Below are 70,767 nucleotides of genomic sequence, written 5' to 3' on the forward strand. Positions count from 1 at the left end.
AGGGTTAGGCGGGACGGGGGCCCTGGGAGGTAGCAATGCTACAGGAGCGTCGCACCGGGCCCTCATACATGCAGGGTGGTGTGGTGGCATGTCCGAAAAGGCGGCACGCGTCTCCGGGATGTGGCCCCCCTCACGGACGGCGCCGCCGCTGGCATTCGGAGGGGTGAAACGGACGCGTCGGGTCTCCACGGAGGGGATATTGCTGTGGGTTTGGCCCGGATGTTGCTCCAAAGTGTTTCTATGGGCTGACCTAACACAACCGGGGGGAGAGTTCCACTGGTCAAAGCCCGTCCGTGTAAAGTCAAAGGGCTAGATCTCGTGGTCTAACGCTACAGGGTTAGGCGGGACGGGGGCCCTGGGAGGTAGCAATGCTACCGGAGCGTCGCACCGGGCCCACAGGTACCCCGTCCTGTCTAACCCTGACACAGACGACCGCCGGGTCTAGCCCTTTGACTTTCGCCGGACGGGGTTTGACCGGTGGACGTTTTCACCTGGTTGTCATAGCCCAGCCCATAGCTACACCCCCCAACACCGTCCCGGCCCACCCCACCCCTAGATTCCCTCCGCGTCGGCCCGACTTGGCCATTTCCCCCCTCTTTGGACATGCCACCACAACACCCCGCATGTATGAGGTCTCGGTGCGACGCTCCGGTGGCATTGCTACCCCCCAAGGGCCCCCGTCCCGCCTAACCATGTAGCGTTTGACCACGGGATCTAGCCCTTTGACTTTGCACGGACGGGCTTTGACCAGTGGACCTCTCCACCCGGTTGTGTTAGGTCAGCCCATAGGAACACTTTGGAGCAACATCCGGGACAGGCCCACAACAAGATCCCCTCCGTGTAGACCCGACGCGTCCGTTTCCCCCCTCCAGGTGCCGGCGGCGGCGCCGTCCGTGAGGGGGGCACATCCCGGAGACGTGTGCCGCCTCTTCGGACATGCCACCACAATACTCCGCATGTATGAGGTCCCGGTGCGACGCTCCAGTGGCATTGCTACCCCCCAGGGCCCCCGTCCCGCCTAACCCTTTAGCGTTTGACCACATGATCTAGCCCTTTGACTTTGCACGGACGGGCTTTGACCAGTGGAACTCTCCACCCGGTCGTGTGAGGTCAGCCCATAGGAACACTTTGGAGCAACATCCGGGTAAAAGCCACAGTAAGATCCCCTCCGTGTAGACCCGACGCGTCCGTTTCCCCCCTCCAGGTGCCGGCGGCGGCGCCGTCCGTGAGAGGGGGCACACCCCGGAGACGCGTGCCGCCTCTTCGGACATGCCAGCACACTGTACGGCATGTATGAGGTCCCGGTGCGACGCTCCAGTGGCATTGCTACCCCCCACGGCCCTCGTACCGCCTAACCCCCTAGGGTCCCGGTGTCACGGGCGTCGCACCGGGTACCGGGTCCCATACAGACGGTAAACTAAGAATCTAAAAATGTAATAATTTAATTGATTAAAACTCTGGTATTCATCATTGAAAACGTACTATCACTGTGAAACCTTTAGTGCCCGGGCACCGGGCCGGCTGCCCGGGCACTGAAAGTTTCACAGTAATTGTCCGTTTTCTTCATATAAGTCTAATGAATACCGGAGCTTATAACGTATGGATTAGTGAACTATTTAAACAGGTCAAATAGCTTTTCCCTCGGCGAGGTGGGACTATTTCTTAAAAAAATTGTGGTTTGCATATATGTCAACGGCCTAGCCGTCGGCATAGGCCTCCTATCTATGCCGACGGCCTGGCCGTCGGCATAGGGCCACCTTATCCACTCCTCCCGCTCCACTGACTTGTGGACCCAGCCTATGCTGACGGCCAGGCCGTCGGCATAGGGGTGACCTTATCCACTCGCTGTTCATCCTCCTCCACCCATTCCCTCTCTGTCTCACCCCGACCCCAACCTCTCTCTCGACCCCGATAGCCGCCGCCACCCAACGGCGCCGCCCCGCCCCGACCTCGTCCCTGCCCCGGCCGACGCCCCGCCCCGACCTCGTCCCCGCCCCGGCCGACGCCCCTCCCCGCCCCGACCTCGTCCCCGCCCCGAACTCATCGCCGCCGCCCCGGCTCGACCTCGTCCCCGCCCTGGCCGCCGCCCCGCCCCGACCTCGTCCCCGCCCAACGCCGCCACCCCACCCCGACTCGGCCTCATCCCCACCCAACACCAACGCCGCTCGGTGGTGAGGCGAGGGCCTCCTGCTCGGAGTCGCCGCGCTCCCTCCCCGGAGCAGCCGCCGCCTCGACCTCCTCTCCGTTAGGTCCGGCCCCCTTCCCTCCCAAGAACATTTTTTCTGTTTTTTTCATGATTTTGCAGAGCATTAGAGGGCTAGCTAAATGTGATAGTTAGACACATAGATGGTAGTTAGATAGATAACTTGTTCATACAGATTTTTTTAGATGATGATGATGATGATTGTTAGATGAGAAGTGATAATGATGATTTTTTATGCTTCGATGATTTTCAGATGATGATGATGATAGATGACAGATGGTAGATGATGATGTTGATGATAGATGATGATGTTTTTTATGCTTCGATAATTTTTGGATGATGATGATGTTTTTTTTATGATTCGATGATTGTTAGACGACGATGATGATATTGTGATGTTCTATTAGTTGTGATGTTCTAATTTTTTGCCGCGATGGAATTTGCAGGCTTTGTGGTGTCGCATTTCATCGGAGTGTCCGTTGTCCGACGCGTTGGTCCCCCTGAGCATCCCTCTGCTGTTCGACTACTTCCTCTATAGCCGAGGGTGAGCTACAAGTCCATCTCCTCCCTTTTTTCATATCACTAGATTTCATTCTCAAGTCACCTGGCGTAACCTAGGCGTCTCCCGTCCGAAAGGGTTGCATCGATAAATATTCATTCAATTTCATATTTATCACCACAGCTCTTTCGGATTGTCCAGCGTTTTCCACGGACAGCCCGAGGATGTGTAGATTGGTTATGTTCTCCATGTTCTACCCTGTTCCGAGACAGGATTTCGGCGGTGCCTCCCCATTGTTCTCCGGAGCACATTCTCTCGGCTATTTGTCGAGACGTGTATCTGGAGAACAGCGGGGAGGTGCTGCCGAAATTTTGTCTCGGAACGGGGTAGAATGGAGAACGTACTCAATCTACACATCCTCGGGTGGGATTAGGACCCATCTTTACCTATTAGAGATGTAGGTGGATTCAACGTGGTAGAAACTGAAAATTTGATGTGATTAATTTAAGTGAATCCTTAATTATGTTGTGTGGCTTGCAAAAAAGCAGAGGATGGCAGATAATCAGTGGATGTACAGTGGTTTTATCCGTCGGAATCGAGTAACATCAGAGTGGATCACGAAAACCGATGTGTATTTGAAGGAGATATTCCGTCGTCCAATGAGAATTATCCCACCATGCCCCTGTGCGAGATGTGCCAGACGTCACCGTAGAAATCAGACGGACATGAGTGAGCACCTTCGCACGCACGGATATATGCCAAACTTTGACATGCCGCCGATAAACATAGCCGAGCAGGACCGTGGTAGAGAGGAGGTGATGCGACAACGCATCGATGGATATGAGGACGACGGGGTCAGGGACATGCTAGATGATGTCATTGTTGCAGAAACGGCAAATGCGACACCTTCAGAGAATGAACCGGAGGAGCCAGAGGCAACCGCAAAGGCCTTCTTGGAGGTCTTGGCCTCGTCGAAGAAACCTCTTTATGCGGGTGCAAAAATATGTCTGCTGGATGCCATCTCGCAACTGATTGCAGTCAAGGCTGAGCACGCGGCTGTAGCCAGAAATGCTTCAAAGCATTCTTGGGAGTATGGGCTAACAGCCTCCCTGAGGGTCATGAACTACCGAAAAGCATGTACGATACAAAGAAAATCATGAAGGCACTCTCTATGGATTATGAGAAAATAGATGTTTGCCCGAAGAATTGCCTTTTGTTTAGGCACGAGTATGCGGATGACAAGTACTGTAGGCAGTGCGGTTCGTCTCGGTACATTGAGGTGGTCGGTGAGCATGGTGAGAAAAAGCAGCTAACCATCCCCGTTAAGGTTCTTCGGTATCTTGATTTTATAAAAATACTGTAGCGCCTTTTCATCACGAAGGAGTCTGCCAAAATGATGAAGTGGCACAAGGAAGGTATAAGGTACAATCCAAAAAAAATCGTACATCGATCGGAAGGGGAAGCATGGAAGTCGTTCGATGAAGAATACCCCGAGGAAGCAGCCGAGGCTGGGAATGTCAGAATAGACATATCAGGTGATGGGTTGAATCCATATGGTATGTCGTCCAATCCATACAGCTGCTGGCCCGTGTTTGTAATTCCGCTCAATCTTCCTCCCGGTGCCCTAATGCAACGCAAGACCATGTTCTTGTCGCTCATCATTCCGGGGCCTGATTATCCGGGGAAGCAATTGGGTGTGTTTATGCAGCCACTGGTGGATGCTTTGCACCATTCTTGCTACTTTCCGACGTTGACATATGACCGGGATCTGCAGAGAAATTTCTTAATGAAAGTTTGGTTGCACTATTGCATGCATGACTTTCCCGGCTATGCTCTATTCTGCGGATGGTGTACAAGTGGGAAGATGCCATGCCCAGCGTGCATGCAGGCTATGCGAATGATTTGGCTGAGTAAGGGTGGAAAGTATGTAGCCTTTGACCTGCATCGACAGTTCCTCCCTCCAGACCATCCAGACAGGGAAGACAAGAAGAACTTCACGAAAGGCCGGGTTGTTCATGAAGTAACCGAGATTCCAACATTTTCGGGGGCAGATGTTCTTGCTTAGCTAAAAGCTCTCCAGCCTAAAGTCAAAGGCAAAGGCAAAGCCAAAGCCAAAGGCTTCGAGGGATATGGTGAGACACACAACTGGACTCACATTACCCCCTTCTCGCAGCTTCCCTATTTCAAGGACCTCAAACTTCCTTACAATATCGATGTGATGCACACCGAAAAGAATGTGGCAGAGTCCCTTTTCCGCACGATCCTCAATATTCCTGATAAGATGAAGGATAACGTTAAAGCTAGAGCCGATCAATAGAGAATTTGTGATAGACAACGTCTGAACATGAAGCCTCCCACAAGCGGTCGAAAAAACTGGTTCAAGCCAGATGCTGACTTTGTCCTTAAACCACCAGAAAAAGGGAAGTACTTATCTGGCTGAAACACATTTTGAAGTTCACCGATGGTTATGCATCGAATATAAGTAAGGGAGTCAATCTTTCAACGGGCAAAGTGACCGGCCTGAAGAGTCATGACTACCATGTATGGATTGAGCGGATAATGCCGGTGATGGTTCGAGGCTATGTCCCCGAGCATGTCTGGCGAGTGCTTGCCGAGCTAAGCCATTTCTTCCGCACGCTCTGTGCTAAAGAAGTAAGTAAAGACGTGATTGAGAAATTGCATAAGAAGGCACCGGAGTTGATAGTCAAGCTAGAGAAAATCTTTCCGCCAGGCTTCTTTACACCGATGAACACATCTCATTCTGCACCTCGCGAACGAGGTATTGTTGGGGGGGCCTGTGCAGAATCGCTGGCAGTACGGCCCTGAGAGACAGAACAAGCATCTCCGACAGAAATGTGGAAACAAAGCTAAGATTGAAGCTTCCATAGCTGAGGCAGTTATCCTAGAGGAGGTGTCAGACCTCAGGACATCATACTATCCAGACCACGTTCCCCATCTGCATAACAAGGTGCCTCGATACAATATAGAAGAGCCGAAGTATCAACCCAGGCTCCATCTATTCAACGCGCAAGGTGGGAGGGCTGGGGCCTCGAAACCTTATAACATGCCACGACAAGAGTGGGAGGACCTCATGTTCTATATCTTGCACAACATCAGGGAAGTTGAGGAAGTGTGGATGAGGTAATACCACTACACCATTCCTTTATGTCTTCCACATCATCATGTTCTATGTTCACTTAGTCCCGGTCTAACACCGCTTTCTTTTTTTAGTGATTTCGTTCAAGAGGAATGGACGGGAATGAATCCTCCTACTGAGGCGGAGGCACTTACTCTTCTCCGTCATGGAAACCCTGGACGTAAAAATTTTGTTGCTTGGTTCATGGAGAAAGTAATTTTCCACACTCCCCTATTAAATACCTAGTTCAACATTTATTAGTTAACTAATGCACGCAACAATTTCAATTATACTTGTAGGGAAAAGATCCGAACATATCTATGGATGATGAATTGAGATGGGTTTCCATGGGTTTTGACCCTGCCGTCATGACATGTAAAAAGTATGATGTGAATGGGTATCGCTTCCATACAGAGGAGCACCAGAACAGCCGGCCTGATCCCAAAACTATAAATACCGGAGTGTACACCCCCGGTCAAAATTCAGTAGACTACTACGGAAGGGTACAAAATATATACGAGATTAAATTCCACCAGGGGCGCGAGACCCTAAGTCTGCCTGTGTTCAAATGTCGATGGTTCGATCCGCGGGAGGGGGTAAAACATACGCCTTCCATTGGTTTGGTCGAAGTTAAACCATCAACCGTCTATGCCGGAGCCGATCTCTTCATTGCGGCTACCCAAGCTACACAAGTATATTATCTGCCTTACCCATGCCAGAAAGAGTACCTAAAGGGTTGGGAAGTTGTGTTCAAGGTGTCGCCACATGGTAAGCTACCGAACCCGAATGAAGACGATTACTACAACATTAACCCCATGACATACGAGGGAGTGTTCTATCAAGAGCAACCTGATGATGATGATGTGGTTAGAAACGATGACGCTAGACCATTGGGTGATGATGATGTGGATCCAAACGACGACGATGCACGGAATGATGGTGAGACCATTGTCAATGAAAATGACATACTTATGCTAGAAAAGTTAAACGAAGACGCTGACGACGAGGAAGAGCCTCCACCTCCGTCAGACAACGAAGATGATATGATTGATAGTGATGATGAGACGGACCGAGAAAGAGGTTACAACAGTGATGATTCATATGGTTTCTAGCAGATGTACGTTTCAAGTCTTTTTTTCTATAGTTTAGGAATATGCCTTTTTATGCATTTTTATTAATGTGTTTATTATCATGCCTTTTCCTTCATTTCATTAATTTACTAATTGCTTATTCTCTTTTCAATGCAGGTTCGTGGAACATGGGCAAGGGGAAGGCCGACGGCGTGGGTTTCCTACGCAAGGTCGTCGGCCTGCCTAGTCGGAGTGGTCGAGCACGTAATCCTCCCCACCGGCTACTTGACGATGACTCCTCACAGGGAGGTCGAGGGAGAGGTGCCCCTAGAGGAGGAGGGGCGGGGGGAGAGCCCCTAGAGGGGGAGGTGGTGGGGGGAGAGCCACTACAGGGGGTCGCGGCCAGAAAGAGCGCACCCTCACCGACTTAGGGGTGTTGTCTTCGAGGCCCTCCTCTAGTGAGGTACCCTCCTTTGGCGAGGAGGAGGAGGACGAGGCAGGCGAGGAGGAGGAGGTTCGGGATGGGGCCGAGGAGGAGGTGGAGGAGGAGGACGAGGAGGAGGAGGATGAGGAGGAGGTTGGGGAGGGGGAGGCAGGCGAGGAGGAGGGTGGTGGCGGGGATGATGGTAGTGGCGGGGAGGGGGTTGACAACAAGGGGTGGCTGGGTGGTAACGCAAAGCTACCAAAGCAGGTTCCTGCTACTGAGGAGCAGAAGTGGCTCATTGAGCCCACGGGGAAAGAGTAAGTGCCACTTTATAATAATTTCATTATTTTGCTTATCACATGCTCATTCCGGTTGTTATTTATTTTGCTTGTCACATGCTAATAGTTCATTCTTTTGCAGCAACTGGATATATTCTAAAGGGGTCCGTATTCCCAACGGCCTCATCACCGTCTTGCTGAAGTTACACTGGCCGGGGTTGTACTGTCCGGATCCAGTCAGGCACCCGGACCATCGGGTCTTGGCCACGAGTTGGGAGCACTGGGAAGCGGTCCTCCACACGGACCATGGGACCCATGCCAAGGCCGTGATCACCACTTTCTAGGTGAGTTCTCTTCAGAAGCACAAGTCCATTCTAGTTTCATGAATGATTTAACTCATGGCTTCTTCCATTCTTGTTTCATGCATGATTGTAGAAATTCTATCGAGTTCTTTCAGAGCACAGGGCCAGAGCGGACCAGATAGTGTTGCGCCAATGCAAGAAGAAGGCCCGCCAGATGCAGTACGAGGTGCGCTATGTGGCCATCTCGACATACCATCACGACTATCTTGGTGTGAAGATGACCAAGAAAGACGCGCGGAGGATGGGCATTACCTTGGAGAGGGACGAGTTCTTGAAGGTAAGTATAAAAGATTTTTCATTATGCTTTCATTATGCTTTCATTACCTTGTGGTACATTTCACCGTTTCATGTTGACATGCCATTATGCTTTCATTATGTAGGTGTTACCATATTGGTGTTATGGAAAAGAAGAGTCCTGGGCGGCATTGGTGGATCTTTGGTGTGATGAGGCTGGAGCCTGGGCGGCTATGAGAGTCAAAAACAAGGCTAACCGAGGGAAGGAGGGAGTACATGCTCAGGGAAACCGAAACCACTATCTCCACAAGGCAGTTAATGTATGACTAACCCCATTAAACATTCTTCTTCTTCTATTTACCATCACTTTCTTATGCATGACTAACCTCTGTTTGGTGGTGCAGGAGGAGAAACTGAAGCGGCCGCTCTCACACATGCAGGCGTGGGAGATCGCCCATACGCGGAAGGACCCCAAGCATGGCGAGCCCAAGTACTACGGCAAGAAGACCGCGGATAGGAAGAAGGCCTACTCCGATGGGTATCTGCAGTTACATCCTGACACACCTGACCCCATTGCGGCGGATCTGGACGAAAGGGTGGTGGTGGGCATGGGGCCAAGGAGCACGGTCGGGAGGCGGTTCTCGATGCTGTGATCACTCCTACTATCTCCTACACACAGCTCCGTCGGATCGACCCGACCCTGAGCCAGCGCACGAGCAGGCCCATGAGTAGTGCACCATCACAGTTCCTCTTTCAGGAGCAGCAAACTGTAAGTATTTTCCCTTTTATCTTCATTGCTCACTTTATTTTCCGCATTTAGTAGTTTTATGAGTTTCATCATGTCATACTGTAGGCCTACATGGAGTACACACGCCTGGAGACCATGGCGTGGCACGACCGCCTTCATGCATACCATCAGCAGAGGGATCGCCAGATGCAGCACGCTTTTCAGGAAATGGCGGCCGGCAGGTGTCCTCAATGGCCATCAGCAGAGGGTCCTCCAGGACAACCAACATTGCTGACCTTTGAGGAGTTTGTGGCATAGGACGCTGGCCCCTCGCCGGTTAGTTCATCCCCAATCTATTCACTCAAAGCATATCATGCCTTTCAACACAGTCATATATCCCATTAATATGTCTTTTCAACATCCAGGGAACCGGTGGATCAACCGTTGGCGGTGGTCTTCGCAGCACTCCCGAGTCACGGAGCCCGACCACTCCGATCCATGGAGGCGGAGGCGGAGGTGGAGGCGGTCTTGGCGGTACCGCTGCCGCTAGCAGTGACGACCTGGGTTCGGCTGTCTTGGCGGTGACGACCTCCGCGGTGCTCGACGTCCTGGCGCTTGAGCCTTTGGGTCACATTGTGGCGGTCTTGGTGGTGATGATACTTATATGCTAGTGATGTTTCTTATTGTTGTTTGTGAGATTCTTATATGCTTTGGTGGCGATGATACTTATATGTTTATGCTTTGCGATGCTTCTTATGACGTGTGATGATGAATTTGTTGTGTGATGCTGCTCCTTATTGTTATGTGATGCATATATTGCTGTATGATCCTTATATATGTTGTATATATTCAAATGAATTGAGCTGAAACAAAACAGAAAAAAGAAAAGAAAAAGCAAACAGAAACTATGCCGACGGCTTCGGCATAGAGTTGGCGTGCCACGTCGCAGGCCTATGCCGACGGCCTGGCCGTCGGCTTAGTCTGAAACTATGCCGACGGCTAGGCCGTCGGCATAGACCTGCCCTAGGGGTGACGCCTGCTCGACACGTGGCACGTCTATGCCGACGGCCTAGATGTCGGCATAGTTTCAAACCTAGTTGTCGGCATAGACCTGCCACGTGGCGAGCAGGCGTTGGTTAGCACTTGACGGCGGCCGCCGTTAGGAGGTAACGTTGCCGACGGCCAGGGCCGTCGGCATAGATGTACGGACACCGTCGGGATAGGGCCTATGCCGACGGCCTTCCGGGCTACGCCGACGGATATGTTGCCGACGGCCCTATGCCGACGGGGGCCGTCGGCATAGGCCTGTCCCGACGGCCAATTAGGGCTATGCCGACGGCCAGGGCCGTCAGCATAGGGTGCGATTCCGGTAGTGCTGACGAGACGACCACAAATCACTCCGGCCGTATCCACACTAGTGCTACTTTGGTGCTTCTTTCCTTGGTCTCTCGTTGTTCTCTGCGGCGACTACGGTGATCTCCTCCCAATCTGCGACAGAGACAGCGCCAACGGTACTCTTCTACCCGTCTCCTTCTCGTCTTCTGTTCAATACATCTGCTTCAGCCTCCTTAATCTGTTCTAGTTTTGATACTGATCCATGATGTGCAGAGTTCAGTCAGGAGACGCTCTTCTTCAACTTGTGCTAGCTCTTGACTGAGCCAAGCGAGGTGATGCTTTTGCTCCATCTGTTCCTCCCTCCATAACCCCTTGTTGCTATTCCATTCATTTGAATGATAGTGGATTCATGAGCTGTTGCTTTCACGGACTGAAAATGTCCAGTTTTTGCTCATCCGGCGGTTCTCTGAAAACAATTAGTAGTATCTTCTAGTTGTCTCCTCTTCCTCCACGTCTCTACAACCATTTTGTTTTTGTTTGATATTTGCTGGTTCTGATGTGAACTAATGATGTGCAGAGCTGGATCAATTCTCCACCAGTTCATCCTCGGTAGCCATTACAAAGGACTCTGCAAATTGGATCTGAAGAGCTGCTATTCAGGGCAGGTACCCTTCTTCTACTTCCGTTTTTTTGGAAGGGTCTACTTCCACTTTATAAATAGCTAAAGGGTGCATTGCATGTGCTTTCACCAACAAATCAGGTTCAGGTAGCTACAGGATGCACTGCATATGTGCCTTCACCAACCAATAATGTTCAGCTTTGCTCCTTCAATCTTCTGAAAACCATTATGTTTGCATTTCAGAGTTTCAACCCAAGGACAATGCTATAGTGGTGTGTCGATCTAGAGCAAAGACAGATCGATAAAGGTCAAGATATGGAGGTTGCTGCTGGGGCCATGGGCCCTGTCATATCTAAGCTCGGTGAGCTCCTTGTTGGAGAATACAACCTGGAGAAGCGAGTAAAGAAAGGCGTCCAATCGCTCCTTACAGAGCTGGAGATGATGCACGCTGTACTTCGCAAGGTTGGTGAGGTGCAGTCAGACCAGCTCGACGAGCCGGTCCGGATTTGGGCTGGCAAGGTGAGAGACCTCTCTTGCGACATGGAAGACGCTGTTGACGACTTCTTGGTGCGTGTGGATGAGGGTTCAAGCAGCAAGCCAACGAACATGAGGAATCGAGTCAAGAAGTTTCTCAAGAAGACCACCAAATTTTTTGTTAAGGGCAAAGCACTTCATCAAATATGTGATGCCATTGAAGAAGCTCAGGATCTTGCCAAGGAGTTGGCGGACCTACGTAAAAGGTACGAGCTTGACATGTGTTGCACTACCAATGGTGCTACCATCGACCCTCGTGTGTTAGCTCTACACAAATATGTAGAGGAGCTTGTTGGGGTTGACCGCGCAAGGAAAGAGCTTATCAAAACACTGATTTGTGAGGACGGGAGTCCCAAGGAGCAATTGAAGACGATCTCTATTGTTGGTGTTGGTGGGCTAGGCAAGACAACGCTCACCAAAGCAGTCTATGAGAAGATCAAAACCCAATTTGATTGTGTGGCTTTTGTCCCCATGGGTCAGAACCCAGATATCAAGAAAGTTTTCAAGGACTTACTCTATGGCCTTGACAATGAAAAGTTTAGTGACATTCATAATACAACACGGGATGAAAATCTACTCATCAAGCAAATCAGTGATTACCTTGTGCATAAGAGGTATGCATAACGTAGTGCTTGTGTCCTTTTGTATATATTTCGGAAATGTGTGAAGTAGTGAGATGTATACTGAATTTCATATCTTCGTTCCTTATTTGTTATACTTTTATATCTGTAGTAGTTTTGTTCTTTTTTCAGCAAATTCTACTTCTTTCTTTTTTGCGCACATGCCTTATTTTTGTTATTCATGTATACTTTTAAGCAATTTCTGTTGCATTTCTTAATATTTTTGCATGCATATCCTTAGTGGTTATATAAGCATATGGTTTGCTTTAGTACCTTACAGTTTATCCTTGTTACAAACTTCAGTTGTATATAGATGACTTGCCAACTAATGATATCAAAATATTTGACATAGGTACCTCATCGTAATCGATGATATATGGGAAGAACAAATATGGAGATGTATAAATTGTGCTTTGTATAAAAACAAACTTCATAGTCGGGTAATCACAACAACCCGCAATATGAGTGTGTCTGAAGCATGTCTCTCTTCCAGTGATGACATGATTCACAAAATGAAACCTCTTTCCGATGAAGAGTCGCAGATACTCTTCCATAGAAGAATATTTCAAAGCGAGGAGAAATGTCCAGAAGATTTGCAAGCAGTATCAAGAGAGATACTGAAGAAATGTGGTGGAGTACCATTAGCCATCATTACAATAGCTAGCCTTCTAGTCAATAACCAAAGGATAAAGCAGAAAGAAGAATGGATGCATGTGCACAGTTCGATGGGCCGTGGAGTTACAGAAGGTGGTATTGTGAAGGACATGAAGAGGATATTATCACTCAGCTATTATGATTTGCCTTCGCATCTGAAGGCTTGTTTGTTATACCTAAACATCTTTCCTGAAGACTTTGAGATTAACAGAGATTGGCTGATATGGAGGTGGCTTGCTGAAGGGTTTATCCAATGTGACAAAGATGAAACCAGGCTGTTTGAGATCGGAAAGAGCTACTTCAACGAGCTTATGAACAGGAGCTTGATCCAGCCAGCGAAAACCAATTATGAAGGAACAGTAGTAACTTGTCGTATACATGATATGGTGCTTGACCTTATATGCTCGCTGTCAAGTGAGGAGAATTTTATCTCCATATTGGATAATGCGGAGTGGAATGCACCTAATCCGCAAAGAAAATTTCGCAGGTTATCACTTCATAATATCAAGGCAAAGGTTCAGAACCATCAGTTTGATAGCACTAGCCTGTCAAAAGTTAGGACCTTTGCTGTTTTCTCTCCTGTTACCTGTGATTGGTTGTCATCTCCCTCAAGCTTCCAATTTTTACGTGTTCTGGATCTTGGAAATTGTGGCAGCCGTGAAAGTAGCTCTGGTATCAGTCTCAAGTATGCAGGGAATTTAATTCACCTAAGGTATCTAGGGCTCAGGAATGCAGATGTTCACGACTCCCATTGGAGATAGGAAAGTTACAGCCTTTACTGAAAAAGGCTTTCGCCCCGCTTTATATATAAAGCAATGATCCAGATACAACCAACCTCATACAACTCCACACCAACACACACAGGGCAAGATACAAGAATGTTGGGAACAGCTACACCACCCAACACAACTCCAAGCCATCTACAGGAAGGAAGAGAGAGCGCCGCTTGAAGTCGCCGGGTGCCTCAACCGTGAACGAATCACAGCGAAGAGTCGGAGTTGTGCACGACGAACCGATTACTCCAAGGCGGAGCCTTCAACAAGGTCATGGCACCTAGTACCGCCACCGCCTGATCCGGGGATCGAGGTTTCCCTCGGAGCAACACGGAGGAGGAAGAGGAACCACGGCGACGCCTTCAAGAAGGATACGACGCCCGTAGGCGCCGCCGCCGCCGACCTGGCAAAGCCAGAAAGAGTTTTCACCCGGCAAGCCCTCTTCGCCTCCGAGACGGAGTGCCGCAAGCACGCTGCAGAACCACCGCCACCGACCATCATAACCAAGCTACCACGCTGCCCGCACGACCATGGTAACCGGCCAACATCCGAGCCGCGAGCTCCGCCCACGAGCATCGCGCCTCCCACCATCGAGGCCGCCGCCCCGGCATCCGAGACCACCCCTCGACCGCCGCCGCCGCACACCGACATTGTTAGCCGGTGAAGGGGCAGTAAAGACCCCCTCTTTCCGCCCCAAACAAGCTCCTATGGCAGGAGCGGCCGGCAGCCAGATCTGGGCAGGGAAAACGCCGGCGGCCAGCCGTGCTGCAGCCACCCGAGACACCCGATCTGGCACCTCCAAATCGCGGCGACGGCGAGTCCGGGAGGCACTCCTGCCTCCCCCTCACGGCGCCCTTGCCATTCACCGGCCAGCCGAGCCACACCAGAGCACAAGAGGAGCCGCCACCAGCAGCCGATTCATGCGCCACGACGGCCGTAGAGGAGGGGGTCAAGCATACCGCTGCCGCGCCGCCACCTCCGCCAGCCCGCGCCGGAGAAGAGGCAGCCACCCACGACCTGTGCCTACCGTAGCCCTTGCCGCCGAAGGAGAAGACGACCAGCCGCCGCCGCCGCCCCAGGCACACACCGCCACCGCGCCGTCGCTGCAGACGAACCGCCGTGGCGCTCGGCGTCAGCACCACGCCCCGGCCCGGGGTGTTAACCCGCGCCAACCCCACCGCGCGGGAGGACGAGGATGCCCCGCCGCCGCCGACGCCGGCCGGGCCCCCTGGCGGGGGCGAGGGAGGAGGGGAGGGGAGACCGGCGGCACGATCTAGGGTTCCCTCCCTGTTGCCATGCGGGGTCGACGCGGGAGGGAGGAGGACTCGGAAAGCTTTCCATTTTAGGAAGTTACAGCTTTTGCAGACACTAGATATACAAAGAACTACTCCCTCCGTTCCGAATTACTTGTCGCAGTTATGGATGTATCTAGATGTATTTTAGTTCTAAGATACATCCATTTCCGCGACGAGTAATTTGGAACGGAGGGAGTAGCATAATAGAATTACCTAAAAGTATTGTTCAACTAAGAAAATTGATATGTCTATATGTTGATACTGGCTTGAGGCTGCCAGAAGGAATGGGGAACTTGACGTCCCTCGAAGTGCTGCAGGAAGTAAACCTAACTTCATCTCCTCATATTGTGAAAGAGCTGAGCCATTTGACAGAGATTAGGAGGATCGAACTTCACTGTGATAGTAAGGCCGTGGATCTGATCAATATGGATATATTAACTGAGTCCCTAGGCAACTTGCAAAAATTGCAAATTCTGTGTATTGATTTTGGTGGCGTATTGTCGGAGTGCATACGTGAAAGCTGGGTGCCCCCTCCACACCTCCATACTTTTCATTCATGGGGCACCCACCTAGGGTCGGTCTTGAGACTTCCAAAGTGGATTAACTCAACGTCGCTTCCCCACATCTCCAGCCTGGCCATATTTGTGGAAGAACTGCAAGGGGACGACATTCAGATAATTGGGAGGCTGCCTGCTCTTCGGCATCTGGGCCTGCGTGCACGTCGCGTGGTCGGAACGTTGGTTGTGAGGGCTGATGCATTCCCATTCACGAGATGCTGCTTATTCTCTTTTAACCACTGAACCACTGTAGGCACCAGCATCTCTTTTGGTTCGTGTGCTGGTACCACTGCAGCTCCCAATAACGAAGGCTCATTCTCTCCAACGTATGTGAATTCAGTCTTTTGCTACACAGAGGCTTCTGCACGTTGTTCATGATGAACTGTTTTTTTTTCTGCATATGCTTTCAGAAACGCAGCACCGCATTTCCTTTGTTCAGCCAAGAGTCAAGACTCGTATAATAAAATGTTGCATTCAGTTGGCACTATTTGTAACAGTACTATTTTCAGGTTGTGCTGTTTTGTTTTTCTTGGCTTATTTAAGTTATTAATGAGGAGTTGATGGAACTCCTCTTGGCTTGTTCTCTTTTGCTTGGCACTTAAGACTCGTAGAATAAAAGGTTAGCTGATTGAACTCGTGTTGTAGCTTAAGATTTGCTTCATGTTAAGATTTCTCTTCTTATTGCAACTGGGTCTAATTCTGAATCTCCGATAGCACGTCACTGGGGGTCGTTTGGAGCCGATTCAGCAGCTACTCGTGTATAGCTTCTCAACATACTTAACCATTTTGGGTTTCTCAACCATATACTGGAAGAGATTTTCTAGCAGCCAAGGAGTCCTCTTTGTTGGTGGTTGGAGTTCTGTGTGGAGTTCTCTACAAACTGTCGAAAACAAGCCTTTTCAAGCTGTAGCCGCCTTGAAGCCGAGTTTGTTTCAAGGAGAGAGGAACGTTAGGAATGTCTCCTGATCCCCTCTCATGCCTCCCAACTATAACGGCCACGTGTTAATCCCTGCGTGATTGAGTGACCGGGGTAGTGGGTTGCTAGCAGGATTCTCCAAGATGATAACGCCTAATTCATCATCTAGCTCTGGAAATTTACAGAGGAATATATAGATCCCTAAATCCTCATCGAGGTGTGAGATCGACAACTGCTCCAGATCGCTTCACTTTTTTTCACTTCCACGTATTTCTTTTTCACAGATGATTCCCTCGGCTTGTGTTGGAAGCAAATGCGATTACGTTCATGGTGATGGTGGATGATTACCACCATTCGTCTTTGTGCTAATGGCCCTGTTTGGATGCATAAATTAGAGTTAGTTTGGACTCATCTAACCTAAAAATATCCAAATAAGGAGGGTTAGTTTGGGTTAGCTGCGTCTAACCCATCCAAAAAAAACTAACCCATCCGAGAGGTGTTTATTTAGGTTAGTTCTCCTCGAAACCACTAAAAAAACACATTTTTCTCTCACTCTCCCCGCAGCAGCCTCGTCCTATCCTCCCGTTCCAACCCCATCGTCTCCCCGCGGCCCGTCCGTCCGCCGGTAAGCAGTCACGGCTCCTTGCGCGGCCCGTCCCCGTTGGCCTCGGCCAACGCGGCTCCTTGCGCAGGGATGGCGGATTCGGCCGGCGGGCTGCGCGAGAGGCCAACGCGGCTCCGTGCCAGGCGCGTCCCCGTCTGCCTCAGACAGCGCAGCTCTTGGCCAATTGATTAAGAAAGAGTATTTATTGTCAATTTAATCCTGCCATCCAAACACCTCTTTGGTTAAAGTTAGTTCAAGGTTAGTTCAAGATTATGACCTCTAACTAAGTTAGAGTATCCAAACAGGGCCAATATTGGTGATGGTAGATGAAATTTACGGTGTTGGAAGCCTGTTCATGTTGGTGTCCCGCTTTTCTTGCTAATCCAACATGGATTGGATGAGCGACACTGAGAATGAACATGTATGGTCGTACTACCGAGTTGATGGACGCTGAAGCAATGTAAAGCATTTCTAGTAGACTCCTTAAAAATTGACCCTTAAAAACGCGTATGAGGGGCATTGTAAACCATTTTTACAGTGTGAAATTGCCTCGAGCAGACCTTGTAAATAAAACTGCATCTTACTGTAACTCAATTTTTTCCTTTTTTTTCTTTCTTCCTACCTCCCGACAGAGCCTGTCTCCGGCGACGGCGTGCCTCGCCCCGGCACCCCAGCTCGCCCCGGCGCCGCCCGCCTCGCCCCTGCCTTGCCCTGGCGCCGCCCGCCCCGACCGCGCACTCCCTGGCATGGCTTCCCGTCCCCGGTTGAGCCCGGCACCGCCCATCGCCGCGCGCGCTCCCTGGCGTGCCCGCCCGAGCTCCCCGCCGCCGCCTGCGACCCGCCGTCCTCCCTGCCCGCCCTTCTTCGGCGCTGCCCCGCCCCGATTCGGGCCGCCGGTAGTCTGCTCCGCCCCGCCTGTGGACAGCCTCGCCTCGGCAGTGGAGGTCGAGCTGGCGGCAATTCGGACCGGCAGCGGCAAATTCCGGTATGCGGCGGCTTCTTTCGATGTGCGGCGACGGATTTCGGTGAGTTTCGGGTAGATTCCGGCCAGTTCTGCGGCGGTGCGTTCGGACGAGGTTTGACCGGTTTACAGGCTAAACTGTATACTGCCTTCGAAACTGTACATATGAGGTTCTCGCGGATGGATTTTCAGTGCCCTTTAAAAAGTTTAAGGGCCCAACGAGCTTTACGGGATCTGCTAGGGGTCATTTTTTCGACCGAAACTGTAAGCACATCTTTTTTTTACGGGTTTGACCGCTTTAAGGGGTATACTAGAGATGCTCTAAGCATTCTTGTTAGAGCATCTCCACTCGTTTGGCCTCCCAGGAGGCATTTTTTCGCCGGTTGGGGGGCTGCCAGCGCAAATTTTGGCCTAGGGGTGAATTTTTTTTCACTCGTTGCGCCCCCAGGAGCAGTGTTGGGGCTCGAGGAGACGGTGGTGCGCTGGCGCGATGGCACGCATCGCACCGGTGGGGGCCAACACGGGAGGCGCGGAGCGTCCAAGCGTACCTCTGCTACCTCTTGAGCACTGCGTTGGTTTTTCCTTGAAGAGGAAAGGGTGATGCAACAAAGTAGCGTAAGTATTTTCCTCAGTTTTTGAGAACCAAGGTATCAATCCAGTAGGAGGCTCCTCAAAAGTCCCTCGTACCTACACAAACAAACAAGAACCTCACAACCAACGCGATAAAGGGGTTGTCAATCCCTTCACGGTAACTTGCGAAAGTGAGATCTGATAGAGATAATAAGATAAGATAAATATTTTTGGTATTTTTATGATATAGATTGGAAAGTAAAGATTGCAAAATAAAGATAGATGGAAAACTTATATGATAAAAGATAGACCCGGGGGCCATAGGTTTCACTAGTGGCTTCTCTCAAGATAGCATAAGTATTACGGTGGGCGAACAAATTACTGTCGAGCAATTGATAGAAAAGTGCATAGTTATGAGATTATCTAGGCTCATCGGAGAGGCCTTGGAGATGATGTAGAGGCCCTCCGTGGTCCATTCCCCCTCCGGCGGAGCGCCGGCGAAGGCTCCAAGATGGGATCTCGCGGATACAGAAGGTTGCGGCGGTGGAAATAGTTTTTCGTGGTGCTCCTGGATGTTCTCGGGGTACGTGGATATATATAGGAGGAAGAAGTAGGTCGGCTGAGCCACGAGGGCCCCACGAGGGTGGGGGCGCGCCCACCCCCTAGGGCGCGCCGGGCACCCTCGTGGCCATCTCGTTTGCTGCTTGACGTCCACTCCAAGTCTCCTAGATTGCGTTTGTTCCAAAAAGATCGCTCCCGAAGGTTTCATTCCGTTTGGACTCCGTTTGATATTCCTTTTCTTCGAAACACTGAAATAGGAAAAAAAACAGCAATTCGGGCTGGGCCTCCGGTTAGTAGGTTAGTCCCAGAAATGATATAAAAGTGTAAAGTAAATCCCATAAACATCCAAAATGGGTAATATAATAGCATGGAACAATCAAAAATTATAGATACGTTGGAGACGTATCAAGCATCCCCAAGCTTAATTCCTGCTCGTCCTCGAGTAGGTAAATGATAAAAACAGAATTTTTGATGTGGAATGCTACCTAGCATAATTCTCAATATAATTTTATTTATTGTGGCATTAATATTCAGATCCAAATGATTCAAGACAAAAGTTCATATTGACATAAGAAATAGTAATACTTCAAGCATACTAACAAGGCAATCATGTCTTCTCAAAATAACATGGCTTTAGATGGTTCATCCCTACAAAATCATATAGTTAGGCTATGTTTCATTTTCATCACACAAAATACTCCCATCAAGCACAACCCCGGTTTCAGCCAAGCAATTGGTTCATACTTTTTAACGCGCTTCAGCTTTTTTCAACTCTACATGAGCGTGAGCCATGGATATAGCACTATGGGTGGAATAGAATATGATAATGGAGGTTGTGTGGAGAAGACAAAAAAGGAGAAAGTCTCACGTTGACGAGGCTAATCAACGGGATATGGAGATGCCCATCAATTGATGTCAACATGAGAAGTAGGGATTGCCATGCAACGAATGCACTAGAGCTATGAATGTATAAAAGCTCAACAAAAGAAACTAGTGGGTGTGCATCCAACTTGCTTGCTCACGAAGACCTAGGGCATTTTGAGGAAGCCCATCGTTGGAATATACAAGCCAAGTTCTATAACGAAAAATTCCCACTTAGTATATGAAAGTGACAACATATGAGACTCTCTATATGAAGAACATGGTGCTACTTTGAAGCACAAGTGTGGAAAAAGATAGTAACATTGTCCCCCTTTTATTTTCTTTTTTTGGGGCCTTTATTTTTTTTATTTGGCCTTTTTTTCTTGGCCTTTCTCCTTTTTTATTTGGCATTTATTTTTTTTTATTTTTTATTTGGGGACAATGCTCTAATAATGATGATCATCACACTTCTATTTATTTACAACTCATGAATTACAACTCGATACTAGAACAAGATATGACTCTATATGAATGCCTCCAGCGGTGTACCGGGATGGGCAATGAATCAAGAGTAACATGTATGAAAAATTATGCATGGTGGCTTGGCCACAAATACGATGTCAACTACATGATCATGCAAGGCAATATGACAATGATGATGCGTGTCATGATAAACGGAACGGTGGAAAGTTGCATGGCAATATATCTCGGAATGGCTATGGAAATGCCATAATAGGTAGGTATGGTGGCTGTTTTGAGAAAGATATAAGGAGGTTTATATATGATAGAGCGTATCGTATCACGGGGTTTGGATGCACCGGCGAAGTTTGCACCAACTCTCAAGGTGAGAAAGGGCAATGCACGGTACCGAAGAGGCTAGCAATGATGGAAGGGTAAGAGTGCGTATAATCCATGGACTTCACATTAGCGATAAAGAACTCATATACTTATTGCAAAAGTTGTATTAGCCCTCGAAGCAAAGTACTACTACGCATGCTCCTAGGGGAAGGTTGGTAGGAGTTAACCATCACGCGATCCCGACCTCCACACATAAGGAAGGCAATCAAAAGAGCACCCTGTGCAACAAATTTGTTACACAACTTTTACCATACGTGCATGCTAAGGGACTTGCCAACTTCAACACAAGTATTCTTTAAATTCACAATTACCCAACTAGCATGACTCTAATATCACCACCTCTATATCTCAAAACAATTATCAAGCATCAAATTGATCATAGCATCCAATTCACTTCCTATGATAGTTTTTATTACACCCAACTTGCATGCCCATCATTCTAAGACCAATTTTATAACCATAGCAAATACCATGCTATTCTAAAAGACTCTCAAAATAATATAAGTGAAGCATGAGAGATCAACAATTTCTACAAAATAAAGCCACCGCCGTGCTCTTAAAAGATATAAGTGAAGCACTAGAGCAAAATTATCTAGCTCAAAAGATATAAGTGAAGCACATAGAGTGTTCTAATAAATTCCAAATCATGTGGGTCTCTCCCAAAAGGTGTGTACAGCAAGGATGATTGTGGTAAACTAAAAAGCAAAGACTCATATCATACAAGACGCTCCAAGCAAAACACATATCATGTGACGAATAAAAATATAGCTCCAAGTAAAGTTACCGATAGACGAAGACGAAAGAGGGGATGCCTTCCGGGGCATCCCAAAGCTTAGGCTTTTGGTTGTCCTTGGATTATCTTGGGGTGCCATGGGCATCCCCAAGCTTAGGCTCTTGCCACTCCTTATTCCATAGTCCATCAAATCTTTACCCAAAACTTGAAAACTTCACAACACAAAACTCAACAGGAAATATCATAAGCTCCGTTAGTGCAAGAAAGAAAAACCACCACATAAGGTACTGTAATGAACTCATTCTTTATTTATATTGGTGTTAAACCTACTGTATTCCAACTTCTCTATGGTTCATACCCCTCGATACTAGCCATAGATGCATCAAAATAAGCAAACAACACATGAAAAACAGATAAAAAGAGAGGTGAACGGGAAAGAGAGGGCGAATAAAACAGCAAGGGTGAAGTGGGGGAGAGGAAAACGAGAGGCAAATGGCAAATAATGTAATGCGAGGGAGATGAGTTTGTGATGGGTACTTGGTATGTCTTGACTTGAGCGAAGACCTCCCCGGCAACGGCACCAGAAATCCTTCTTGCTACCTCTTGAGCACTGCGTTGGTTTTCCCTTGAAGAAAAAAGGGTGATGCAGCAAAGTAGCGTAAGTATTTCCCTCAGTTTTTGAGAACCAAGGTATCAATCCAGTAGGAGGCTCATCAAAAGTCCCTCGTACCTACACAAACAAACAAGAACCTCGCAACCAACGCGATAAAGGGGTTGTCAATCCCTTCACGGTAACTTGCGAAAGTGAGATCTGATAGAGATAATAAGATAAGATAAATATTTTTGGTATTTTTATGATATAGATTGGAAAGTAAAGATTGCAAAATAAAGATAGATGGAAAACTTATATGATAAAAGATAGACCCGGGGGCCATAGGTTTCACTAGTGGCTTCTCTCAAGATAGCATAAGTATTACGGTGGGTGAAGAAATTACTGTCGAGCAATTGATAGAAAAGTGCATAGTTATGAGATTATCTAGGCATGATCATGTATATAGGCATCACGTCCGCAACAAGTAGATCGAAACGATTCTGCATCTACTACTATTACTCCACACATCGACCGACTCCTGCCTGCATCTAGAGTATTAAGTTCATAAGAACAGAGTAACGCATTAAGCAAGATGACTTGATGTCGAGGGATAAACTCAAGCAATATGATATAAACCCCATCTTTTTATCCTCGATGGCAACAATACAATACATGCCTTGCTGCCCCTGCTGTCACTGGGAAAGGACACCGCAAGATTGAACCCAAAGCTAAGCACTTCTCTCATTGCAAGAAAGATCAATCTAGTAGGCCAAACCAAACTGATAATTCGAAGAGACTTGCAAAGATAACTAATCACACATAAAAGAATTCAGAGGAGATTCAAATATTTCTCATAGATAAACTTGATCATAAACCCACAATTCATCGGATCTCGACAAACACACCGCCAAAAGAGTTACATCGAGTAGATCTCCAAGAAGATCGAGGAGAACTTGGTATTGAGATTCAAAGACAGAGAAGAAGTCATCTAGCTAATAACTATGAACCCGAAGGTCTGTGGTAAACTACTCACAACTCATCGGAGAGGCCTTGGAGATAATGTAGAGGCCCTCCGTGGTCGATTCCCCCTCCGGCGGAGCGCCGACGAAGGCTCCAAGATGGGATCTCGCGGATACAGAAGGTTGCGGCGGTGGAAATAGTTTTTCATGGTGCTCCTGGATGTTCTCGGGGTACGTGGATATATATAGGAGGAAGAAGTAGGTCGGTTGAGCCAGGTGGACCACGAGGGTGGGGGGCGCGCCAGGCACCCTCGTGGTCGCCTCGTTTGTTTCTTGACTTTCACTCCAAGTCCTCTGGATCACGTTTGTTCCAAAAAGATCGCTCCTGAAGGTTTCATTCTGTTTGGACTCCGTTTGATATTCCTTTTCTTTGAAACACTAAAATAGGCAAAAAAACAGCAATTCGGGCTGGGCCTCCGGTTAGTAGGTTAGTCCCAAAAATGATATAAAAGTGTAAAGTAAAGCCCATAAACATCCAAAACGGGTAATATAATAACATGGAACAATAAAAAATTATAGATACGTTGGAGACGTATCAACCTCGACAATAGCGGCGGCGGGGCCGAGGTCGGCGAGCACGAGCGCGATGAGTGCCGTGGCGACGAGCCGGCGGAGCAGCACCAAGCACGGGAACGGGGCGAGGAGGCTGAGGCAGACGAGGAGGACCTTAGAGGCGGCCATGAGGAAGAGCACCGATGCCCAGTGCCTCGCCGCGGCCAGCGACGCCCAGTGCCACACTCCAGCGCGCCGTGGTGGTACCGAAACATGCGCGCGTTGCAGACCCCGCGCACCGCCGCGGCCTCCGCGTCCGCGGCCACGCGCGCGCCCCCTTGGCGGCCGCGCACGCCCTGTCGACCGCTCGCCGGACCGCACCCGTGCTCGCCGCGCCGGCAGTCATCGCTCACCTAGACGGCGGCTGCTTGCTGCGCGGTGGTGCCTGCAGAGATTCGTCGGCCCGGTTGCTGGGTTTGGACTCAAGGGAGCCGGATGCCACGGGAGCATCTCCCGAGCGAGTCAAAGCCGCCGACGTGCATCTCCAGCCCCCCCCCCCCCACACACACACACACACACGAGGATGACGGCCACTCCAGCCCGGCCATGAGGATGCCGACCACTTCGCCCGGCCTGGAGCAGTCGGCGGCCATCAGGGAGCTAAAGGAAGAAGCCGCGGGGATCGAGAGGAGAGCAGGGAGGTGTGGGGTAGGTGGAAAGAGAGGGAAGAGAGGGAAGAGGTGGCTCGCTGTGGGCCAATTGCATGCGGAAAAATAGTGCCGGTCTCCCCAGCTCGTCCCCAGCGCGCTGGGTTTGGACTGGGAGCGCCGGCTAAAACTTTGGTCAAATCCGGCGGAAAACGAGGTCTCAGGTGCACGGCTGGACATTTTTTCACTACAGGCGCAAAAAAAGTGGTCCTGTGGGGCTGTTGGGTAGTCAAGTCGCTGCAACTGACCATTCTATACTGAACTTGGAGCATTGCGTTCGAGCAGCACTGCAGTAGCAGTGCTCACATGCAAAGGGGAGTGAGTGCAATTTGAATTCGGAGCTAGCTGACTGATGTGAGTCAGTCCAATGGAACGGAAATCCCGGGTAGATGAACCCGGGAGTGAAAAGTACATTCGTTAAAAATATTTTAAATTTTTCAAAAAAAAACAGTTTTTTTAAAGATGCTTGAGTGTGTGATGTTCATACCAAATTTTAGAATATTTGGATATCTAAGTAGCTCTTAACAAAAAGACAAATCTGGGTCTGTGATTTTTTTTACTGTTTTGTGCTTGTTTGGACCTGTTTTTTCTTTTTAGCTGAGAGCTACTCAAATGTCTGAAAAATGTGCTGAAACTTGACATGGACATCATGCACTCAATCATCTTTCAGCACAAGAAAAACGGAATTCTTTGGATTTTTCTATTTATTTTGAATTTATTGTTCATCGGGTGTAGATGAGCTCGGGCTCCTAATTGGATATTCAGGACCGTAAGTTGTACTCTCTTCATTCTTTTATGTAAGGTGTACTTTTCTTGGCATGGTGACCAAAGCACATAATTTCAAAAAGAATTAGGGCAAAACTATCCTAGATTAATTTGTTGGTTAGCGACAAGTAAACCAATTATGCAAGATAGCACATCTGCCTGTACATTGCAACGGGAAGAAAAATAATATGCCAGAGAAGGCCCATTACTTATTCAATCTACTTTTCCTTTCAATCAAGGAGATTTAACGTATGAAGTTTCTGAATATTGTAGGAAACATGAACCATTTTTAAAATCCAGAACAGGTTTTTGAAAATTATGTACACTTTCAGAAAAAACACGTATCAGAAAAAGGAACATATTTTAAAAATCACAAACATTTTTAAAACACCAACTTTTTTATAAAAACATGGACATTATTTGAATTTGTGAACATTTTATAAAATGGGAACATGTGTTGAAACTTCATAACATTTTTCAAAAATGTGTATCATTTATACGCGAAATATACTTTGAATTGTGAAAATTTCACTAAACCAAGAATATTTTTTGAATTTGAGCATTTTTTTAAATGCCATTTTCTTTTTAGAAATCTTGAACAATTTTATAAATTAATATTTTTTTCAAATGAGATACTTTTTTCAAGTTCCGAATAGTTTTCAAAATAGTAAAAAAAAATGGAATTCTGAACATTTTCCAAAATTAATAAAAAATTGAAAATTTGAACTTTTTTACCTTGGTGGCCCCGTATGTCAATGAACACAAGAATATTCTGTGCTCCAAACACCCGGAGCAATGTGACGACTGGATTACATGTGAACACATCAGGACTTTCGGCAGTTGGTTGCAAACACGTCTCATGGGTGACAACGCTGTTTCTGATGAGTTGTACTCGTTGGCCAGGGGACCATCTTCGACTGTATTGACTTACAAAGGGTACGAGATAAATGGAAATACATTTTACACAATCACCCAAGATCAAAAGAATACCAACCAAAATAGTGGTGTCCACTTTGATGCAGCAACCAAGAGGGGAAATGACACATATTATGTACATAGTGGACATATGGGAATTTGACTATGGACATGATTTTAAGGTCCCTTTGTTTCAGTGCAAATGGGTCAATCTGTCAGGAGGCGGGGTACAGGTAGACCCACAGTACGGAATGACAACAGTGGATCTGAACAATCTTGGGTACACAGACGAACCATTCGTCCTAGCCAATGATGCGGCGCAGGTTTTCTATGTGATGAACATGTCTACCAAACCGAGAAAAAGAAAAGATAAAAAAGCGAATACATCATACGATGAGCCAAAGCGCCACATAGTTCTTTCAGGAAAAAGAGACATCGTGGGAATGGAGGGCAAGGCAGACATGTCTGAAGATTATGAAAAAGTTTCATGAAATTCCTCCCTTCAAAATGAAGGCTGACCCAAACACCATGTTAAACGATGAAGATTATCCATGGTTATGGCGCAATAAGCAAAGAACACAAGCGAAGAAAAAGTGAAGACTTTCTCTCCACAACTATTACGATGATGCCTTTGATCTAGAATATCACTGCAATTACATGTCAAAAAATAAAATCCATTTGTAATAGATGAAGAATACTTTTCAATTTCAATTATGTTGATGCCTTTGAAGTGCTTTTCAATTTCAGGGTCATTTAGCTCAAAAAATCAGTAAATGCATGAAAATACCAAATGAAGTCAGAAAGGGTTGAAAATTGATGATGTGGCTTTGAATGGTCATTTTGAACGCACAAAAAGTCTAGAGTTCAAATAAGTTCAAAAAAATGAAATACCTTTGTAACAAATGAGTTTTCGTCCGAAACCCTGATACTTCGAAAGAGATTGTCTGTTTTGTACACGAAGTGCATCCAGTTTTTGTTGTAACCCTCTCAACTTTTTAGAACATGCTATGTGGGTGAAATGATGATACCATGCCAACTTTCAACCTTTCCAGAGTTCATTTGCTTGCCTTTCAATTTCAGGGTCATTTAGCTCAAAATAATCAGTAAATACATGAAAAATAGCAAATGAAGTCAGAAAGAGTTAAAAATTGATGATGTGGCTTTGAATGGTGCATTTTGAACGCACAAAAAGTCTGGAGTTCAAATAAGTTCAAAAAAATGAAATCCATTTGTAACATATGAGTTTTCGTCCGAAACCCTGATACTTCGAAAGAGATTGTCCGTTTTGTACACGAAGTGCATCCAGTTTTTGTCGTAACCCTCTCAACTTTTTAGAACATACTATGTGGGTGAAATGATGATACCATGCCAACTTTCAACCTTTTCATAGTTCATTTGCAGTGCTTTTCAATTTTAGGGTCATTTAGCTCAATAAAATCAGTAAATGCATGGAAAATAGCAAATGAAGTCAGAAAGGGTTGAAAATTGATGATGTGGCTTTGAATGGTGCATTTTGAACACACAAAAAGTCTGGAGTTCAAATAAGTTCAAAAAAATGAAATCCCTTTGTAACATATGAGTTTTCATCCGAAACCCTGATACTTCGAATGAGATTGTCCATTTTGTACATGAAGTTCATCCAGTTTTTGCCGTAACCCTCTCAACTTTTAAAACATGTTATGTGGGTGAAATGATGATATCATGCCAACTTCCAACCTTTTCAGAGTTCATTTGCAGTGCTTTTCAATTTCATGGTCATTTAGCTCAACAAAGGAATCAACTAAAAAGATTTTTACAAACCTCTAGTATTTTTGAAACTAAAATTATATAAAATTTATGCAAATAAAATTATCAAAGTATTTTTTGTTCAAAACATTAATAGCAAAAAGAATTTTCATAAAGAAATTTTTTGTTAGAAACTTTAATAGCAAACTAAAATAACAAAATCTGTTTTTGATTAAAACAGATATTTAAATTAACCTAAAAATTACCAAATTGAATATAATGATAAAATACAGTAATATTAAATAGCAGGAAAAAGAATCACTCAAAAGTCTATTTTTATAGTAAACTTATTCACAAACTAGTGATTCACATAAATTTCATAGAATTCAAATTTAAGCTATTCAAATTTGAAAACCAATGGCACTAACAAAAAGTTTATAATTTTTGTGACCTAAAAGCAAAAAGAATCACTAAAAAACTGTAAGTAGAAACAAAAGAAAATAAATAAAGCAACAAACAAAACAAAAAAACTGGAAAAAAATAAAAAAATGCCACCTACTAGGCCACCACGACCTGAATACGAATAGAAACCCAACCATGGGCCAGGATTCAGGCCCACAGAAGGCCTAGTAGGCCCACATGCAGATACAGTGTGTTTAGCCCCGGAAGCCTGCATTAGAGAGGTGCTCGACATCGAAGGGGCAACAGGGCTTATAAACAGGTCCTGGCCTCTCTCAGCTAGCGAGGTGGGGACTAAACTCCCACCACACCGCGGCTGTGCCAGGCACAGGCTATTGGTCCCGGTTGGTGGCAAGAACCGGGATCAATGCTCACCTTTAGTCCCGGTTGGTGCCACCAACCGGGACCAAAGGTCTTTGCATCCCGTCCTTTGGGCTGCTAGAAATTGACCTTTGGTCCCGGTTCGTGTCGCCAACCGGGACCAATGTCCACCTTTAGTCCTGGTTGGTGCCACCAACCGGGACCAAAGGTCTCTACTTCCCGCCCTTTGGGCTACTAAAAATTGACCTTTGGTCCCGTTTCGTGACACGAACCGAGACCAAACGTGGTTGCTATATAACCAACCACTTAGCAAATTTCACTCCACCCGCCATTCCTCTCTCGACGATGCCGCCAGGCTGCTGCTGCTACGTCATCGCTTGCCTCGTCGCTGTCGCCGAGCTGCCCCGACGTCATCGTTGCCGCGCCCCGGCCCCATTCAACGCCGTCGCCGCGCCCCTGCCCCGGCATCGCCTCCCCGAGCCACCCCGAGGTCGCCGTCGTCGTCGCCTCGCTGAGCCGCCCCAAGGTCGCCGTCGCCTCCTCGAGCCGCCCCGACGCCTCCCCCGCGCGCCCCTGCCCCAGTGAGCCCCTGCCCGATGAGATGAAATGAGCGCTAGTTTGATTGAAAGATTGCATTATAGCTAACCTTCTCAATGGAATTTTTTGTTGCAATTCATTGTTCATAATTCCATTGCATCTGGTTAGGTATTGAAACATACTGTTATAATTCTAGCTTTCTTATTGATGTATAAAAGTTATTACCAGGAAGCTCTGCTGTTATATGGTTGTGCTATATATTTCTTTGAATATCATTTTGGGCTGAAGTGTTTGTCTTGAGTGTTGATGCTAAAATTACAAGTTAGTTGGATCAGCATTTGGAATGTTTGCCGATCGCTCCGACTCATGTCTATTTTATCTTGAACTGAAGAATGGACTAATTCCAGAAGAGCTTGCAACACTAGTTAAATTGAATGATTGCATTATAGTCAATTTTTGAGTCAATGTTCTGCTGTAGTTCATTCATGTTCATGATTCCATTAACATCTGGTTAGGGATTGACACATAGTGTTATAATTCTGCCTTTGGGTTGCTTCGTTTGGAATTCCATGTATAACTTCACTTTAACTGCTAACCACTTTTGAGGAATAATTGCTTCATGTAATCTTCGATCTTAACATATGCTTGAGAAAATGGAACTTGTATAGTTTTTTTGGTTCATAGATTTTTTGTTCATAGCAATGTTTTTCCATGTATGTATGTTTTTTTCAGATGAGATGAGATGAGATGTATTTTTTAATATTAGTGAATGGTAATGTAATTTGGTTCTAAGTCAGTTAGGTAAAAATGCATAAATTGTTTAACCCATGAATAGTAAATGATGTAAAGTAATGTAACAAAATAACTTTATGACTTCTGGTCTATACTTCCTGTTGCTTGGTGGATGTTGAAGATGTCTCATCAAATAACAAGTATGGCATATCGAAAGTAACCAATCCATAGTTCTCCATGCCCATCCAACTAAAGTTGTTAATACCAATCATATCCAACTTAGAGAGTGCATAAGGAGTGCCAAAGTAACTACAACATTGACAAAATAAACACTTGATTAGTTATTCTACCTGATAACATCCATAGCTAGAGAGACTTCGTTATAATCACTCATGTTATTCTTTTGAAACCATTTTAATTAATGACAAAGGTATTTCTGATATTACTCATTATAGAAATCCAATGACTTCACTCCAACATCCAATGCAAATTTCCCTTGTTCACTCTTACCAACTTCATTATACACACGAACTCTAGTGCCTAAAAATAGAATAACTGAAAGTGATAATGACATTTAAATGGTTGTTGTGAACGTGACAAGAAAAATGGAGTTGATACCTTGTGATGTTACAGGCTCTACAAAGTCAAAAATACCAACAACGATGGCTACTAAGTAAGTTGGCATGTGACGTGTTGATTATATATTTGACCAACGTCATTTATAATCATATGTCACACTTCACTTAAGTGGCAAGTTTGACAGTATCACGTGGCTCATGTTATATTTCTGACTAACGTTGTTTATAATCATTTGTCACAATTCATTTGTTACCCAATAATTCTTTGTGCTTTTATTGTTCTAGATAAGATTAAATAACATTTTGGTCACTTGGACTTGATTCAGGGGATAAGCAACTCATCCGGCCACTCCCATCGCTTCTCGACGCCGGCCATGGCGCCTAAGAAGAGGCCGTCTGCAAGAGCTTTTCGCCGTGCTCAAGATCGATGGGAGGAGACTGTCAGCAAATTCTGCAAGGGAGATTCAGAGAAAAGGGCAGACGTAGAGGAGATCTGCAATAGGTTTCCCAGCTTGCAGATGTGCGTCGACCACGCTAGGGGCCTCATCGCCGTGGCTACGGATGATGAGAAGAAGATGATGTTCCCCAGCGGCCGTGGAATTCCTCATGTCGCTATTTTCCTTTGGGCTATGAATGAAGCGGAAAACTCACCAGATCCGCAGCGTGCTAGGTGGTATGAGTACCGCTCCCGCCGTCGCGCCCCTCCAGCTCCAGTAGAAGATCTCGTCGGCGTCGTGGTCGATGTACCAGCTGCAGTGAAACAGGTGATTGTCCACTCTGACAGCGAGGGAGAGAGCAATGAAGATGAGGAGGAGAAGAAGGAGGAGGAGGAGGAGGAGGAGGAGGAGGAAGAGTCCAGCAAGGGGGAGGAGGAGCCAGGTGCAGACGTGGTGGTGGAGGTGGAGGACGACAACGAGCAGGAGCAGCTGGTGGTGGAGGTGGAGGACGACAGCGAGGGGGAGGTGGCGCAGCAGCTGCAGCTGCCTGCTGGCGACGACCTGTACATGGTGGCGCCGGGGATCCCGCAGCTCGGCGACATGAGCATGCCAATCGAGGCGGAGACCCACATCCGCATCGGCATTCGCCACTCTAACCGCATCAAGAAGATGAAGGAGATGCAGAAATGAAGAAATGCGGTGAGTGTCAGTTAGATAAGTGTCAGTGTTTATGTTCAGTATGCTGAACCTGTTATGTACTGCAGCTGTTTAAGCAATGTCAAGTTGTTATGCACTGGAAGTGAAGTTGTTATGCAATTAGATGTTTAATTAAGTAGAAATGTTTTCCTCTATGTTGCATTCCACAAAATTATAGTAGCATAAGAGAGGACACTTCTCTCTATATGTATAGTAGCTAGCGTCGAGCAAGCATAGAGATAAGAGAGGACACTTCCCTCTATTAGCTAGCTAACACAATATGAAACTAAATTAACCCTCCAAACCTCCCCCCTTTCCAAAACAAAAACAAAAACCCCAGCTCTTGCCAGCTGCTGGCGCGTGAAGGCATATTGATCCGGGTTGGTATTACCAACCGGGACTAAAGGTCCTCCTGCCTGGGCGCCCCGCAGCGGCCACGTGGAGCCCTTCTATCCCGGTTCGTAAGTGAACCGGGACTAAAGGGTTTGGGCTTTAGTCCCGGTTCCTGAACCGGGGCTAAAGGGCCTCTGGAACCGGGTCAAATGGGCCGTTTTCTACTAGTGTTATAAACAAATTTCTCATCAAAATATAAGATAAATCACGGGCATGATTTGATAAATATTTGTTTACACAATCACATTAATATGGGCAGGTTTTATATCCCGTTGCAACGCACCGGCGTTTTTAGGAATATAATAGAGATGGTTGTGTGCATTGGTCGATGCAGAGTTAGGGGTGATCCTCCATTTCGGGAAAAAAATTATGTGTCTTTTTCTTATTTTTCCTTTATTTTTTTCACAATGTCTATGGATTATACCAGTTTCTGGACATTATTAAGTTTGGAGTATCTAGTTTTGTCTCCAACTCCAAATCCTACCTTTTTCCACCCGAAAGAAAAACCGCACACACGGACACGTTAGTGGAGGCTGCTTGCTGCTAACACGCGGAAACATGAGACGAGATGAGACGACCGCAAGTCGTTCCGGGTCTCTCTGCGGCGACTAGACTACAGTGGGTCTCCTCCCAATCTGCGACGGCGACGGCGACAGCGCCAAAGGTACTCTTGTACTCGTCTCCTTCCCCTCCTCTGGTCCATACATTTCTTTCGATCTAGTTAGCGCACACCTCTCTTCTGTTTCCCATTCTTTTTGGTTTTGAAGTTGCAGAGTTCGATCTGTTCAGCATTCGCTCAGCAGCGGTGAAGAGTTGCTGTTCGGTGTTGCGGATGATGCTCTTCTTCAGCTCCTGCTCTTGATTGAGCCAAGCCAGGTGATGCATTCTTTTGTGCCGTCCGTCACAACTTCAGCTTTTGCTCATCCTGAAACCGATTGTTTTCCTATTACAGCCGTGCGTGTAGATCCAGAGCAAGGGGAGGGTCAGATCTTGCTCGATCTGTTTCTCCCCTCCTGGTTAATCTCTTGTTTGCTATATACGCTATTTTTATGCAAAATCTGGTTCCTGGATATTTTTACTTTTACTCTGTAATTATATTATTGTGAAAATGTTAAGTATGTACATCAGGAAAAGAAAAAGGAATAATAAGTAAGATTAAATAAAGTAAAGAGAATAAATGGTCAGTGGTCAGAGCTTAGTATCTATCCAAGCTCGGAGGGATGCTGCATTTTTTTTTCTTTTCACTCTGTCCAGCTTTTCCAAAATAAATAAATTAGTAGTACCGTGAGCTGTTACTTTCACGCACCTGAAATGTCCAGCTTTTGCTCATCCGGTGGTCCTCTGAAAACAACTACAGTAGGATTTTTGGTTATTCTGATGTGAATCTATGATGTGCAGAACTGGATCTTTTCTTCACTAGTTCACCTTGCGTAACTGTTGCAAAGGACTTAGCACATTGGATTTGAAGGAGCTGTCATTCAAGGTACTCTTCTTCTACTTCTGCTTTGGAGGAAAGCAATGCATAGGCGCATAGTGTACTGTTACTTCCACCGACCAATCAAGTTCAGGTTTTCCTCATTCTGTCTTCTGAAAAACATAATGTTTTCATTGCAGAATTTCACGGCAAGGACAAAGCTGTAGCCGTCTGTAGATCCAGAGCAAAGGCAAAAAAAGGTCGAGATATGGAGGTCGCTGCTGGGGCGATGGGCCCCGTCATCCGTAAGCTCGGCGAGCTGCTCGTCGGAGAATACAACCTAGAGAAGCGAGTAAAGAAAGGCGTACAATCGCTCCTAGACGAGCTGGAGATGATGCACGCCGTACTTCGCAAGGTTGGCGAGGTGCCGTCGGAACAGCTCGAGGAGCCGGTCCGGATTTGGGCTGGCAAGGTGAGAGACCTGTCTTGCGACATGGAAGACGCTGTTGACGACTTCATGGTGCGTGTGCATGAGGGTTCAAGCAGCAAGCCTACGAACATGAGGAATCGAGTCAAGAAGTTTCTCAAGAAGACCACCAAACTGTTTGGCAAGGGCAAAGCACTTCATCAAATCAGTGATGCCATCAAAGAAGCTCAGGATCTTGCCAAGGAGTTGGCGGACCTGCGTAGAAGGTACGAGCTTGACACTCGTAGCACTAGCAATGGTGCTACCATTGACCCTCGTGTGTTAGCTCTGCACAAAGATGTAGGGGAGCTTGTTGGCGTTGACCGCACAAGGGATGAGCTTATCAAAACACTGATTTGTGAGGATGGGAGTTCCAAGGAGCAATTGAAGACGATCTCTATTGTTGGTGTTGGTGGGCTGGGCAAGACTACACTCACCAAAGCAATTTATGAGAAGATCAAAGCCCAGTTTGAATGTGCGGCTTTTGTCCCTGTAGGACAGAACCCTGATATCAAGAAAGTTTTCAAGGACTTACTCTATGACCTGAACAAAGAAAAGTTCAATGACATTCATAATACATCAAAGGATGAAAATCTCCTCATCAAGGAAATCAGAGAATTCCTTGTGGATAAGAGGTATGCACCACGTAGTGCTTGTCTGTATATATTTCAGAACAAGTAGTGAGATATATACCGAATTTCATATCTTCATTTCCTTGTTTGTTATATTTTTATATCTGTAGTAGTCCATTTCTTTTTAAGCAAATTCGACTTCTTTCTTTTTTGCGCAGTTGCCTTATTTTTGTTAGTCCTGTATACTTTTAAGCAATTTCTGTTGCATTTCTTAATATTTTTGCATGCATATCCTTACTGGTTATATAACCCCATGGTTTGCTTTAGTACCTTATAGTTTATCCTTTTTACAAAATTCAGTTGTACTATATAGATGACTTCCCAACTAACTCTATCAAAATTATTGGCATAGGTACCTTATCGTAATTGATGATATATGGGAAGAAGAAATTTGGAGATTTATAAATTGTGCTTTGTGTAAAAACAAACTCCACAGTCGGGTAATCACGACAACTCGTAATGTGAGTGTGTCTGAAGCATGTCTCTCTTCCAGCGATGACATGATTCACCAAATGAAACCTCTTTCTGATGAAGACTCACAGATACTCTTCCATAGAAGAATATTTCAAAGCGAGGAGAAATGTCCAGAAGATTTGCAAGCAGTATCAAGAGAGATACTGAAGAAATGTGGTGGAGTACCATTAGCCATCATTACAATAGCTAGCCTTCTAGTCAGTAACCAAAGGATAAAGCAGAAAGAAGAATGGATGCATGTGCACAGTTCGATGGGCCGTGGAGTTACAGAAGGTGGTATTGTGAAGGACATGAAGAGGATATTATCACTCAGCTATTATGATTTGCCATCCCATCTAAAGCCTTGTTTATTATATCTAAGCATCTTTCCTGAAGACTTTGAGATTAACAGAGATTTGCTGATATGGAGGTGGCTTGCTGAAGGGTTTATCCAATGTGACAAAGATGAAACCAGGCTGTTTGAGATCGGAAAGAGCTACTTCAACGAGCTTATGAACAGGAGCTTGATCCAGCCAGCGGAAACCAATTATGAAGGAACAGTAGTAACTTGCCGTATACATGATATGGTGCTTGACCTTATATGCTCGCTGTCAAGTGAGGAGAATTTTATCTCCATATTGGATAATGCGGAGTGGAATGCACCTAATCCGCAAAGAAAATTTCGCAGGTTATCACTTCATAATATCAAGGCAAAGGTTCAGAACCATCAGATTGAAAGCACTAGCCTGTCAAAAGTGAGGACCTTTGCTGTTTTTTCTCCTGTTACCTGTGATTGGTTGCCATCTCTCTCAAGCTTTCAATTTTTGCGTGTGCTGGATCTTGGAAGTTGTGTTAGCCATGAAAGTAGCTCTGGCATCAGCCTCAAGTATGTAGGGAATTTAATTCACCTAAGGTACCTAGGGCTCAAGGATGCAGATGTTCGCGAACTCCCAATGGACATAGGCAAGCTGCAGCTTTTGCAGACACTGGATATAAGAGGCACTAGTATAAAAGAATTACCTTCAAGTGTTGTACAGCTCATAAATTTGATATGCCTATATGTCAATTATAGGGTGAGGCTGCCAAAAGGAATGGGAAGCTTGATGTCCCTTGAAGTGCTGGAAGAAGTAGGCTTATCCTCATCTCCTCACATTGCGGAAGAGCTGAGCCATCTGACAGAGGTTAGGACACTCAGTATTGACTGTGCTAACATGGACGAGGATCTGATTGATATATTAATCAAGTCTCTAGGCAACCTGCACAAATTGCAAAATCTGCGTATTGATGATGGTGGCAGATTGATAAATCGCATGTGTGAAAGCTGGGTGCCCCCTCCAAACCTCCGTAGTTTTGATTCATGGAGCCTCTCTTCTTCTTCGTCGTTCTTGAGACTTCCAAAGTGGGTTAATTCAAGTACGCTTCCCCACCTCTCCCGCCTGGAAATAGATGTGGAAGAACTGCAAGGGGATGACATTCAGATCATTGGGATGCTGCCTGCTCTTCGGTTTCTGGAGCTGACTGCTGATCGCGTGATGGGAAGGTTGGCTGTGAGGGCCGATGCATTCCCATCTGCGAGAAGCTGCATTTTCAGAGGGTTTCCAATGGCGTCGTGCCTTTTCCCACCTGGAGCTATGCCAAGGGTTCAGCACCTTCAGTTCAGAGTCTCTGCACCGTCGATCGCAAGAGGTGAGGTTGACTGCGGCCTGGGCCACCTCCCTTCTCTCGAGCACATCAAGGTTGATCTGCGGCGTGATAATTCCAGCCGTGAAGAGCTGGAGACAGCCGAGGCTTGGCTGAGGCGCGCAGCACAAGCCCATCCAAAACGCCCCACCATTGAAATCAGATAGTGACATGCCTCTGCTGCCGGTAAGGTATGGTATACTCATCTGAGCAACCATGAATCCTCTTTCCCTGAATATGCTCATTACCACATTGTTTAATTTATCCCTCTTACTTCCCCAATTTCAGGGCTTCAACAAAATCCTGGACTCAGGTACTAGTAATTCCATCAGTTGCCGTGGATGCTGTTCCAACATTCCGATAGGCAACAAACAATTTACTGTTTCGCCGCAACTCCCAATAAACGAAGGCTCATTCCCTCCAACGTATGTTCAGATTCTGCCCTTCGTTAGATGGAGGCTTCCGCATAATTGTTCACGATAAACTATTTTTTATTCTTTCTACATATGCTTTCAGAAACGCAGCACCTCCTTTCCTTTATTATTCAGTCAAGACTCGTACAATAAAAGGCTGCATTCAGTTGGCACTATTTGTAGCACTACTGCCTCTATGTGTATTTGATTCTTCACATACAGCATCGTTTTGTTTTTACCGGCTTATTATTTAAGAGTTGATTCAACTCCTGTTGGCTTGTTTTGCTTTGCTTGGCACTTGCTTATTCAGTCAAGGCTCGTACAATGAAAGGCAGTTGGTTCAACTCCTGTTGTAGCTTCAGTTGTTCATCCTGTTCGTTAAGCTTTCTCTTCTTGCTGCAACTCCTGTTTTCGAGCCCCAAACACTCAGATGTTCGTAGCGATGATGCATAGCATACCACTCACTATTGATCTCCGTGCCTCAAGGTTACATACACAAGTGCAAAACTGATGGCTAAATAAAACATAAGAAAATTTATAGCATTTTGTATGCAAAAAGCCCACAACAGCCGGCCACCGCTCACTCGCTCCTGTTATATACCCGTAACATCGACAGTTGCAATTACTGCCTCTCTTTCGGTTTCCTTTGAAACATATTTCCTTCTAGATTATCAATTGGACTAGCGAAATCAATTCAATGGTTTTATTTAACTCAAATTCAATAGTAGATTATCAATTGGACTAAAAAATGGTTATCTATAATTAACACCAGTCTAATGGTATTGAGCCGAGTAGTGGGTTGCTAAGAGGATTCTCCAAGCTGGAAATCAACAGAGAAATAGACCACCAAATCCTCACCAAGGAATGAGATCGAGAACTGCTTGGCTGCTTTCGCTTCCTCATATTCTTTTCACAGATGATTGCCTTGGCTTGTTGCAAGCAAATGCGATTAGTTTGTGGTGATGGTGGATGATTACCACAATTGGTCTAGTGTTGTTGTGAGGTTCATACTAATATTGTTGAGAGATTCTGCTGGAAATAACTGCTGCATAACTAGTGACTAAAACATAAGAAATCTACAGCAATGCTGTACTGCAAAAACCTTGGCGCCCACAGCTGCCAACCATATGTCTCGCCCGCTCTCCCTCTCTCGTTTTTTCACTAGGCACATACGTCCCAGATAATCAATTAAACTAATGAAATGAGTTAGATATCAAAACGAATATCACTGGAAACTTCTAACACATACGAATTCAATGGTTTATTTTTTGTGAAATAAATAATACATATTTCAATCAAACTGGTGATCCAGAAATGCACATGAGCTAGCCTTATAAATCCAGAGAACAGGGTCACAACCATAAAATAGGGACACAACTTCAAACAGCAGCCACTAAATCACGGTCAGTGCGGGTTCAAACACAATAGTCCAATGAGAGTCAGTCAGAGTTCATGATGAACTGTTTTCTTTTTCTGTTCAGTAATGCAGTGCCCGAGGCTTCTATTGATTGGACTCTTTAATGAAGAGCGTTGATTGGACTCCTGTTGTAGCTTCAGATTTGCTTCGTCTTGTTCGTTGAGTTTCTCTTCTTACCGTACTGTTGTTTCGAGCTGAAACCAACAACTGTTCCACTCGGCTTCACCTTTTCTGCAACTTGGCAGAAGAAAATAGAAATCGACAGTTGCATCTCTGAATATTCGAATCAGAACGTGGGCAGGAGGTTGAGAAAATCGACACCAAGAATGAGTTCTACATCTGCCGTCCATGGAGATGGGTCGCCGTTGCGGCCGACTCTGGTGGGGATTCCGCCGGCTTGCTGCAGCCTCGTATTGCAGTTAGACCTGTGGCCGAACAGGTATGGTGAACTAGTCTTGACTCTTGAGAGGCACACCATCAGGGCTCAAGGCAGATGGTGAACTAGCACTCAGAATGAGCACCACATCCGCACCAAACAGGTCTTCAGAGACCCGTGGCCGTCTCTACCACAGGGTGCCGGCTCAAAGCGATAAATGAATTGACTTCTGTTGATATGAGTTACACGTGTAGACAAGTGCAGAACTGGTGACTACAAGTCTGCTAGAACATAAGAAATTTACAGCATGCATGCTGTATGCAAAAACCCACAGCAGCAAACCATCACATGGGCAGCTCATGTTTCGAATAACACGAACAATTGCAAGTACTCCGTCTCTTTTGGTTTTTCATTCGGCAACTATTTCTAAAATCATGAAACTCCGCCTATGTTGTCTCAACATAGCCGGTCCCAAGCCCGGGTAAAGGAGGAGGGTTGTGATAGGCTTGGCGAGCCAACGTAAAAACTCAGTCACCCTTATGGAGATGAAACCCAAAAGATTTTCGTTGGGGCGTAACCCTCTCAGCGACGCGCCACATCGGAACCCGGGTGTGGTGGAAAATGAGCAAGGGCCGGGCCGTCACCCCTCAGGTGGTGCGCCGTATCTTGATCCGGATACGGTGGCAAGTGAGCGAGGATTGGGTCGTCGCATCCTCAGTGGCGCGCTACATCGGCGCCCGGATGTAGTGGAAAATGAGCAAGGGTCTTCGCATTTGACTCGACGAGTGCGAAGGGTAAGGAAGCTAGCCGACCCTAGGAGGATTCGCTTAGGTAGCTGGAACGTAGGGTCTCTGACAGGGAAGCTTCGGGAGCTAGTTGATGCAGCGGTGAGGAGAGGTGTTGATATCCTTTGCGTCCAAGAAACCAAATGGAGAGGACAGAAGGCGAAGGAGGTAGAGGAAACCGGCTTCAAGCTGTGGTACACGGGGACGGCTGCAAACATAAATGGCGTAGGCATCTTGATCAACAAGAGCCTCAAGTATGGAGTGGTAGACGTCAAGAGACGTGGGGACCGGATTATCCTGGTCAAGCTGGTAGTTGAGGACTTGGTTCTCAATGTTATCAATGCGTATGCCCCGCAAGTAGGCCACAATGAGAACACCAAGAGGGAGTTCTGGGAAGGTCTGGAAGACATGGTTAGGAGTGTACCGATTGGTGAGAAGCTCTTCATAGGAGGAGACCTCAATGGCCACATGGGTACATCTAACACAAGTTTGAAGGGGCGCATGGGGCTTTGGCTATGGCATCAGGAATCAAGAAGGAGAAGATGTCTTAAGCTTTGCTCTAGCCTACAACATGATTGTAGCTAACACCCTCTTTAGAAAGAGAGAATCACATCTGGTGACTTTTAGTAGTGGCCAACACTCTAGCCAGATTGATTTCATCCTCTCGAGAAGAGAAGATAGGCGTGCGTGCCTAGACTGTAAGGTAATACCTGGAGAGAGTGTTGTACCCCAGCATAAGCTGGTGGTTGCTGACTTCCGCTTTCGGATTCGTGTCCAGCGGGATAAGCGTGCCAAAGTCGCTAAAACGAAGTGGTGGAAGCTCAAGGGAGAGGTAGCTCAGGCGTTCAAGGAGAGGGTCATTAAGGAGGGCCCTTGGGAGGAAGGAGGGGATGCGGACAATGTGTGAATGAAGATGGCGACTTGCATTCGTAAGGTGGCCTCGGAGGAGTTTGGAGTGTCCAGGGGAAGGAGAAGCGAAGATAAGGATACCTGGTGGTGGAATGATGATGTCCAGAAGGCGATTAAAGAGAAGAAAGATTGCTTCAGACGCCTATACCTAGATAGGAGTGCAGACAACATAGAGAAGTACAAGATGGCGAAGAAGGCTACAAAGCGAGCTGTTGGTGAAGCAAGGGGTCGGGCATATGAGGACCTCTACCAACGGTTAGGCACGAAGGAAGGCGAAAGGGACATCTATAAGATGGCCAAGATCCGAGAGAGGAAGACGGGGGATATTGGCCAAGTCAAATGCATTAAGAACGGAGCAGGCCAACTCTTGGTGAAGGACGAGGAGATTAAGCATAGATGGCGGGAGTACTTCGACAAGCTGTTCAATGGGGAGAATGAGAGTTCTACCATTGAACTGGACGACTCCTTTGATGAGACCAGCATGCGTTTTGTGCGGCGAATCTAGGAGTCTAAGGTCAAGGGGGCTTTAAAAAGGATGAAAGGAGGCAAGGCGATGGGCCCTAATTGTATCCCCATTGAGGTGTGGAAAGGTCTCGGGGACATAGCGATAGTATGGCTAACCAAACTTTTTCAACCTCATTTTTCGGGCAAACAAGATGCCAGAAGAATGGAGACGGAGTATATTAGTACCGATCTTCAAGAACAAGGGGGATGTTCAGAGTTGTACTAATTACCGTGGAATTAAGCTGATGAGCCATACAATGAAGCTACGGGAGAGGGTCATTGAGCACCGCTTAAGAAGAATGGCAAGCGTGACCAAAAATCAGTTTGGTTTCATGCATGGGAGGTCGACCATGGAAGCCATTTTCTTGGTACGACAACTTATGGAGAGATATAGGGATCAAAAGAAGGACTTGCATATGGTGTTCATTGACTTGGAGAAGGCCTATGATAAGATACCACGGAATGTCATGTGGTGGGCCTTGGAGAAATACAAAGTCCCAGCAAAGTACATTACCCTCATCAAGGACATGTACGATAATGTTGTGACAAGTGTTCGAACAAGTGATGTCGACACTGACGACTTCCCGATTAAGATAGGACTGCATCAGGGGTCAACTTTGAGCCCTTATCTTTTTGCATTGGTGATGGATGAGGTCACAAGGAATATACAAGGAGATATCCCATGGTGTATGCTCTTTGCGGATGATGTGGTGCTAGTTGACGATAGTCGGACAGGGGTAAATAGGAAGTTAGAGTTATGGAGACAAACCTTGGAATCGAAAGGGTTTAGGCTTAGTAGAACTAAAACCGAGTACATGATGTGCGGTTTCAGTACTACTAGGTGTGAGGAGGAGGAGGTTAGCCTTGATGGCCAGGTGGTTCCCTAGAAGGACACCTTTCGGTATTTCGGGTCAATGCTGCAGGGGGATGGGGGTATTGATGAAGATGTGAACTATCGAATCAAAGCCGGATGGATGAAGTGGCGCCAAGCTTCTGGCATTCTCTGTGACAAGAGAGTGCCACAAAAGCTAAAAGGCAAGTTCTACAGGACGGCGGTTCGACCCGCAATGTTGTATGGCGCTGAGTGTTGGCCGACTAAAAGACGACATGTTCAACAGTTAGGTGTGGCGGGGATGCGTATGTTGAGATGGATGTGTGGCCACACGAGGAAGGATTGAGTCCGGAATGATGATATACGAGATAGAGTTGGGGTAGCACCAATTGAAGAGAAGCTTGTCCAACATCGTCTGAGATGGTTTGGGCATATTCAGTGCAGGCCTCCAGAAGCTTCAGTGCATAGCGGCCGGCTAAAGCATGCGGAGAATGTCAAGAGAGGGCGGGGTAGGCCGAATTTGACATGGGAGGAGTCCGTTAAAAGAGACATGAAGGATTGGAGTATAACCAAAGAGCTAGCTATGGACAGGGGTGTGTGGAAGCTTGCTATCCATGTGCCAGAGCCATGAGTTGGTTACGAGATCGTATAGGTTTCACCTCTAGCCTACCCCAACTTGTTGGGACTAAAGGCTTTGTTGTTGTTGTTGTTGTTGTTGTTGTAACTATTTCTATAATCATGAATTGGACTAATGAAATATGAGTTACATATCACAAAAGGTAAATCACTGAAAACTTCTTCTGAATATGAATACCATGGTACACTTCTTGTGATATACAATACATATTTCAATCATCTAGAATGCGCAAGAGTCGGTAAGTATAAACCTAGAGAATAGGGTCACAACTCTAAAATAGGCCCACGGCTTCAAATAGCAACCAGTAAATCACGGTCAGTCGGTGTTCATTAACCAGGGCAAAGACCGAATAATATCAACCACGAAAAAAGGCCCCCGCTTCGCTCCGCTCGGGGCGACGCGGGCGGCGACGCAACCCCAGCCGTCAAGCCACCTTCCCCTGCCTTCCCCGCCTTGCCGCCGCCAGAGGGGTCGCTGGCGAAGTCCGCGTGGCTTCCAAGGAAGGTGTCGGCGAGGCCGTGCTGCTTCGTCTCCGTGCGGAGGGCTCTTGTAGCCGAGGCGGCGGCCTCCTTAGCCAGTTCTGGTCTGGGCAGCAGCGGCGCGGCTTGCGTCGTCACCTTCCTGAAGGTGTCGTCTTCGGTGAGTTGGGGTGTGCGTTGGCATTTGGATGTGGTTCTCCGGCGAGCAGCGACATCCCAGTTGGACATTACGCCGGGATGATATTTTCGCAAGTTTAGCTCCCTGTGGCTGTCTGTAGGCCGGTCGTTTGTGTGTTGCCATGGTAGGGGAGGGTATAGGGTTCCTCTCCCCTGTGTGAAGCTGCACGGCGTCGGTGCTTCGAACATGGATCCTAATTATTTGAGCTCTAGTCTTGTCTCAGCTTCAGTTGTTTATCAACCCTGCGATTGTTTCTTTGGTGCCCCCGTCCTTCAACAGCTTTATTTCTTCATGTATGGACCATTGAGCTGCAGTTACGCTCTTCTCCTGGTGATCTTGCACAGTGGGTTGGACACGCTGAGTATCTCCCAAGGTGCTACAGAATCCCTACCGTTCCTTGCTCTAGGGTGAGCTGCTTCAATTTGTGACGGTCCGGCGCCCTTCGATCCAGGGCGATGGGCAGGGGTCCCCTTCGGAATTGAAGAAGAAGGGTTTGATACCGAAAAAGGCTTTCGCCCCGCTTTATAGATAAAGCAAAAGAAGGAGGGTTTGATCATGGTGGTCTCCTTTCAGAGTAGATGAGGGCATGTTCATCTTCGCTGGGTGCGATTCCCTCTTGAAGCTCGCTTGTTGTCATTGCCTTGGTTCTTCATTCGCGTCGAAGGGCTCCATCAACATTTAGCTAGTCTACGTGTAGAATTCCTTGTGCTTTCTGTTGTGGTGCCTGTAAGCTGTTTTTTTGTAGCACCTTGTATCTGCCGTTTTTAGTTTCATTGTTTTTCTTTTCCGGTGTATGGGCCGATGTAATTCCTGGCCGGTTGATGGCTTCGTAATTCAAAGCCGGGCTCTCCTTGAGCCTTCGTTCTAAAAATATTAACCAGGGCAACATTACATGATCCATTGTCGACCAACAATGTAAAAATCATAGATTTTGTGATTTAGCGAATCCGGGTCTCACACAGTCACACCACGCCCCCTGTACATGAGATAGAGAGCAGAGGGGCGCGGAGGAAATCGAACGACTTCAAACGGAGAGGACGTTCTCGAGCGGCGTGCACCTGCCTACAGGCTGCCGACTGGCCGACGCTGTCCAGGCTCGCCGGGTGCCGCCACCAGCTGTGTGTCTTCATCAAAATGTTGCGTACGACAGTTGTTCGGTAGATGTAACACCGCTCCTGCTCTTGTCCCCTCCAGCCAACGCGTGCTTCAAAACAATGCCCTCGGGAGGGACAACGGCATTGAAGGTGCCATCATCGTCCGATCCGGTAGACCCAGATCTAGGGTTTCCCCCGGAGCTCACACCGTTGCCGCTGCTGGAGCTACGCGACGCCCACCACTCATAGCATCTCTCGCCCGACCATCTGAGCCTCCCAAGATGGCGCCTCCATGGAGGTTACAACGCGCAGGGCACCGCCACCCCCCAATCCAGAGTGAATTTTGGACTTTCGTCCAGGAGGGGTTCGGATGTGGATAGGAGGGACCTCGGCTTCACTTCCAGGGAGGGTAACGGCGTCGAGGAACGCCGTCGATGCCGGGCCGGACCAACCGGCCAAAGTTTTCTCTAGTCCCCAACCTATACCACCAAACCCCCGACTGTTCCGGATCCGACAGCGAGACGAACCGAGAACAGCAGAGATGCGAGTGCCATGGGGCTCAACCCACCAGGAAGGAGGATCAAGAAGGACAACCGCCGTAGATCTCCAGGCGCCAGATCCAACGATCCGACAAAGCCAGCGGCGTAGACCACCACCCTGCGCCGACCGACAACATCCAAGCACCAGATCCAGATGGATCTGGCCTGAACATGGTGATGCCCGCGACCACCCGATCTGAAGACCACGCAGCCACCACCTCGCCGTGGACTCACATCGAAGCCGCAGCTGCCGCGCCGCATCGCCGGCGCCGCAACTCGTCGCCGCCATGATGTTCGCCCGCCGCGCCGCCAAACCCCACGCTAGCCCGACGCCTCTTCGCGATCTGGCTGTCCCGCGTCGCCCAAGACGCTCCAAGGGGGAGAGATGCCCCGCCACCGCCCAGCCGGCCAAGCTTTGCTCGGCGGCGCTGCGGACAGCGGCGAGGAGAGGTGGAGGGGGAGAAGGGCCGAGAGGATGGCAGCTAGGGTTCCCCCTGGGTCGCCCGCGGGGCGACACGAGGGGGACGAAGGGAGTACAATACATATTTCAATCATCTAGAAATGGGCAAAAGTCCTATAAACCCGGAGAATAGGGTCACAACTCTAAAATAGGGCCACAACTTCAAACCGCTACACTGAATCACGGTCCGTCTGCATTGATTAACCAAGACAACATTACCTGAGCACGATAATTATCCAATCATAGCCAGTCGGCGTTCATTAACCAGGACAACATTACATGATCCATAGTCGACCAACAATGTAAAAATCACAGATTTTGTGATTTAGCGAATCTGGGTCTCACACAGTCACACCACGCCCCCTGTACATGAGATAGAGAGTGGAGGAGAGCTGAGGAAAATCGAATGGCTTCAAACGATGAGGACGTCCTCGAGCGGCATTCACCTGCCTACAGGCCACAGACTGGTCGACGCTGTCTACGCTCGCCGGGGGCCGCCACCGGCTGCGCGTCTGCATCAAAATGTTGCGTATGGCAGCTGTTCCGAAAAATAGTGAAAAGGAATAAGGGAGGAACAATTTGCAGAGTTTCCAGACCCGATAAGATCTATAGGGTGCCACATCATCAGAATTTTTGACCACGGACTCGTTTACAATCCCATCCACCTGATAAACTCAATGGACGAGACTTGCCTGCTCCCCGCGCGTGCGCCTATCCGTGCTCCCGCGTACGTGGCTTGATTTGATTGGAACAAAATAAGGCCCGGCGAATCGTCTCAGACCGTTCCTGGAGGAACTAATTTTGGAATCTCAAAGTGCTTTCATTCCCGGAAGATTAATCTCGGATAATGCTTCAATTGCTTTTGAGTGTTTCCACAAGATCCAACAGAGTAAGAATGCTAGGGACAATCATTGTGCTTATAAATTGGACCTGACAAAAGCTTACGACGGAGTGGAATGGAATTTCCTAGAAGGGGTCTTGCTAAAATTTGGTTTCTGCCAAAAATGGGTGTCATGGATTATGACGTGTGTCCGTTCAGTTAGATACGCTGTCAAGCTGAATGGTGAAATCCTGGAATCCTTCTACCCCTCCAGGGGGTTGAGACAAGGAGATCCTTTGAGCCCTTATCTTTTTTTGTTTGTGGCTGAAGGTCTGTCCCGAGCACTTGAAGCTGAATGTTTTATCTCTAATATTACCCCTCTCAAGGTTGCGAGGGGCGCTCCGGGAATTTCTCATCTTCTGTTTGCGGACGATAGTTTATTGTTTTTCAAGGCAACTGGGGATCAAGCAAAGAGCGTGAAGTCAGCCCTCAATGTTTTCCAGAAAGGCACGGGACAATTGTTGAGCCCAAGCAAATGTTCCATCCTATTCAGCAGTGTATGTCCGATTCAGGTCCAGGAGGAGATCATGCATACCCTGGACCTCACATCTTCGACCTTTGAGGAAAAGTATCTCGGTCTTCCAACCCCTGAAGGACTAATGAAAGATTCTCATTTCCAACCCATTTTCGAGAGGTTCACTAAAAGACTTACGGACTGGGCAGAAAGATATTTGTCCTATGGGGCAAAAGACATTTTGGTCAAATCTATTGCTCAAGCCCTGCCTACGCATACCATGAGTATCTTCAAAATGAGTGCAGGCTTTTGTGATAAATATGAGAAGCTGATGCGCGACTTCTGGTGGGGGGATGAAGAGAACAAAAGAAGAGTGCACTGGATGTCTTGGGAGAAGAGGACAAAACCAAAGCGTGAGGGGGGCTTGGGTTCCGAGATATGCGTATTTTCAATCAAGCTCTTCTCGCAAAACAAGCATGGCGACTTGTCCAAAGACCTGACAGTCTTTATGCTAGGGTTCTAAAAGCAAAATACTACCCAAAAGGAAATTTGTTGGACACGGTCTTCACCTCTGATGGATCACCCGTGTGGCGTGGAATTGAATATGGGCTTGAACTCCTGAAAAAAGGAGTGGTTTGGAGAGTGGGAAATGGAAAGAGTATCCAAATCCTTCGTGACAACTGGATACCTCGGCAATCTGGCCTTTCCATACAATCCATGAAAACTAGAAGCCGGCTTAGATGGGTAAACCAGTTGTTGCTTCCCCATTCTAATGACTGGACAAGCAGATCACTGACAAGTTGTTCTACAATTTTGACTCGGAAGAAATATACAAGATCAAGCTTCCCCCAAAGCCTATGGGGGATATTCTAGCTTGGAACTATGAGAAGAATGGTACATTTACGGTTAGGAGTGCTTATCATCTTGGTGTTTCTTTGCAGGGGGGTCTAATGAAGGATCCTCAAAAAACCCAAGTATTGATAGGGAGAGCTTATGGAATCTAGTCTGGAAAGCAAAGGTGCCACATAAAGTCCGTATCTTCACCTGGAGGGCTGCCACTGATTCTCTCCCTACGAAGGACAACAAGCACAGGAGGACTCTTGAATTGGATGGTATATGCAACCTATGTGGGGCTGCGATTGAAAACGCACATCATGCTACCGTTGTTTGCACAAAACAGAGAGCTCTTCGTGAGGAAATGAGTAAAATTTGGAAACTGCCGGAAGACAAATCAATCATGCCTTTCTCCCCGGATTGGCTTTTGCAAAGCTTGAGTATTTGCCATGGTGACATGAGGGAAAAACTTATGCTAGTTCTTTGGAGGGCTTGGCACCTGAGAGATGATGTCATTCACAACAAAGGTGAGGCTACTATACGAGATTCTGTGATTTTCTTGAGGAATTATTGGGAGTGCCTATCCAGCTCAAATCCGGTTGTAAACGATGTGAAGGGGAAGCAAAAGTTGCATGGAGTTAATTTGCAGTCTTCTAGCCTGCCTCTCCATGTTGAGGTGCTTGGCTGGACTAAGCCGCCCACAGATCACATAAAGATCAATGTCGACGCTTCTTTCATTGCAGGCACGGGTTTGGCCGCGCTGGGAGCGGTTGGCAGGGATTGTTTGGGTGATATTGTCTTCTCAGCTGGTTGTCGTTTTCATGGATGCTCGGATGCAGAGGAAGCCGAAGTCCAGGCCCTTTCTTTCGGCCTTAACCAGGCTCGTAAACTGAATTTGAACAAAGTGCAGATGGAGACCGATTGCAACGCTGTTGTGGCCGTTGTGAATGATAGTAATGTTAGCAGGGCCAGTTGGTGGGCTTGTTATGAGAAATCTAAGGATATGATCAAGGAGTTTGGAGCTTGTTCTGTTTTCAAAGTCCATAGGGAGAGCAATGTGGTTGCGCATGAGCTTGCTGCCTATGCTAGAGTGAACAGGGATTTCTTTCTATTAGCTGATGCGCCACAAGCTTCGAAACATGTAATTACTTCTGATTGTATTTCAGACTTATTGATATGAATGAAGCTCTCCCTTTCCTAAAAAAATAAGGCCCGGCTCCACCCCTTTAAAATCAGGGGGGAAATGATTAGATTAGAAAAAAAAGAAAAAAAGACAGCTGTAAAATGAAGTGGGAGCACGGATGGGAGCATGGGAAGAGAGCAGGCAAGCCGGATCCAAACTCAATGGCTGCTGGTGCGTATTAGTCCACGAGACGAGAGGCCCACCAATCACTCCTCAGTCCTCAACAGTTGCTGCTTCATTTCTTCTTCTATTGCTCCCTGCGGCGGCTACGGTTGTACTCTTCTACTCGTCTCCTCCCCCTCCTCCTCTTCTGTTCAATACACTTCTTCTCGCCTGGTACTCTTCTACTGGTACGCATCTCTCTTCTTTTATCCTTGTGGTTTTGACATTTTCTGTACAACTTCTTCCTCTCTTTTTTATGAATTTTGGTGATTCTGATACGAATTTTTCATGTGCAGAAGTGGATCTACTCTCCACTAGTTCATCTGGACAGCAAATTGGATTTGAAGAACTGCTATCAGGGTATCCTTCTTCTACTTATCCCTTGTTAGTTTAACCGTCAGGTTCAGATTTTGCTTATTCTGTCTAATAAAAACAAATCTTGTAGCCGTGTGTAGATCAAGAGCAACTACAAATAAAGGTTGACATATGGAGGTTTGTATGGAGTGTGAGAATTCCAGCGATAAAGAGATGGAGACAGCCAAGGCTTGGCTGAGGCGCGCAGCACAAGCCCATCCAAAACGTCCCACCATTCAAATCGATTAGACACGAGTGCTGACTGACATGCCTCTGCCGCCAGGAAGGTAAGGTTCAGTTGAGCAACCATGAATTCTCTTTTCCTGAATATGCTCGTTGCCATATTGTTTGATTATCCCTCTTACTTTTCCAATTTCAGGCCTTCAATGTAATCCCGGAGCCATGTACTGGTGATTCCATCAGTTGCCATGGATACTGTTCCAACATTTGAAACAACTGATCACTGCACCACTGTAGGCACCGGCATCTCTTTTGATTCGTGTACCGGTACTCCGGTAGTGCAGCTCCCAATAAAGAAGGCTCATTCTCTCCAACGTATGTGAATTCAGTCTTTTGCTACATGGAGGCTTGCACGTTGTTCATGATGAACTGTTTCTTACTTCTGCATATGCTTTCAGAAATGCAGCACCGCATATGCTTTCAGAAATGCAGCACTGCATTTCCTTTGTTCAGTCAAGACTCGTACAATAAAATGTTGCATTCAGTTCGCACTATTTGTAGTACTATTTTCAGAAATGCAGCACCGCATAATGCGCTGCGTTGTTTTGTTTTTCTTGGCTTATTTAAGTTATTAGTAATGAGGAGTTGATGGAACTCCTGTTGGCTTGTCCTGCTTTGCTTGCACCTAAGGCTCTTAGAATAAAAGGTTAGCTGATTGAACTCGTGTTGTAGCTTCCGATTTGCTTCATGTTAAGATTTCTCTTCTTATTGCAACTGGGTCTATCTACTAAACTGCTGTTTCGAGCTCGTCGGATTTTCGTGATAGAGCCTCCAAGGTAGCAAGAGAGCCTCGAACTACCACATCCAATTGGAACTGGTAGGAAGTATGTTAATTCCGGTCGAATTAGAGCCGGTTGTCGCGCAACCCAGGGGGCAGGATCTGCCCTTGTTTGTTGCAGAGCAGCCCAAGCCCCCATCCCCATGGGCCATGGCACCCCCTTCTCCAACCAGTTTTACAACAGAGTTGAGGAGCAACGTGAGAACTAGTTCTGAATCTGTGCTATCACGTCACTGGGTTCCTTTGGAGTTGATTCAGTTTCAGGTTGCTACTTTAGAATAGCAGCCACTCGTGTATAGCTCCTCAACATACTTAACCATTTTGGGTTTGTCAACCATATACTGGAAGAGATTTTCTAGCAGTCAAGGAGTCCTCTTTGTTTCAAGGAGGGGAATGTTAGGACTATCTCCTGACCGTTTACACTCTGGCTCTGCATCCCGATCCCCTCTCATGCCTCCCAACTACAACGGCCATGTGTTAATCCCTGCGTGATTGAGTGAACCGGGTAGTGGGTTGCTAGCAGGGTTCTCCAAGATGATGACGCCTAATTCATCCAGCTCTGGAAATTTACAGAGGGATATATAAACCCCTAAATCCTCATCGAGGTGTGAGATCGACAACTGCTCCAGATTGTTTCATTTTTTTCACTTCCACGTATTTCTTTTTCACAGATGATTGCCTCGGCTTGTCTTGGAAGCAAATGCGATTACGTTCATGGTGATGGTGGATGATTACCACTATTCGTCTTCATGCTAATATTGGTGATGGTGGATGAAATAATTTACAGTGTGTTGGGAGCCTGTTCAAGTTGGTGTCCCGCTTTTTGTGTTGATCCAACATGAATGAGCTTATGGTGGTATTGAGAATGAACATATATGGTGGTGGTACTGAGAGTTGATGGATGCTGAAGCAATGTAAGCATTCTTGTTAGTAGTCAGGTTGCTGCATTGACCATTCCATACTGAACTTGAGCATTGCAGTGCCACCAGCAGGGGAGTGAGTGTAATCTGAATTCGGAGCTACCTGGCTCGCTGTGAGTCAATTCAGGGAACGGAAAGAAGGGAGGATGACGCGGCGTTTTGGCTCCCGGGGTCAGATGAGTCTGGGAGTGAACAGTAAATTCGTTAAAAAATACTAAAAAAGTTCAATTTTTTTGGTGAAAGATGCTCGAGTGCGTGATGTTCATCAAAATTTCAGAGTATTTAAACATCTGAGTAGCTCTCAACAAAAAGACAAATTTAAGGTCTATAAAAAAGTTTACTATTTTGTGTTGTTCTAGCCTGTTTTTTTCCTGAGAGCTACTCAGATGTCCGAATGTGCTGAAACTTGGCACGGACATCATGCACTCAAGCATCTTTCAACACACAAAAAATCGTACTTTGGATTTTTCTAATATTTATTATGAATTTATTGTTCATCAGGTGTAAATGAGCTCGAGCTCCGAATTGGATATTCAGGACTGTAAGTTGTACTCCTATGTAACATAAAAATGTGAGGAAATCGGGAAAATTATAAAATGAGAAAAGTAAAAAACTCAGATTGAAAATAGAATATTCTAGAAAAGACTGTAAACCACAAATGGCATAAATATTAGGGGAAGTAAGGACTTATATAATAAAATAAACATGGGAATGATTCTTAAGCTTTCAATACAGTTTAGTTAATTTGCTGAATTTCGCAAAAAAATGCTGAATTTTGTACAATATATAATACGTGTCCTTTTATTCTAAAAAAATGTGTCTTTTCTTGTTTTTTCCTTTATTTGTTTCACAATGTTTCTCATCTGTCCTTTTCTAAATCTTGTGGATTATACAAGTTTCTAGATATATTATTAAATTTGGAGCATTTGGTTTTGTCTCCAACTCCGAGTCTCACGGCTGATTCGTTCCCCTCTCCTTATCCCCTCGCTACAGTGCAGAGAGGCGACAAGGGAGGGAATCACCTTCCCTTGATCCGCCGCCATCCAGGCCAGGTGTTCCTTCTCTCTCTGTCCGTCGTTTCAGCCAAGAGAGTGAGGAACTCCGTTCCTGCGGCCCCGACGTGTAGATAGTCGGGTAGTTCTTCCTGGCGGTGTCGTCAATGTGGGAGAAGCGGTGTCGCGGAGGAATAAAGGTGTATGCGCCTTGTCTCCTGCTCGGCGAGGCCCTTGTGACGTAGCCGGCAAGCGTCCGGCGGTGTGAGCCGACCAGGTGGCATGCTCGGGGTAAGGTCGTGGCGGCGGAGGTGGTAACCTTTCTTTGGACCTTTTTTTCCCTCCCGCTCCATCTCCGTCTCAATGAGGTATGCTCTGGCCTTGCTGTGGAGGAGGTGCAGCGACGTTCCGACGGTCTTCGTCTGGTGGCATGTATCACCACAAGATTCAAGGTCTTGCCGGCTCAGGTGGCAGCGGCGCGTCTGCGTCTTGTCTCGATGGTGGTGGTGGTCGTTTGCTGGTGACGAGGTGCTTTGTACTGCAGGTGAAACTTCAATACAATCTAGGACCTTTCTGCGAAAAGAGCTCCAAGTCTCAGATTTTTCCGAAACAAAATATTACACGTTAGTGGAGGCTGCTTTTTCTTTTCTTCTTGTGGGGGTTAGTGGAGGCTGCTGCTAATAATGCGCGGAGAGATGAGACGAGACGACCGCAAGTCGTTCATTCCAGGTCCACAAATACTCCGTAGTTTGTTTCCACTACTTCCTGTCTGCTTCTTTCTTTCTGCTCTCTGCGGCGACTACAGACTACAGTGGTCGCGCCGGTCTCTGCTTCTTTCCTTTGTCTCCGGTTCTCCGAGGAAAGATACTACGGTGGTCTCCTCCCAATCTGCGACGGCGACGGCGACAGCGCCCAAGGTACTCTGCTGCTCGCCTCCTACCCCTCCTCCTCTGTTCCATACATTTCCTTGGATCTGGTTAGCGCACAGCTCTCTTCCTTTCTCAATTCTTCGTGGTTTTGATGTTGCAGAGTTCGATCCATTCAACGTATGCTCAGCTCAGCAGAGGTGGAGAGTTGCTTTTCGGTGTTGGAGACGCTCTTCTTCAGCTCGCCCTCTTCATTGATCCAAGCCAGGTGATGCATTTTTTTTTTGTGCCGTCCGTCACAAAGTTCAGCTGTGTAGGTAGATCCAGAGCCGACTGCGTCCCCATTACAGCTGTGTGGGTAGATCCAGAGCAAGGGGAGGGTCAGCTCTTGCTTGATCTGTTTCTCCCCTCCTTGTTGATCTCTTGCTGCTATTTTTTACTGTATAATTATATTACAGTAAAAGTGTTAAAATATGTACATTAGGAAAAAGAAAAAGGAATAAGATAAAATAAAGTAAAGAGAAAAAAATGGTCAGTGGTCAGAGCTTAGTATCTATCCATGTTCTGAGGGATGCTGTACGTTTTCTTTTCACTCTGTCCAGCTTTTCCAAACAAAATCAGATCATACTTTTCCAAACAAATTAGTATCTGAAAACAATTAGTATGTCTAGTTTTTCCAAACAAAAATCAGATCATGCTTTTCCAAACAAATTAGTACTGGGAGCTGTTACTTTCACGAAACACAAATGTCCAGCTTTTGCTCATCCGGTAGTTTTCTGAAAACAGTTAGTTTGGTTTTTGCTGATTCTGACATGAATTTATTTTATGCAGAACTGGATCTATAATCTATTCTCCAGTAGTTCATCTTGGGCTGCTTTTGCTTGCGGAGGACTCTGCAAATTGGATTTGAAGGAGCTGCTATTCAAGGTACCCTTCTTCTGCTTCTGCTTTGGAAAGAAGCAATGCATATGCGCTATGTTTACAGTCATTTTCACCAACCAATCAGGTTCAGGTTTTCCTCATTCTGTGTTTTGAAAACCATCATGTTTGCATTGCAGAATTTCAAGCCAAAGACAATGCTATAGCCGTCTGTAGATCAGAGAGCAAAGACAAAAAAAAAGTCGAGATATGGAGGCCGCTGCTGGGGCGTTGAGCCCTGTCCTCCGTAAGCTCGGTGAGCTGCTCGCCGGAGAATACAACCTGGAGAAGCGAGTGAAGAAAGGTGTACAATCACTTCGTACAGAACTGGAGATGATGCACGCCGTACTTCGTGAGGTTGGCAAGGTGCCGCCGGATCAGCTCCAGGAGCCGGTCCGGATTTGGGCTGGCAAGGTGAGAGACCTGTCTTGCGACATGGAAGACGCTGTTGACGACTTCCTGACGCGTGTGGGTGAGGGTTCAGGCAGCAAGCCAACGGACATGAGGAGTCGAGTCAATAAGTTCCTCAAGAAGACCACCACATTATTTGGTAAGGGCAAAGCACTTCATCAAATCTGTGATGCCATCAAAGAAGCTCAGGATCTTGCCAAGGAGTTGGCTGAGCTGCGTAAAAAGTATGAGCTTGACATGTTTAGCTCTACCAACGGTGCTACCATTGACCCTCGCGTGTTAGCTCTACAAAAAGATGTAGGGGAGCTTGTTGGACTTGACCGCACAACGGATGAACTTATTAAAACACTGATTTGTGAGGACGGGAGTTCCAAGGAGCACTTGAAGACAATCTCTATTGTTGGTGTTGGTGGCCTAGGCAAGACAACCCTCACCAAAGCAGTTTTCGAGAAGATCAAAGCCCAATTTGATTGTGCAGCTTTTGTCCCGGTGGGTCAGAACCCAGATATCAGGAAATTTTTCAAAGACCTACTCTATGGCCTCGACAAAGAGAAGTTCAAAGACATTCATAATACAACAAGAGATGAGAAACTACTCATGGAGGAAATCAGTGAATTCCTTCTGGATTGGATAAGAGGTATGCATCACATTGTCCTTGTCTTTGTTTTTATATTTCGAGAATGTGTGAAGTAGCCAGATACTGAATTTCATATCAATATCTTTTTTTGTTATATGTCTTTATATTTGTAGTGGTCCTTTTCTCTGGAAGCAAATTCTGTTTCTTCCTTTCTTGTGCATGCACCTTATCTTATTTTTACCAGTTATCTCTGCTGCATTTCTTTCTACATGCATGTCGTTAGTGGTTGAATAATTCATGTGGTTTGCTTAGTACGTTACCATTATGTTGTTACAGGATTCAGTTGTATATAAATTGACTTGCCCACTAATGATACAGTATAACTGGCATAGGTACCTCGTCGTAATTGATGATATATGGGAAGAAGAAATATGGAGATTTATAAATTGTGCTTTGTGTAAAAACAAACTCCACAGTCGGGTAATCACGACAACTCGTAATGTGAGTGTGTCTGAAGCATGTCTCTCTTCCAGCGATGACATGATTCACCAAATGAAACCTCTTTCTGATGAAGACTCACAGATACTCTTCCATAGAAGAATATTTCAAAGCGAGGAGAAATGTCCAGAAGATTTGCAAGCAGTATCAAGAGAGATACTGAAGAAATGTGGTGGAGTACCATTAGCCATCATTACAATAGCTAGCCTTCTAGTCAGTAACCAAAGGATAAAGCAGAAAGAAGAATGGATGCATGTGCACAGTTCGATGGGCCGTGGAGTTACAGAAGGTGGTATTGTGAAGGACATGAAGAGGATATTATCACTCAGCTATTATGATTTGCCATCCCATCTAAAGCCTTGTTTATTATATCTAAGCATCTTTCCTGAAGACTTTGAGATTAACAGAGATTTGCTGATATGGAGGTGGCTTGCTGAAGGGTTTATCCAATGTGACAAAGATGAAACCAGGCTGTTTGAGATCGGAAAGAGCTACTTCAACGAGCTTATGAACAGGAGCTTGATCCAGCCAGCGGAAACCAATTATGAAGGAACAGTAGTAACTTGCCGTATACATGATATGGTGCTTGACCTTATATGCTCGCTGTCAAGTGAGGAGAATTTTATCTCCATATTGGATAATGCTCAGTGGCATGCACCTAATCTGCAAAGGAAACTTCGCAGGCTATCACTTCATAATATCAAGGCAAAGTGTCGGAACCATCAGTTTGATAGCACTAGGCTGTCAAAAGTGAGGACCTTTGCTGTTTTTTCTCCTGTTACCTGTGATTGGTTGCCATCTCTCTCAAGCTTTCAATTTTTGCGTGTGCTAGATCTTGGAAATTGTGGCAGCCATGAAAGTAGCTCTGGCATCAGCCTCAAGTATGTAGGGAATTTAATTCACCTAAGGTACCTAGGGCTCAAGGATGCAGATGTTCGCGAACTCCCTGTGGACATAGGCAAGTTGCAGCTCTTGCAGACACTGGATATAGGAGGCACTATTATAGAAGAATTACCTTCAAGTGTTGTTCAGCTCAGAAATTTGATATGCCTACGTGTCAATTATAGGGTGAGGCTGCCAAAAGGAATGGGGAGCTTGATGTCCCTTGAAGTGCTGGAACAAGTAGGATTATCCTCATCTCCTCACATTGCGGAAGAGCTGAGCCATCTGACAGAGGTTAGGACACTCAGTATTGACTGTGCTAACATGGACGAGGATCTGATTGATATATTAATCAAGTCTCTAGGCAACCTGCACAAATTGCAAAATCTGCGTATTGATGATGGTGGCAGATTGATAAATCGCATGCGTGAAAGCTGGGTGCCCCCTCCAAACCTCCGTAGTTTTGATTCATGGAGCATCTCTTCTTCTTCGTCGTTCCTGAGACTTCCAAAGTGGGTTAATTCAAGGTCGCTTCCCCACCTCTCCCGCCTGGAAATAGATGTGGAAGAACTGCAAGGGGATGACATTCAGATCATTGGGATGCTGCCTGCTCTTCGGTTTCTGCGGCTGCGTGCAAGTCGCGTGATGGGAAGGTTGGTTGTGAGGGCCGATGCATTCCCATCTGCGAGATGCTGCATATTCTGGGAGTTTCTGACGCCGCCGTGCCTTTTTCCACCTGGAGCCATGCCAGGGGTTCGGCATCTTGAGTTCCAGGTATCTGCGCGGTCGATCGCGAGTGGCGAGGTTGACTGCGGCCTGGGGCACCTCCCTTCTCTCGAGCATCTTCAGGTTTCTCTGTGGCGTGAGAATTCCAGCGATGAAGAGATGGAGACAGCCGAGGCTTGGCTGAGGCGGGCAGCAGAAGCCCATCCAAAACGTCCCACCATGAAAATCTATTAGACACGAGTGCTGAGTGCTGACATGCCTCTGCCGCCGGTAAGGTACGGTATACTCATCTGAGCAACCATGAATTGTCGTTTTCCTGAATATGCTCATTACCACATTGTTTAATCTATCCTTCTTACTTTCCCAATTTCAGGGCTTGAACAAAATCCTGGAGTCAGGTACTGTAATTCCATCAGTTGCTGTGAATGTTGTTCCAACATTCCGATAGGCAACAAACAATTCTCTGTGCCGTCGCCCGTCGCAGTCACCAACAATCACTGTACCACCGCAGCTCCCAATAAATGAAGGCTCATTCCCTCCAACGTATGTTCAGATTCTGGCCTTTGCTAGACGGAGGCCTCCGCATGATTGTTCATGACAAACTACTGTATTTGCTATTCTTTCTGCATATGCTTTCAGAAACTATTTGTCAAGACTCGTACAATAAATGGCTGCCTCTACGTTTATTTGATTGTTCACATACAGCATCGTTTTGTTTCTACTGGCTTATTAATTAAGAGTTGATTGAACTCATGCTGGCTTGTTTTGCTTTGCTTGGCACTTGCTTATTCAGTCAAGGCTCGTACAATGAAAGGCAGTTTGTTCAACTCCTGTTGTAGCTCCAGATTTGCTTCATCCTATTCGTTAAGCTTTCTCTTCTTGCTGCAACTCCTGCTTTCGAGCTCGTGAGAGATAGAGCCACAAACGCTCAGATGTTCATATTGTTCTTCATGCCTCAAGGTTACATACACAAGTGCAAAACTGATGGCTACATAAAACATAAGATAAATTATAAGTAGCATTTTGTATGCAAAAAGCCCACAAAAACAACCAACCACCGCTCACTCGCTCCTTTTTCGCATAACATCAACGCTCGCAATTATTGCCTCTCTTTCGGTTCCTGGAAAATATTTTCTTTCAAGATTATCAATTGGACTAAGAAAATCAATTCAACGGTAGATTATCAATTGGACTAGCAAAATCGATTGTCTGTAACTGACAACCAATCTAATGGTATAATTGAGCGAGCCGAGTAGTGGGTTGCTAACAGGATTCCCAAGCTGGAAATCTACAGAGAAATAGACTTACCATATCCTCACCAAGGAATGAGATCGAGAACTGCTACAAACTGCTTTAGCTTCCTCAGATATTCTTCACAGATGATTGCCTCGGCTTGTTGCAAGCAAATGTGATTAGGTTTGTGGCGATGGTGGATGATTACAACAATTGGTCTACTATTGTTGAGAGGTTCATACTAATATTGTTGAGAGATACTGCTGGAAATAACTGCTGCATAACTAGTGATTAAAACATAAGAAATCTACAGCAATTCTGTATTGCAAAAACCTTGGCGCCCACAGCAGCCAACCATATAACTCGCGCGCTCTCCCTCTCGTTTTTTCATTAGGCACATACTTCCCAGATAATCAAATTGAACTAATGAAATGAGTTATATATAAAAAAAATATCACTAGAAACTTCTAATGCATAACTCTAAAATACATCTATATACATCGATATGTAGTCCATATTGAAATCTCTAGAAAGACTCATATTTAGAAACGGAGGAAGTATTTCAATCGGACTGACAATCTAGAAATGCACAAGAGCCTTATAAACCCAGAGAATAGGGCCACAGCTTCAAACATTAACCACTAAATCATGGTCAGTCCGCGTTCAAACACAATAGTCCAATCACAGTCAGTCAGAGTTCATTAACCAGGACAACATTACATAATCCATAATCGACCACAATGTAAAAATCTCATGACGGCCACAGAAATTAGGCAGCCATCGTTCACGGACTATCGCATCTTACAGAAAATGCTGAAACATCTTTAAGCAGAAGGAAAAAAATTCCACATAAAACAACATACACAAGCACAAGAATCCATAGGCTACGCGGAAATTTGACCACCACAGCTCTTGTCATCTACCCTTAACACGCCATCTCCTTTTGATTCTCCGGGTGAGGCAATTATTTACAGCTAGCGACATTTTATGGCGGCAGGAGGACCGAAAACTTTCCATATGAATGAAGCCGATCAAAGGAACTCCAGCTACTGGTAATCAGGGTTGAACGTGATGCCCTCCTGGTGGATTAGATCCTTCATTTGTTCTTCCGACAACGCATGCTGCTCGAAGTCAAAGCTGAAGGGCATCGTGCAGACTGGCTCATCACTTATATCATGCAGCGATGCCAGGTAAGGATGCGCAAGTGCGCCTTCAACTGACCAAAAAATAAAGGAACAATCAGTAACTATCGATCAATAACTGACCGAAAAAGTAAAGGATGAATCTTGGAGATGGATATTTTCCAGTCAAAAATATGGATTGTCAACAATAGAAACACCACCCAACAGGTAACAATGATTACTTTAGCATTCCCACTTCAAACTAATGACCTTTGCATACCTACAGAGAGTATGGACACATTCCTACCCACTTGGGCTGTAAATCCAGCCCGGATGATCCATATATTTACCTGGGTGACCTTTCCAATTTAATTACTTTTTTTTCATTTGAATGGAGGAACTGATGTTAGCTCATGATATATAACACGAAACACTAGGATGGCATACCCAGATGAGATTCCAGTTACTAATAACAGATGGAGCAAGTTTTAAACTAAACTACTCATGATACCAAAAAATAAGACAGCTCTTTCTATCTTGCTGTTTGGAACATAAGATCGTCAGTCTTGAAGCAACAATAAATCCCAGCAGATGGATGCGGATGGTTAAATCACTACAACACATGCCAAAACTTGCCTGTTATTCTCTGTCTAGGATCGAAAGTCAGCATCTTTTCAACCAAGTCAATTGCTGAAGGGTGAACATGTGGAAACTTCTCAGATAATGATTGCCTTGCATGACGGGGAAGTTGGCGGATATATCTTCTTGCATTTTCATTTACAAAATCCAAATCGGCCTCATTTGGTGTTCCAATGAGCTGCAACGAGGAAATACCACAAGGGAATTAAAAATGAATTAATGTGCACCAGAAAAGTACTTATTATATATACCAGTCAAGTGCTTAAATACCTCTACTTCGAGAAAAAACTATGATCATACTAGATAGTACTCCGTATTATGCTAAAACAGGACCACACAACATGATTTAAATTAGATATAAAAGAAGTTCATAGAGCACTATCTAAACCTCCATTAGTAGACGTAGCTGATGGACATGGTCTCTTCCTGGAAACAACGGTTTCCGGTCCATCAGTTCCATAAATATACAGCCCACAGACCACACATCAATTGCTGCAGTGTATTCGGAGGAGTTCAACAAAAGCTCTGGTGCCCTGTACCATCTTGTCACAACATACTCGGTCATAAAATCAGTTTCTGAGGTGGTACGAGCAAGCCCAAAATCGCAAATTTTTAGGTCACAGTTTGCATTCAAAAGAAGATTGCTAGGCTTCAAGTCTCGGTGGAGAACATTTGCTGAATGTATGTACTTCAAGCCACGAAGGATCTGATAAAGGAAATACTGCACAAGGAACAATTACACAAAACATCCACATCAGATTAAGTACAATTTCTCAGAACAAGACAGAAGTTTGCGGATTGAAAAGAAACTAGAAAGAACAAGATCAATGGAAGAGAAACAGGTGACCACTCCAGAAAACCACTGATTTCTCATGTGAGATCTAGCGTCAATTCTTTATGCTAGAAACCCAAGTATGCACTGACAGTACAGGCATATTATAGCAAACAGTTTTTCCATGGAACTTTTCCACCAAGGATTATCCGATGGTATTTGCGGAAGTAGAACATGATTTAATATCAGCAAGACATGGTATTGTTAACAAAAGAGACCACTCTGATATATAGAAAGCTCTTCTATTTAGGAACCATCCCTTAGCAATGACGATGCATGGGTGTGTTTGACAAAGGATAGAAAAAAGAATTGCTAGCATTAAGTAGTATACTGATGTGTCAGCTCTCAAGCATGTACTATATGTGATGAACTTGTTCGACTGCTCCCTTTGTTCGACCAAATGTTCAGAGGGGTGCATTGAAAGTTTCTAATATGTTGTATCCTTTCTAAGAGGTGTAATACAGTAAGGTACTTATTCAATGATAGTATATTACAGTTCACCTATGTCGGTGTGCTAATCCAATTTCCATTGTATTACAGAGAAGCGAAACATCAACCAACAGTCATCAAATATATCCCCATAATTCCACCACTAAGGTCAATGTTTATACTATACACCAGGCAAACTTATTTAGAGCACGTAGTCCTAGACTAGCAAAGTAGCAAGATGATTCAGGACGACCAGAAAAAGAAGAAAGGCCGAGAGGCTTTAGTTATTACTCATTAGCTCCCTGCTCCCAGAATACTAATATCTTACAGAAGTATGTACGAGCTGAGGCAAAAAAAAAATAATGAAACAGATAATTGACAGTATAATGTACTCAAGGAATCAGATGAAATGAGATACTAGAGACAAGAATTTCTATAGCCAAACAATAATATAATTAGATAAGCGAACTTATCCTACAAAGGGGGTATGAGAAGGTTTTACTTCTATATCGAAATAAATAATAAGTACCTGGCAGTGCTCCTCCGATAAAGCTTGATTTGAGCGAATAATTTGATGCAGATCGGTGTCCATCAATTCATATGCAATATAGACATCATTGAATGCAGTCCTTTGTGCAGGAGGTATAATATCCCTTATTGCAACAATCTGCATAAGAAATGCCCTCTTGTAAGAAACATATTTTGTAGCATTAATTCATACTTAGAAAAAAATCTTCCAAAAAGGCAATAACTATGGTTAGCAGCAACAGGGCCACATGCCTTAGATAATGTCTAGTTTTTACATCTTGCACAAAAAACTCATACACCAAGACAATACAATTTAACATATCTGTACTTTCTTTCGATGGCTTGAGTCAACTTTATATTTCATCTTGAATGCATATCAACTTTATATTTGACATATCTTGCATCTTGAATGAATTGAAATAGTCAATAGGTCATGGAAAGCTGAAGAACACATTACACATACACTTCATATAACTTATGTTTGCCATGGTTACAGCTGACAATCTGTACGTTCTTTCGATGGCTTGAGTCAACTTATATATTTCATCTTGATTGCATTGAAATGATCAACAAGTCGTGGAAAGCTGATGAACACATACACTTCACTTAACTATGTTGGCTACAGTTACAGCTGAACTAAGTTGCGTGGAAACTTCTACTCCCTCCGTTCCAAAATAGATGACCCAACTTTGTACTAAAGTTATACAAAGTTGAGTCATCTATTTTGGAACGGAGGGAGTAAACTTCTACCAAGTTAACATTTCCATTTCAAACTTGTTTTTGGATAGTACAAACCCAACATTTGTTAGAGCTGAGATGCACCCAATGACATTTTGATGAGTTGTTGGCTTCTTTTTTAGGTTAAACATGTTTTTGAAGATATAATATTCTACAACAACAGCACAACAGAAGTAAATTGGCATCATATTATTAACACAATCATAGCAATATTTTATTATTTTTCACCAAAAAGAAAACAGTTATGATGTCCAGAAAATGAGGCAAATGAATAATCATTATTAAGAATCTGCAGCTGGTAGTACTTCTGACAGCATCATATGAAATATAATTCAAAGATGCCGGTGCTGGTGATGACAACCTAATTTATTTAATTATTTTGCTTGCTTGAAGAGTGAAGGGTGTAGCCTTTAGGGTGTAACCTTGCACATTTCCGGCTGCCTTTTGTAGCAGTGCAAATACCACAAATTTTACGCATTCAAAATTTAAAGCAGTAGAAGGCATAATACTTGGCATGGGAGTCAGAACAGAGCAATTCTGGAGCTTTCCATTTTCTATTTGTTGGTAGCCTCTGTTTTTATGTTGCATTGTGAACCATCTTCAAAACCCTTGTAACTAACTTGAACACAAGGCAGCACTATACCAGCTGCATATGTTCCCACATGACACATGAGCAGTATAGGAAGTTACCACTTCTTACTGCTTTAGAATGGATATGACCTGACGTTGCTGCTTCGAGCATGGATATGCCGAGTACAACCAAGGTCAGGGTATGTATGTATAAAATACAACAAACAAGATACAAGATACAAGTAGGTAGCTAGCATAGATGAAACAAGTGCATCACCCAAGTAGCTGCACTAAGCCGAATATTACTTGGTTTAGGAGGTAAACAACAGGCAATTTCTAGCTGCACATGTTCCCTGGTGAAAAAAATGCATTTGCAATTTTCCAGATGAGAGGGGAAATTTTGATGTGCATCGTACAATAATATGTGTACTAACAAAAACTAGTGCATAGGCATGCATTTTTGTACACATACTTTTGTACAGGACTACAGGTACATCTACAAAACTGTTTCTTTTTCCAAAAATTTGCAAATGTAATTCTCTGTGCTTTTGGGACCTGGAGGGGGAACACAATTCGTGTCAGCAAACAAAGAGGCTTTTCCCTTACATAAACTAAGGCTTCTAATATAGCTATTGGAATACAGGGTCTCCAAATCTTTATGGCTTTATTACATAGCTCATCCTTTTTGGGGGTTGACATGGAGAATAAGAGTGAATAAGACAGCATACAGTTACAGAAAGTTTTGGACATAAATAGCTGACAGGGAACCATATCACCAGCCATAGCTACTATAAAGGCAAATGTGCGTCGTTGCATTGTTTTCCTTTATGGTCAGGATGTTTTCTCCTGTGCTATGGTTTTATTACCAGGCCTTAAGCGCACTGAAAAGTCCAATTTGCTTCCTGGGAACGCATGACAATGCAATGTGGCCGTTGCTCTGTCCGTTCGTAAGGGTTAGCTATTGAATCGCCCACTGGTGCCACCAAACTACCCATTTCAGCTTTTGTCCTAGTCACCAAGCACCGTCTCAGACACCGCTTGTCAGGAATGCTCGTTCGCGCCATCAGAAGGAAAGAGAGAGAAAAGCGAAGTACAGGATCTTGTAAATGAAAACTTCCGCCTTTATAGTAGCTACAGCAGGTGATACGTTTACAGCTGACAGTGTATAAAGCACGTGTCGACAAGCATTTCCGTTATTAATCAGACCTTGCCTAATCCGACGTTTCACTACCAACGGTCATAATTGTCTGACGGTCAAACTCCCAAAGTTTGTCTATTCTAGTGTAGCACTAAATCTGAAACCCTAGCTTAAGTAGGATACTAGCCAAAAACCAATTTCACTCTGAAAACCTTCCACCAGAATACGCAATCTGCAAACGACAATGCTTGATGAGACAAAGAATAGAAAGCCAAAGGGTCCCATTCTCTTCATGCTCTTACTGCTAGCAGATTACTTGACATCACCTAAACTTCAAATCCACACATCTCAGAGCATATGCTGAGGTGTCCAAGGAAGGCTGTCAAGATACAATCCACCTCTAGTGTACTGCTAGCACGGCTATCTTCCCCAAAAAACATTTTTCCCCCTCAAATACGCGCCAAAACACGAGTCATTTCATATTACAAGAATAACACCAAAGCCTTTTAAAGAAGGCACATGAAAAGACCCAAGATGCCTAACTCAGATGTAGGTTCCTCCTATTACTTAGTTTAGTTATCACAGGACATTAGAAAGATCCAAGTCCAACATCCTAATAAGAACTCTCCAACAGTAGTAGCCCCCTAGCCTAGGAACTGCGCATTCACTTCCACCACACACCCACTGGATTCGGAGGAGCTAGTCAGCAAAAGGGACACAAGCAGATAGATTGGTCCTGAGGCAGCTTTTGACATCAGCAGAATCTAGCAGTAGGAGCGAGAGCATCTTATGTGCTGCTGCTCCAGGTGCACCGAGGAAGAACACAATGAATCGCATCCCAAAAGGTTGGTGGGTTCTTTAAAGGCTCGCCTACGATTGCTACTCCTGAAGCTCTCGCGCAGATGAGGAAGGAAAAGCCGGCCCCGGATTAGGTAGCCGGCCACGGAGCTGTCTGTCGGCGAACCCCAATCATTCGGCGGCTAAAACCTAACCGAGCCCATCCACCTGCCGTTCCATTCAATGCAACCAACCAGCACAACCACAAGGAGCATTCAAGGAGCATTCAACGAGAAAGGGGAAATGGAGGGAGGGGCGGATCGGGGACTGACATTCTCGTGGTCCATGTGGCGGAGCAGCTTGATCTCCCGCAGCGTGCGCTTGGCGTCGATCTTGTTGTCGAAGGCGTTGGCGATCTTCTTGATGGCCACCTGCTCCCCCGTCTCGGAGTTGAGCGCGGAGCTGCGCGCAGTCAGTCGGTCAGTCAGGCGGCCGGACCGGAGATGGAGGGGAAAGAAAGGAGAAGGGGAAAGGGGGGGTACCAGACGATGCCGTAGGCGCCCTTGCCGATGGGGAGGATGGGGGGCTTGTACTTGGCGGTGACCTCGAAGACGTTGCCGAAGATGTTGTACTGGATGAACCTCCCGCCGTGGGTGAGCGTGGCCTGGATGTTATCCATCGCGCCGCCCGGCGCCGTCCCCGCCGCCGCCGCAGCGCCCGCACCGGCCTCCGCCATCTCCGAGTCCGGCGGCTGCGCCCCGCCGGCGTCCATCTCCGCCCGGATCGCGCGCGTGGGGAGGGGAGGGGAAAGCCCGTGCGGTGGATTTGGCTCGCGAGATTTGGTCGCTTTCCGCCTCTTGTTTGTTTAGGTGGTGTGGCAGCTCCCCTTCTCTCTCTCCCCCCTTCAGTTTCTGGGCTCGGGAAGTCGGGATGGGATGGGATGGGGCTGCCGTGCCGGCCTACGGGTGGGGGAGGGAGGATGCAGATGGGAGGGGAGATGGCTGGCAGCGCGCGTGCGAGTGGCGAGTGGGAGTGGCCGGCTGCTACGGGAAGATGACTTTTTTACTCCAAGTGGGAAATGGGATGGGGCATCAACCTTCTCTGGTAGAGAAAAGAAGATCATCATGCCTACCTATCTGCATCTCTAACCCTAGAAAAGAAAGCTACAGTCCATCCCTAAGTGCGTTGTGGTATGTATAGATCCACGAAATGGATATGGTTGTGGTGATGGTGGTGGCCGTTGGGGGCTGCGCGTCGCCACCGGTGTGATGATGGGTGTGGTGCGGTCGAGGGCGCCTTCTCGACGGTGCCGGCGCTGACTGGTGTGCTGCCACCTTGTGTCCGTGCGTGGCCGTGTAGGCGTCGTCGGGTGGTGTCGGCACGTCGTGTGCGAGCGGGTGCGCCCGCGCTATTTATAGGGGTAGGATGTCACGGTTTGTTTGTGGTTCGGGTTTCCCGGCACTTATTAGGGCGGCTGGGAGTGAAACACAGTGAAATGGCAGCTTTTCTTGTCCACGTCCATGCTTGACAAGATGTGTGATTTTGAGCCGGCACTAATGTGTGCATTAGTGCCGGTTCCAACGGCTAGCCGGCCGCTCTCATTAGTACCGGTTCGTGGCGAACCTTTAGCACCGGTTTGTGCCACGGACCGGTACTAAAGTGAGTGGTGGCAGGATGTTGTCAGTCCGGGGCCCCTCCAGCACCTTTAGTACCGGTTCGTGGCACGAACCGGTGCTAAAGGTCGTCCTACATAAACCCTTCGTCCACCCGAGCTCGCTCTGTTCTTCCCCTTTCCCCTCTCCTCTGTGTTCTTCCCCTCTTCCTCTTGAGCTCATCACACATTTTGCCCAAAATTTGTCAAGATTTGAAGGCCCCCATCCATTCAAATGATCACAAAGGTTAGCAACTTTGTTCTTATCTCTCATCTCTCATTGCTAGATTAGCTCTTGCAATGCTTTGTATAGTGATTAATTTATGAGTTTAGTAATTTGGGAGGAAATATATGTGCTAGTATTTGATTTATATGCAATTTGAGGTCAAAAATAACACTTAGTTTGCATATGTAGGTGTGGTTTACTTAGTGCCTTCTAAATCTCCGTCGTAACCACCGTCGATCGCCCGCACCGTCCCGTCACCGGCACCACCTTGTGGTGAGCCTCTTGTTCATGAATGTTTTACATTACCAAATTGATGTTTGTGTGATTTGGATATATAGTTACTCGTATAATTATCTTACTCGTACGTTGTTTGTTATACATAGTGACATGGTTTTGATATCCGTCCCCGTCGGCCCTCGTCCTTGTTATGATTCGGATGTGGTATATTCTCTTTTAAAACTAGTTGTTGCATTTCGTGTTTATGAAAAATTATTATGCCCATCAAGTTAACATAGATATTTTTATCTAGGAGGTTTGTGAACCGGAAATTCCAACCGACCCTATTGTCGAGAGGTTAAATTTAGTTGAAAGAGAAAACGAGTATTTGAAAGAAAAATTGAAAAGAATTGAGGGGGAGAAGATGGAATTGGAGTTGCATGTTGCCGATGTCGTCGATGATCACAAGATCAAGGTGGAGAAAATGCGCTTGAAGATTAGAAAGATTAGAAAATATGCCATTGATAGTGAGGCTTGGTAGCATTATGCTGTTGGATCAATTGTTACCTTAGTTGTGATCTTGATCGCATTTGTTGTTGCATTTAAATGCTTTAGTTAGAGAGTTATTTGTTTGTTGCATTTAAGTGTTGTATGAACTTTATGTATGAACTTGTATTAATTTGGTCTTTTCGGTGTTGTGTAATGAAGATGAGCCGACAATGGATGTACGATGACCGATGCTCTCCCGAGTTCATTAATGGCGTGCAAACTTTTCTGCTTGTGGCTGAGGCAAACAAGCGGGCAGATGGTTTTATGCCTTGTCCATGTGCTGTCTGTAAGAATGATCACAATTACTCTACGTCAACAACCATTCACGTACACCTGTTTAAGTCCGGTTTCATGCCCCACTATAATGTTTGGACCAAGCACGGAGAAAGAGGGGTTATGATGGAAGATAATGAAGAAGAAGAGGACGACGACAGCTATCCTGGCCATGGGTTCCCTGAATACGATGATACAACAATGGGGGAAGAAGCTGAGCCGGCAATGCGGGAAGAAGCTGAAGAAGAGGCATCAGATGAGCCCGCTGATGATCTAGGTCGGGCCATTGCCGATGCAAAGAGAAACTGCGCAAGTGATTTGGTGAAGAAGTTGCAGCGCATGTTAGAGGATCACAAGAAATTGTTGTGCCCGAATTGATAAGCTGACAAGAAAAAGTTGGGCACCACACTAGAATTGCTGCAATGGAAGGCGGAGAATGGTGTATCTGACAAGGGATTTGGAAAGTTGCTGGTAATGATAAAGAATATGCTTCCAAAGGACAACGAATTGCCCGAGAGTACGTACGAAGCAAAGAAGGCTGTCTGCCCTCTAGGGTTAGAGGTGCAGAAGATACATGCATGCCCTAATGACTGCACCTCTACCGCGGTGAGTACAAGGATTTGAACGCTTGCCCGGTATGCGGTGCATTGCGCTATAAGATCAGCCGCGATGACCCTGGTGATGTCGAGGGTGAGCGCCCCAGGAAGAAGATTCCTGCCAAGGTGATGTGGTATGCTCCTATAATACCACGGTTGAAACGTTTGTTCCAAAACAAAGAGCATGCCAAGGCGATGCGATGGCACAGAGAAGACCGTAAGAAAGACGGAAAGTTGAGAGTACCCGCTGACGGGTCGTAGTGCAGAAAAATCGAGAGAAAGTACGGGAAGGAGTTTGCAGATGACGTAAGGAACGTATGGTTTGGTCTAAGCGCAGATGGCATTAATCCTTTTGGGGAGCAGAGCAGCAACCATAGCACCTGGCCTGTGACTCTATGTATGTATAACCTTCCTCCTTGGTTGTGCATGAAGCGGAAGTTCATTATGATGCCAGTGCTCATCCAAGGCCCTAAGCAACCCGGCAACGACATTGATGTGTACCTAAGTCCATTAGTTGAAGAACTCTTAGAGCTTTGGAATGGAACAGGTGTACGTGCGTGGGATGAGCACATGGGGAAGAATTTGACCTAAAGGCATTGCTGTTCGTGACCATCAATGATTGGCCTGCTCTCAGTAACCTTTCAGGACAGACAAACAAGGGATACCGCGCATGCACGCACTGTTTGGATGATACCGACAGTATATATTTGGACAATTGTAGGAAGAATGTGTACCTGGGACATCGTCGATTTCTTCCGAGCAGGCATCCCGTAAGAAAGAAAGGCAAGCATTTCAAAAGTGAGGCGGATCACCGGACGAAGCCTCGCCACCGTACTGGTGCTGATGTACATGATATGGTCAAGGATTTGAAGGTAGTCTTTGGAAAGGGTCCTGGCGGACAACCTGTTCCGAATGACGTTGACGGACGCGCACCCATGTGGAAGAAGAAATCTATATTTTGGGACCTGCCCTATTGGAAAGACCTAGAGGTCCGCTTCGCAATCGACGTGATGCACGTGACGAAGAATCTTTGCGTGACCCTGCTTGGCTTCTTGGGCGTGTATGGGAAGACAAAAGATACACCTGAGGCACGGGAGGACCAGCAACGTATGCACGGAAAAGACGACATACATCAGGGTCATGCCAGCTACGCTCTTACCAAAGAAGAGAAGGAAATCTTCTTTGAATGCATGCTCAGTATTAAGGTACCGTGTGGCTTCTCGTCGAATATAAAGAGAATAATAAACATGGCAGAGAAAAAGTTCTAGAATCTAAAGTCTCATGACTGCCACGTGATTATGACGCAACTACTTCCGGTTGCATTGAGGGGGCTTCTACTGGATAACGTTCAATTAGCCATTGTGAAGCTATGTGCATTCCTCAATGCAATCTCTCAGAAGGTAATCGATCCAGAAATCATACCAAGGTTAGAGAATGATTTGGTGCAATGTCTTGTCAGTTTCGAGTTGGTGTTCCCACCATCCTTCTTCAACATCATGACGCACGTCCTAGTTCACCTATGCGAAGAGATTAACGTTTTGGGTCCTGTATTTCTACATAATATGTTCCCCTTTGAGAGGTTCTTGGGAGTCTTAAAGAAATATGTTCATAACCGTGCTAGGCCAGAAGGAAGCATCTCCAAGGGCATCACAATGAGGAGGTCATTGAGTTTTGTATTGACTTTATTCCTGACCTGAAGCCGATTGGTGTTCCTGAATCGCGGCATAAGGGCAGACTGGAGGGAAAATGCACGCTAGGAGGGAATCAACTAATGTGTATGGACGGACATTCTCTCACTGAAGCACACTACACAGTTCTACAGAATTCCACCTTGGTGGCTCCGTATATGGACGAACACAAGAATTTTCTACGCTCCAAACACCCGAAGCGGTCTTGAACAAACTAGGAGTTTCGCCGGCTGGTTGCAGACACGTACCATGCATGACGCCTCTATTGAAGATGACATGTACTCGCTGTCCCAGTTACCATCTTCGAATATAATGACTTTCAAAGGGTACGAGATAAATGGTAATACATTTTACACGATCGCCCAAGATAAGAAGAGCACCAACCAAAACAGTGGTGTCCGCTTTGATGCAACAACCAAGACGGGAAAGGAAACATATTATGGTTACATAGAGGACATATGGGAACTTGACTATGGACGTGGTTTGAAGGTCCCTTTGTTTCGGTGCAAATGGGTCAATATGACATGAGGCGGGGTAACGAAAGACCCGCAGTACGGAATGACAACAGTGGATCTCAACAATCTTGTGTATGCAGACGAACCATTCGTCCTAGCCAATGATGTGGCACAGGTTTTCTATGTGAAGGACATGTCTACCAAGCCGAGAAAAAGAAAAGATAAGGAAGCGAATGCATCATACGATGAGCCAAAGCGCCACATAGTTCTTTCTGGGAAGAGAAACATCATGGGAGTGGATGACAAGACAGACATGTCAGAAGATTATGAAAAGTTTGATGAAATTGCTCCATTCACAGTGAATATTAACCCGAGCATCCAGTTAAATGACGAAGATTTTCCATGGCTACGGC

General features: G+C 46.1%; 4 protein-coding genes across 4 annotated transcripts; 3 read left to right on the forward strand and 1 right to left on the reverse strand.

Moving 5' to 3' along the window:
- The first annotated feature begins 11,187 nt into the window (after positions 1–11,187).
- On the forward strand, positions 11,188–15,563 carry LOC123170818 (disease resistance protein RGA5-like). Its single transcript, XM_044588564.1, has 4 exons — positions 11,188–12,035; positions 12,394–13,432; positions 14,516–14,846; positions 14,953–15,563. The coding sequence occupies exons 1-4, from the start codon at positions 11,203–11,205 to the stop codon at positions 15,561–15,563; spliced, it is 2,814 nt and encodes a 937-aa protein (XP_044444499.1). The 5' UTR covers positions 11,188–11,202.
- Positions 15,564–32,305: 16,742 nt separating this feature from the next.
- On the forward strand, positions 32,306–40,890 carry LOC123165175 (disease resistance protein Pik-2). The gene is made up of 10 exons (XM_044582803.1): positions 32,306–32,416; positions 32,542–32,628; positions 33,173–33,235; positions 33,321–34,267; positions 34,617–36,453; positions 36,686–36,710; positions 38,518–38,666; positions 38,858–38,990; positions 39,135–39,785; positions 40,450–40,890. The coding sequence occupies exons 1-10, from the start codon at positions 32,321–32,323 to the stop codon at positions 40,800–40,802; spliced, it is 4,341 nt and encodes a 1,446-aa protein (XP_044438738.1). The 5' UTR covers positions 32,306–32,320; the 3' UTR covers positions 40,803–40,890.
- A 7,702-nt stretch (positions 40,891–48,592) lies between these two features.
- LOC123165176 (disease resistance protein RGA5) lies at positions 48,593–57,381 on the forward strand. Its single transcript, XM_044582806.1, has 11 exons — positions 48,593–48,721; positions 48,830–48,893; positions 48,979–49,174; positions 49,267–49,442; positions 50,577–50,819; positions 50,886–52,734; positions 52,847–52,951; positions 53,515–53,610; positions 53,742–54,639; positions 54,977–56,970; positions 57,069–57,381. Exons 9-10 carry the CDS (start codon positions 53,812–53,814, stop codon positions 56,927–56,929), a joined length of 2,781 nt encoding a protein of 926 aa, XP_044438741.1. The 5' UTR covers positions 48,593–48,721; positions 48,830–48,893; positions 48,979–49,174; positions 49,267–49,442; positions 50,577–50,819; positions 50,886–52,734; positions 52,847–52,951; positions 53,515–53,610; positions 53,742–53,811; the 3' UTR covers positions 56,930–56,970; positions 57,069–57,381.
- A 1,228-nt stretch (positions 57,382–58,609) lies between these two features.
- LOC543088 (mitogen-activated protein kinase 1) lies at positions 58,610–65,798 on the reverse strand. The gene is made up of 6 exons (XM_044582805.1): positions 65,243–65,798; positions 65,033–65,162; positions 61,479–61,616; positions 60,077–60,409; positions 59,686–59,866; positions 58,610–59,144 (listed from the first exon to the last, which is right to left on the reverse strand). Exons 1-6 carry the CDS (start codon positions 65,470–65,472, stop codon positions 58,975–58,977), a joined length of 1,182 nt encoding a protein of 393 aa, XP_044438740.1. The 5' UTR covers positions 65,473–65,798; the 3' UTR covers positions 58,610–58,974.
- Positions 65,799–70,767: the final 4,969 nt, after the last annotated feature.

Source organism: Triticum aestivum, chromosome 7D (genome assembly GCF_018294505.1).
Source record: "Triticum aestivum cultivar Chinese Spring chromosome 7D, IWGSC CS RefSeq v2.1, whole genome shotgun sequence".
NCBI lineage: Eukaryota > Viridiplantae > Streptophyta > Magnoliopsida > Poales > Poaceae > Triticum > Triticum aestivum.

Excerpts from the sequence above, each read along its gene's own strand:
- LOC123170818 (XM_044588564.1), top strand. The coding sequence starts at position 11,203 with ATGGAGGTTGCTGCTGGGGCCATGGGCCCTGTCATATCTAAGCTCGGT. Across the intron at positions 12,036-12,393 it reads GATTACCTTGTGCATAAGAG|GTACCTCATCGTAATCGATG; the intron begins GTATGCATAACG and ends TATTTGACATAG. Across the intron at positions 13,433-14,515 it reads TAGGGCTCAGGAATGCAGAT|GAGAAGACGACCAGCCGCCG; the intron begins GTTCACGACTCC and ends TTGCCGCCGAAG.
- LOC123165175 (XM_044582803.1), top strand. The coding sequence starts at position 32,321 with ATGAGACGACCGCAAGTCGTTCCGGGTCTCTCTGCGGCGACTAGACTA. Across the intron at positions 32,417-32,541 it reads CGACGGCGACAGCGCCAAAG|CATTCGCTCAGCAGCGGTGA; the intron begins GTACTCTTGTAC and ends CGATCTGTTCAG. Across the intron at positions 39,786-40,449 it reads CAAGAGGGAGTTCTGGGAAG|ATAGGAGTGCAGACAACATA; the intron begins GTCTGGAAGACA and ends GCCTATACCTAG.
- LOC543088 (XM_044582805.1), bottom strand. The coding sequence starts at position 65,472 with ATGGACGCCGGCGGGGCGCAGCCGCCGGACTCGGAGATGGCGGAGGCC. Across the intron at positions 65,163-65,242 it reads GGCGCCTACGGCATCGTCTG|CTCCGCGCTCAACTCCGAGA; the intron begins GTACCCCCCCTT and ends GACTGCGCGCAG. Across the intron at positions 61,617-65,032 it reads GCCACATGGACCACGAGAAT|ATTGTTGCAATAAGGGATAT; the intron begins GTCAGTCCCCGA and ends TTTCTTATGCAG.
- LOC123165176 (XM_044582806.1), top strand. The coding sequence starts at position 53,812 with ATGGAGGCCGCTGCTGGGGCGTTGAGCCCTGTCCTCCGTAAGCTCGGT. Across the intron at positions 54,640-54,976 it reads TCAGTGAATTCCTTCTGGAT|CATAGGTACCTCGTCGTAAT; the intron begins TGGATAAGAGGT and ends CAGTATAACTGG.